A 72089-nucleotide genomic window follows, 5' to 3' on the forward strand; every position below is an offset into this window, starting at 1 on the left:
TCACCGCATACCGCAGCACGCGACATAGCTTTCAGACGATAAGTACAACCGTTTCAGAGAGAAGAGCGTTCAATGTGATGATCTGGCCTTAAGTCGATTCGATAACAAATGACGAAAACGGACGGATTTCTCAGGTTTTTACTACATATGAACACTTTTCACATTCTCCCGTGCAACTCGGCTGCTAGTCCTGCTTTCATGCAGAATCTTATGGTCCTAGCTCATGTCCAAGGCACCAAAGCCAGCTAAAAAGTCAATAATCGATACCTAAAACTTGAGTAGTACTACTTCTTACTGGCTATTACATCAACTTAGAAGCTTAATCTGTTTTCTGCTATGGTGCTTTTAGAGTCTCCACATACCGCAGCACTGCGACGTAGCTTTGCAGACGATAAGTACAACCGTTTCAGAGAGAAGAGCGGCCAATGTGACGATCTGGCTTTAAGTCGATTCGATAACAAATGACGAAAACGGATGGATTTCTCAGGTTTTTACTACATATGAACACTTTTCACATTCTCCCGTGCAATTCGGCTGCTAGTCCTCCATTCATGCAGAATCTTAAGGTCCTAGCTCATGTCCAAGGCACGAAAGCCAGCTAAAAAGTCAATAATCGATACCTAAAACTGTTATTGTACTAATTCTTACTGGCTATTACATCATCTTAGAAGCTTCATCTGTGTTCTACTATGGTGCTTTTAGTGTCTCCGCATACCGCAGCACTGCGACATAGCTTTGCAGACGATAAGTACAACCGTTTCAGAGAGAAGAGCGGCCAATGTGATGATCTGGCTTTAAGTCGATTCGATAACAAATGACGAAAACGGACGGATTTCTCAGGTTTTTACTACATATGAACACTTTTCACATTCTCCCGTGCAACTCGGCTGCTAGTCCTCCTTTCATGCAGAATCTTAAGTTCCTAGCTCATGTCCAAGGCCCCCAAGCCAGCTAAAAAGTCAATAATCGATACCTAAAACTTGAGTTGTACTACTTCTTACTGGCTATTACATCAACTTAGAAGCTTCATCTGTGTTCTGCTATGGTGCTTTTAGAGTCTCCACATACCGCAGCACTGCGACATAGCTTTGCAGACGATAAGTACAACCGTTTCAGAGAGAAGAGCGGCCAATGTGACGATCTGGCTTTAAGTCGATTCGATAACAAATGACGAAAACGGACGGATTTCACAGGTTTTTACTTCATATTTACACCTTTCACATTCTCCCGTGCAACTCGGCTGCTAGTCCTCCTATCATGCAGAATCTTAAGGTCCTAGCTCATGTCCAAGGCACCAAAGCCAGCTAAAAAGTCAATAATCGATATCTAAAATTTCAGTTGTACTACTTCTTACTAGCTATTACATCAACTTAGAAGCTTCATCTGTGTTCTAGTATGGTGCTTTTAGTGTCTCCGCATACCGCAGCATGCGACGTAGCTTTCAGACGATAAGTACAACCGTTTCGGAGAGAAGAGCGGCCAATGTGACGATCTGGCTTTAAGTCGATTCGATAACAAATGACGAAAACGGACGGGTTTCTCAGGTTTTTACTACATATGAACACTTTTTACATTCTCCCGTGCAACTCGGCAGCTAGTCCTCCTTTCATGCAGAATCGTAAGGTCCTAGCTCATGTCCAAGGCACCAAAGCCAGCTAAAAGTCAATAATCGATGCCTAAAACTTGAATTGTACTACTTCTTACTGGCTATTACATCAACTTAGAAGCTTCATCCGTGTTCTAATATGGTATTTTTAGTGTCTCCGCATACCGCAGCACACGACATAGCTTTGCAGACGATAAGTACAACCGTTTCAGAGAGAAGGGCGGACAATGTGACTATCTGGCTTTAAGTCGATTCGATAACAAAAGACGAAAACGGACGGATTTCTCAGGTTAATACTACATATTAACACATTTTACATTCTCCCGTGCAACTTTTCTACTAGTCCTCCTCTCATGCAGATTCGTAAGGTCCTAGCTCATGTCCAAGTCACCAAAGCCAGCTAAAAAGTCAATAATCGATACCTAAAACTGGTATTGTACTAATTCTTACTGGCTATTACATCAACTTAGAAGCTTCATCTGTGTTCTACTATGGTGCTGTTAGTGTCTCCGCATACCGCAGCACGCGACATAGCTTTCAGACGATAAGTACAACCGTTTCTGAGAGAAGAGCGGCCAATGTGACGATCTGGCTTTAAGTCGATTCGATAACAAATGACGAAAACGGAAGGATTTCTCAGGTTTTTACTACATATGACCACTTTTCATATTCTCCCAGGCAAGTCAGCTGCTAGTCCTAATTTCATGCAGAATCCTAAGGTCCTAGCTCATGTCCAAGTCACCAAAGCCAGCTATAAAGTCAATAATCGATACCTAAAACTGGTATTGTACTAAATCTTACTGGCTATTACATCAACTTAGAAGCTTCATCTGTGTTCTACTATGGTGCTTTTAGTGTCTCCACTTATCGCAGCACGCGACATAGCTTAGCAGACGATAAGTACAACCGTTTCAGAGAGAAGAGTGGCCAATGTCAAGATCTGGCTTTAAGTCGATTCGATAACAAATGACGATAACGAACGGATTTCTCAGGTTTTTACTACATATGAACACTTTTCACATTCTCCCGTGCAACTCTGCTGCTAGTTCTCTTTTCATGCCGAATCTTAAGGTCCTAGCTCATGTGCAAGGCACCAAAGCCAGCTAAAAAGTCAATAATCGATACCTAAAACTTGAATTTTACTACTTCTTACTGGCTATTACATCAACTTAGAAGCTTCATCTGTGTTCTACTGTGGTACTTTTAGTGTCTCCGCATACCGCAACACGCGACATAGCTTTGCAGACTATAAGTACAACCGTTTCAGAGAGAAGAGCGGCCAATGTCACGATCCGGTTTTAAGTCGATTCGATAACAAATGACGAAAATAGACGGATTTCTCAGGTTTTTACTACATATGAAAACTTTTCACATTCTCCCGTGCAACTCGGCTGCTAGTCCTCCTTTCATGCAGAATCTTAAGGTCGTAGCACATGTCCAAGGCACCACAGCCAGCTAAAAAGTCAATAGTCGATAAGTAAAACTTGAATTGTACTACTTCTTACTGGCTATTACATCAAATAAGAAGCTTCATCTGTGTCCTACTATGGTGATTTTAGTGTCTCCACATACCGCAGCACGCGACATAGCTTTGCAGACGATAAGTACAACCGTTTCAGAGAGAAGAGCGGCCAATGTGACGATCTGGCTTGAAGTCGATTCGATAATATATGACGATAACGAACGGATTTCTCAGGTTTTTACTACATATGAACACTTTTCACATTCTCCCGTGCATCTCGGCTGCTAGTACCGCTTTCATGCAGAATCTTAAGGTCCTAGCTCATGTCCAAGGCACCAAAGCCAGCTAAAATGTCAATAGTCGATACCTAAAACTGGAATTGTACTACTTCTTACTGGCTATTACATCAACTTAGAAGTTTCATCTGTGTTCTACTATGGTGCTTTTAGTGTCTCCACTTATCGCAGCACGCGACATAGCTTAGCAGACGATAAGTACTACCGTTTCAGAGAGAAGAGTGGCCAATGTCAAGATCTGGCTTTAAGTCGATTCGATAACAAATAACGATAACGAACGGATTTCTCAGGTTTTTACTACATATGAACACTTTTCACATTCTCCCGTGCAACTCTGCTGCTAGTCCTCTTTTCATGCCGAATCTTAAGGTCCTAGCTCATGTGCAAGGCACCAAAGCCAGCTAAAAAGTCAATAATCGATACCTAAAACTTGAATTTTACTACTTCTTACTGGCTATTACATCAACTTAGAAGCTTCATCTGTGTTCTACTGTGGTACTTTTAGTGTCTCCGCATACCGCAACACGCGACATAGCTTTGCAGACTATAAGTACAACCGTTTCAGAGAGAAGAGCGGCCAATGTCACGATCCGGTTTTAAGTCGATTCGATAACAAATGACGAAAATAGACGGATTTCTCAGGTTTTTACTACATATGAAAACTTTTCACATTCTCCCGTGCAACTCGGCTGCTAGTCCTCCTTTCATGCAGAATCTTAAGGTCGTAGCACATGTCCAAGGCACCACAGCCAGCTAAAAAGTCAATAGTCGATAAGTAAAACTTGAATTGTACTACTTCTTACTGGCTATTACATCAAATAAGAAGCTTCATCTGTGTCCTACTATGGTGATTTTAGTGTCTCCACATACCGCAGCACGCGACATAGCTTTGCAGACGATAAGTACAACCGTTTCAGAGAGAAGAGCGGCCAATGTGACGATCTGGCTTGAAGTCGATTCGATAATATATGACGATAACGAACGGATTTCTCAGGTTTTTACTACATATGAACACTTTTCACATTCTCCCGTGCATCTCGGCTGCTAGTCCTCCTTTCATGCAGAATCTTAAGGTCCTACCTCATGTCCAAGGCAGCAAAGAAGGGTAAAAAGTCAATAATCGATACCTAAAACTGGAATTGTACTACTTCTTACTGGCTATTACATCAACTTAGAAGCTTCATCTGTGTTTTACTATGGTGCTTTTAGTGTCTCCACATACCGCAGCACGCGACATAGCTTTCAGACGATAGGTACAGCCGATTCAGAGAGAAGGGCGGACAATGTTACGATCTGGCCTTTAGTCGACTCGATAACAAAAGACGAAAACGGACGGATTTCTCAGGTTAATATTACATATGAGCACATTTCACATTCTCCCGTGCAACCTTTCTGCTAGTCTCCCTCTCATGCAGATTCGTAGGGTCCTAGCTCATGTCCAAGGCAACAAAGCCAGCTAAAAAGTCAATAATCGATAGAAAAAACTTGAATTGTACTACTTCTTACTGGCTATTACATCAACTTAGAAGCTTCATCTGTGTCCTATTATGGTGATTTTAGTGTCTCCACATACCGCAGCACTCGACATAGCTTTGCAGACGATAAGTACAACCGTTTCAGAGAGAAGAGCGGCCAATGTGACGATCTGGCTTTAAGTCGATTCGATAACAAATGACGAAAACGGTTGGATTTCTCAGGTTTTTACTACATATGAACACTTTTCACATTCTCACGTGCAACGCGGCTGTTAGTCCTCCTTTCATGCAGAATCTTAAGGTCCTAGCTCATGTCCAAGGCAACAAAGCCAGCTAAAAAGTCAATAATCGATACAAAAAACTTGTGTTGTACTACTTCTTACTGGCTATTACATCAACTTAGAATCTTCATCTGTGTTCTACTATGGTGCTTTAGTGTCTCCACATACCGCAGCACGCGAGATAGCTTTGCAGACGATAAGTACAACCGTTTCAGAGAGGAGAGCGGCCAATGTGACGATCAGGCTTTAAGTCGATTCGTTAACAAATGACGATGGCGAACGGATCTCTCAGGTTTTTACTACATATGAACACTTTTCACATTCTCCCGTGCAACTCGGCTTCTAGTCCTCCTTTAATGCAGAATCTTAAGGTCCTAGCTCGTGTCAAAGGCACCAAAGCCAGCTAAAAAGTCAATAATCGATATCTAAAATTCCAATTGTACTACTTCTTACTAGCTATTACATCAACTTAGAAGCTTCATCTGTGTTCTACTATGGTGCATTTAGTGTCTCTGCATACCGCAGCACGCGACATAGCTTTGCAGACGATAAGTACAACAGTTTCAAAGAGGAGAGCGGCCAATGTGATGATCTGGCTTTAAGTCGATTCGTTAACAAATGACGATGGCGAACGGATCTCTCAGGTTTTTACTACATATGAACACTTTTCACAATCTCCCGTGCAACCCGGCCGCTAGTCCTCCTTTCATGCAGAATCTTAAGGTCCTAGCTCATGTCCAAGGCACCAAAGCCAGCTGAAAGTCAATAATCGATAAGTAAAACTTGAATTGTACTGCTTCTTACTGGCTATTACATCAACTTAGAAGCTTCATTCGTGTTTTACTATGATATTTTTAGTGTCTCCGCATACCGCAGCACACGACATTGCTTTGCAGACGATAAGTACAACCGTTTCAGTGAGAAGGGCGGACAATGTGACGATCTGGCTTTAAGTCGATTCGATAACAAAAGACGTAAACGGACGGATTTCTCAGGTTAATACTACATATTAACACATTTCACATTCTCCCATGCAACTTTTCTGCTAGTCCTCCTCTCATGCACATTCGTAAGGTCATACCTCATGTCCAAGGCACCAAAGCCAGCTAAAAAGTCAATAATCGATACCTATAACTTGAATTGTACTACTTCTTACTCTCTATTACATCATATTAGAAGCTTCATCTGTGTTCTACTATGGTGCTTTTAGTGTCTCCGCATACCGCAGCACGCGACATAGCTTTGCAGACGATAAGTACAACCGTTTCAGAGAGAAGAGCGGCAAATGTGACGATCTGGCTTTAAGTCGATTCGAAAACAAATGACGAAAACGGACGGATTTCTCAGGTTTTTACTACATATGAACACTTTGCACATTCTCCCGTGCAATTCGGCTGCTAGTCCTCCTTTCATGCAGAATCTTAAGGTCCTAGCTCATGTCCAAGGCACCAAAGCCAGCTAAAAAGTCAGTAATCGATACCTAAAACTGTTATTGTACTAATTCTTACTGGCTATTACATCATCTTAGAAGGTTCATCTGTGCTCTACTATGGTGCTTTTAGTGTCACCGCATACCGCAGCACGCGACATAGCTTTCAGACGATAAGTACAACCGTTTCAGAGAGAAGAGCGTTCAATGTGACGATCTGGCCTTAAGTCGATTCGATAACAAATGACGAAAACGGACGGATTTCTCAGGTTTTTACTACATATGAACACTTTTCACATTCTCCCGTGCAACTCGGCTGCTAGTCCTGCTTTCATGCAGAATCTTATGGTCCTAGCTCATGTCCAAGGCACCAAAGCCAGCTAAAAAGTCAATAATCGATACCTAAAACTTGAGTAGTACTACTTCTTACTGGCTATTACATCAACTTAGAAGCTTCATCTGTTTTCTGCTATGGTGCTTTTAGAGTCTCCACATACCGCAGCACTGCGACGTAGCTTTGCAGACGATAAGTACAACCGTTTCAGAGAGAAGAGCGGCCAATGTGACGATCTGGCTTTAAGTCGATTCGATAACAAATGACGAAAACGGATGGATTTCTCAGGTTTTTACTACATATGAACACTTTTCACATTCTCCCGTGCAATTCGGCTGCTAGTCCTCCATTCATGCAGAATCTTAAGGTCCTAGCTCATGTCCAAGGCACGAAAGCCAGCTAAAAAGTCAATAATCGATACCTAAAACTGTTATTGTACTAATTCTTACTGGCTATTACATCATCTTAGAAGCTTCATCTGTGTTCTACTATGGTGCTTTTAGTGTCTCCGCATACCGCAGCACTGCGACATAGCTTTGCAGACGATAAGTACAACCGTTTCAGAGAGAAGAGCGGCCAATGTGATGATCTGGCTTTAAGTCGATTCGATAACAAATGACGAAAACGGACGGATTTCTCAGGTTTTTACTACATATGAACACTTTTCACATTCTCCCGTGCAACTCGGCTGCTAGTCCTCCTTTCATGCAGAATCTTAAGTTCCTAGCTCATGTCCAAGGCCCCCAAGCCAGCTAAAAAGTCAATAATCGATACCTAAAACTTGAGTTGTACTACTTCTTACTGGCTATTACATCAACTTAGAAGCTTCATCTGTGTTCTGCTATGGTGCTTTTAGAGTCTCCACATACCGCAGCACTGCGACATAGCTTTGCAGACGATAAGTACAACCGTTTCAGAGAGAAGAGCGGCCAATGTGACGATCTGGCTTTAAGTCGATTCGATAACAAATGACGAAAACGGACGGATTTCACAGGTTTTTACTTCATATTTACACTTTTCACATTCTCCCGTGCAACTCGGCTGCTAGTCCTCCTATCATGCAGAATCTTAAGGTCCTAGCTCATGTCCAAGGCACCAAAGCCAGCTAAAAAGTCAATAATCGATATCTAAAATTTCAGTTGTACTACTTCTTACTAGCTATTACATCAACTTAGAAGCTTCATCTGTGTTCTAGTATGGTGCTTTTAGTGTCTCCGCATACCGCAGCATGCGACGTAGCTTTCAGACGATAAGTACAACCGTTTCGGAGAGAAGAGCGGCCAATGTGACGATCTGGCTTTAAGTCGATTCGATAACAAATGACGAAAACGGACGGGTTTCTCAGGTTTTTACTACATATGAACACTTTTTACATTCTCCCGTGCAACTCGGCAGCTAGTCCTCCTTTCATGCAGAATCGTAAGGTCCTAGCTCATGTCCAAGGCACCAAAGCCAGCTAAAAGTCAATAATCGATGCCTAAAACTTGAATTGTACTACTTCTTACTGGCTATTACATCAACTTAGAAGCTTCATCCGTGTTCTAATATGGTATTTTTAGTGTCTCCGCATACCGCAGCACACGACATAGCTTTGCAGACGATAAGTACAACCGTTTCAGAGAGAAGGGCGGACAATGTGACTATCTGGCTTTAAGTCGATTCGATAACAAAAGACGAAAACGGACGGATTTCTCAGGTTAATACTACATATTAACACATTTTACATTCTCCCGTGCAACTTTTCTACTAGTCCTCCTCTCATGCAGATTCGTAAGGTCCTAGCTCATGTCCAAGTCACCAAAGCCAGCTAAAAAGTCAATAATCGATACCTAAAACTGGTATTGTACTAATTCTTACTGGCTATTACATCAACTTAGAAGCTTCATCTGTGTTCTACTATGGTGCTGTTAGTGTCTCCGCATACCGCAGCACGCGACATAGCTTTCAGACGATAAGTACAACCGTTTCTGAGAGAAGAGCGGCCAATGTGACGATCTGGCTTTAAGTCGATTCGATAACAAATGACGAAAACGGAAGGATTTCTCAGGTTTTTACTACATATGACCACTTTTCATATTCTCCCAGGCAAGTCAGCTGCTAGTCCTAATTTCATGCAGAATCCTAAGGTCCTAGCTCATGTCCAAGTCACCAAAGCCAGCTATAAAGTCAATAATCGATACCTAAAACTGGTATTGTACTAAATCTTACTGGCTATTACATCAACTTAGAAGCTTCATCTGTGTTCTACTATGGTGCTTTTAGTGTCTCCACTTATCGCAGCACGCGACATAGCTTAGCAGACGATAAGTACAACCGTTTCAGAGAGAAGAGTGGCCAATGTCAAGATCTGGCTTTAAGTCGATTCGATAACAAATGACGATAACGAACGGATTTCTCAGGTTTTTACTACATATGTACACTTTTCACATTCTCCCGTGCAACTCGGCTGCTAGTCCTCCTTTCATCCACAATCTTAAGGTCCTAGCTCATGTCCAAGGCACCAAAGCCAGCTAAAACGTGAATAATCGATACCTAAAACTTGAATTGTACTACTTCTTACTGGCTATTACATCATCTTAGAAGCTTCATCTGTGTTCTACTATGGTGCTTTTAGTGTCTCCGCATACCGCAGCACGCGACATAGCTTTGCAGACGATAAGTACAACCGTTTCAGAGAGAAGAGCGGCAAATGTGACGATCTGGCTTTAAGTCGATTCGAAAACAAATGACGAAAACGGACGGATTTCTCAGGTTTTTACTACATATGAACACTTTGCACATTCTCCCGTGCAATTCGGCTGCTAGTCCTCCTTTCATGCAGAATATTAAGGTCCTAGCTCATGTCCAAGGCACCAAAGCCAGCTAAAAAGTCAGTAATCGATACCTAAAACTGTTATTGTACTAATTCTTACTGGCTATTACATCATCTTAGAAGGTTCATCTGTGCTCTACTATGGTGCTTTTAGTGTCACCGCATACCGCAGCACGCGACATAGCTTTCAGACGATAAGTACAACCGTTTCAGAGAGAAGAGCGTTCAATGTGACGATCTGGCCTTAAGTCGATTCGATAACAAATGACGAAAACGGACGGATTTCTCAGGTTTTTACTACATATGAACACTTTTCACATTCTCCCGTGCAACTCGGCTGCTAGTCCTGCTTTCATGCAGAATCTTATGGTCCTAGCTCATGTCCAAGGCACCAAAGCCAGCTAAAAAGTCAATAATCGATACCTAAAACTTGAGTAGTACTACTTCTTACTGGCTATTACATCAACTTAGAAGCTTCATCTGTTTTCTGCTATGGTGCTTTTAGAGTCTCCACATACCGCAGCACTGCGACGTAGCTTTGCAGACGATAAGTACAACCGTTTCAGAGAGAAGAGCGGCCAATGTGACGATCTGGCTTTAAGTCGATTCGATAACAAATGACGAAAACGGATGGATTTCTCAGGTTTTTACTACATATGAACACTTTTCACATTCTCCCGTGCAATTCGGCTGCTAGTCCTCCATTCATGCAGAATCTTAAGGTCCTAGCTCATGTCCAAGGCACGAAAGCCAGCTAAAAAGTCAATAATCGATACCTAAAACTGTTATTGTACTAATTCTTACTGGCTATTACATCATCTTAGAAGCTTCATCTGTGTTCTACTATGGTGCTTTTAGTGTCTCCGCATACCGCAGCACTGCGACATAGCTTTGCAGACGATAAGTACAACCGTTTCAGAGAGAAGAGCGGCCAATGTAATGATCTGGCTTTAAGTCGATTCGATAACAAATGACGAAAACGGACGGATTTCTCAGGTTTTTACTACATATGAACACTTTTCACATTCTCCCGTGCAACTCGGCTGCTAGTCCTCCTTTCATGCAGAATCTTAAGTTCCTAGCTCATGTCCAAGGCCCCCAAGCCAGCTAAAAAGTCAATAATCGATACCTAAAACTTGAGTTGTACTACTTCTTACTGGCTATTACATCAACTTAGAAGCTTCATCTGTGTTCTGCTATGGTGCTTTTAGAGTCTCCACATACCGCAGCACTGCGACATAGCTTTGCAGACGATAAGTACAACCGTTTCAGAGAGAAGAGCGGCCAATGTGACGATCTGGCTTTAAGTCGATTCGATAACAAATGACGAAAACGGACGGATTTCACAGGTTTTTACTTCATATTTACACTTTTCACATTCTCCCGTGCAACTCGGCTGCTAGTCCTCCTATCATGCAGAATCTTAAGGTCCTAGCTCATGTCCAAGGCACCAAAGCCAGCTAAAAAGTCAATAATCGATATCTAAAATTTCAGTTGTACTACTTCTTACTAGCTATTACATCAACTTAGAAGCTTCATCTGTGTTCTAGTATGGTGCTTTTCGTGTCTCCGCATACCGCAGCATGCGACGTAGCTTTCAGACGATAAGTACAACCGTTTCGGAGAGAAGAGCGGCCAATGTGACGATCTGGCTTTAAGTCGATTCGATAACAAATGACGAAAACGGACGGGTTTCTCAGGTTTTTACTACATATGAACACTTTTTACATTCTCCCGTGCAACTCGGCAGCTAGTCCTCCTTTCATGCAGAATCGTAAGGTCCTAGCTCATGTCCAAGGCACCAAAGCCAGCTAAAAGTCAATAATCGATGCCTAAAACTTGAATTGTACTACTTCTTACTGGCTATTACATCAACTTAGAAGCTTCATCCGTGTTCTAATATGGTATTTTTAGTGTCTCCGCATACCGCAGCACACGACATAGCTTTGCAGACGATAAGTACAACCGTTTCAGAGAGAAGGGCGGACAATGTGACTATCTGGCTTTAAGTCGATTCGATAACAAAAGACGAAAACGGACGGATTTCTCAGGTTAATACTACATATTAACACATTTTACATTCTCCCGTGCAACTTTTCTACTAGTCCTCCTCTCATGCAGATTCGTAAGGTCCTAGCTCATGTCCAAGTCACCAAAGCCAGCTAAAAAGTCAATAATCGATACCTAAAACTGGTATTGTACTAATTCTTACTGGCTATTCCATCAACTTAGAAGCTTCATCTGTGTTCTACTATGGTGCTGTTAGTGTCTCCGCATACCGCAGCACGCGACATAGCTTTCAGACGATAAGTACAACCGTTTCTGAGAGAAGAGCGGCCAATGTGACGATCTGGCTTTAAGTCGATTCGATAACAAATGACGAAAACGGAAGGATTTCTCAGGTTTTTACTACATATGACCACTTTTCATATTCTCCCAGGCAAGTCAGCTGCTAGTCCTAATTTCATGCAGAATCCTAAGGTCCTAGCTCATGTCCAAGTCACCAAAGCCAGCTATAAAGTCAATAATCGATACCTAAAACTGGTATTGTACTAAATCTTACTGGCTATTACATCAACTTAGAAGCTTCATCTGTGTTCTACTATGGTGCTTTTAGTGTCTCCACTTATCGCAGCACGCGACATAGCTTAGCAGACGATAAGTACAACCGTTTCAGAGAGAAGAGTGGCCAATGTCAAGATCTGGCTTTAAGTCGATTCGATAACAAATGACGATAACGAACGGATTTCTCAGGTTTTTACTACATATGAACACTTTTCACATTCTCCCGTGTAACTCTGCTGCTAGTTCTTTTTTCATGCCGAATCTTAAGGTCCTAGCTCATGTGCAAGGCACCAAAGCCAGCTAAAAAGTCAATAATCGATACCTAAAACTTGAATTTTACTACTTCTTACTGGCTATTACATCAACTTAGAAGCTTCATCTGTGTTCTACTGTGGTACTTTTAGTGTCTCCGCATACCGCAACACGCGACATAGCTTTGCAGACTATAAGTACAACCGTTTCAGAGAGAAGAGCGGCCAATGTCACGATCCGGTTTTAAGTCGATTCGATAGCAAATGACGAAAATAGACGGATTTCTCAGGTTTTTACTACATATGAAAACTTTTCACATTCTCCCGTGCAACTCGGCTGCTAGTCCTCCTTTCATGCAGAATCTTAAGGTCGTAGCACATGTCCAAGGCACCACAGCCAGCTAAAAAGTCAATAGTCGATAAGTAAAACTTGAATTGTACTACTTCTTACTGGCTATTACATCAAATAAGAAGCTTCATCTGTGTCCTACTATGGTGATTTTAGTGTCTCCACATACCGCAGCACGCGACATAGCTTTGCAGACGATAAGTACAACCGTTTCAGAGAGAAGAGCGGCCAATGTGACGATCTGGCTTGAAGTCGATTCGATAATATATGACGATAACGAACGGATTTCTCAGGTTTTTACTACATATGAACACTTTTCACATTCTCCCGTGCATCTCGGCTGCTAGTACCGCTTTCATGCAGAATCTTAAGGTCCTAGCTCATGTCCAAGGCACCAAAGCCAGCTAAAATGTCAATAGTCGATACCTAAAACTGGAATTGTACTACTTCTTACTGGCTATTACATCAACTTAGAAGTTTCATCTGTGTTCTACTATGGTGCTTTTAGTGTCTCCACTTATCGCAGCACGCGACATAGCTTAGCAGACGATAAGTACAACCGTTTCAGAGAGAAGAGTGGCCAATGTCAAGATCTGGCTTTAAGTCGATTCGATAACAAATAACGATAACGAACGGATTTCTCAGGTTTTTACTACATATGAACACTTTTCACATTCTCCCGTGCAACTCTGCTGCTAGTCCTCTTTTCATGCCGAATCTTAAGGTCCTAGCTCATGTGCAAGGCACCAAAGCCAGCTAAAAAGTCAATAATCGATACCTAAAACTTGAATTTTACTACTTCTTACTGGCTATTACATCAACTTAGAAGCTTCATCTGTGTTCTACTGTGGTACTTTTAGTGTCTCCGCATACCGCAACACGCGACATAGCTTTGCAGACTATAAGTACAACCGTTTCAGAGAGAAGAGCGGCCAATGTCACGATCCGGTTTTAAGTCGATTCGATAACAAATGACGAAAATAGACGGATTTCTCAGGTTTTTACTACATATGAAAACTTTTCACATTCTCCCGTGCAACTCGGCTGCTAGTCCTCCTTTCATGCAGAATCTTAAGGTCGTAGCACATGTCCAAGGCACCACAGCCAGCTAAAAAGTCAATAGTCGATAAGTAAAACTTGAATTGTACTACTTCTTACTGGCTATTACATCAAATAAGAAGCTTCATCTGTGTCCTACTATGGTGATTTTAGTGTCTCCACATACCGCAGCACGCGACATAGCTTTGCAGACGATAAGTACAACCGTTTCAGAGAGAAGAGCGGCCAATGTGACGATCTGGCTTGAAGTCGATTCGATAATATATGACGATAACGAACGGATTTCTCAGGTTTTTACTACATATGAACACTTTTCACATTCTCCCGTGCATCTCGGCTGCTAGTCCTCCTTTCATGCAGAATCTTAAGGTCCTACCTCATGTCCAAGGCAGCAAAGAAGGGTAAAAAGTCAATAATCGATACCTAAAACTTGAATTGTGCTACCTCTTACTGGCTATTACATCAACTTAGAATCTTCATCTGTGTTCTACTATGGTGCTTTTAGTGTCTCCGCATACCGCAGCACGCGACATAGCTTTCAGACGATAAGTACAGCCGTTTCAGAGAGAAGGGCGGACAATGTTACAATCTGGCCTTTAGTCGACTCGATAACAAAAGACGAAAACGGACGGATTCACAGGTTAATACTACATATGAGCACATTTCACATTCTCCCGTGCAACTTTTCTGCTAGTCTCCCTTTCATGCAGATTCTTAGGGTCCTAGCTCATGTCCAAGGCACCAAAGCCAGCTAAAAAGTCAATAATCGATACCTAAAACTTGAATTGTACTACCTCTTACTGGCTAATACATCAACTTAGAAGCTTAATCTGTGTTCTACTATGTTGATTTTAATGTCTCTGCATGCCGCAGCACGCGACATATCTTTGCAGACGATAAGTACAACCGTTTCAGAGAGAAGAGCATCCAATGTGACGATCTGGCTTTAAGACGAATCGATAACCAATGACGAAAACGTATGGATTTCCCAGGTTTTTACTACATATGAACACTTTTCACATTCTCCCGTACAACTCGGCTGCTAGTCCTTCTTTCATGCAGAATCTTAAGGTCCTAGCTCATGTCAAAGACACCAAAGCCAGCTACAAAGTCAATAATCGATACCTAAAACTTGAATTATACTACTTCTTACTGGCTATTACATCAACTTAGAAGCTTCATCTGTGTTCTACTATGGTACATTTAGTGTCTCTGCATACCGCAGCACGCGACATAGCTTTGCAGACGATAAGTACAACCGTTTCAGAGAGGAGAGCGGCCAATGTGACGATCTGGCTTTAAGTCGATTCGTTAACAAATGACGATGGCGAACGGATCTCTCAGGTTTTTACTACATATGAACACTTTTCACAATCTCCCGTGCAACTCTACTGCTAGTCCTCCTTTCATGCAGAATCTTAAGGTCCTAGCACATGTCCAAGGCACCAAAGCCATCTGAAAGTCAATAATCGATAAGTAAAACTTGAATTGTACTACTTCTTACTGGCTATTACATCAACTAAGAAGCTTCATCCGTGTTTTACTATGGTATTTTTAGTGTCTCCTCATACCGCAGCACACGACATAGCTTTGCAGACGATAAGTACAACCGTTTCAGAGAGAAGAGCGGCCAATGTGACGATCTGGCTTTAAGTCGATTCGTTAACAAATGACGAAAACGGACGGATTTCTCAGGTTTTTACTACATATGTACACTTTTCACATTCTCCCGTGCAACTCGGCTGCTAGTCCTCCTTTCATCCACAATCTTAAGGTCCTAGCTCATGTCCAAGGCACCAAATCCAGCTAAAACGTGAATAATCGATACCTAAAACTTGAATTGTACTACTTCTTACTGGCTATTACATCATCTTAGAAGCATCATCTGTGTTCTACTATGGTGCTTTTAGTGTCTCCGCATACCGCAGCACGCGACATAGCTTTGCAGACGATATGTACAACCGTTTCAGAGAGAAGAGCGGCCAATGTGACGATCTGGTTTTAAGTCGATTCGATAACAAATGACGAAAACGGACGGATTTCTCAGGTTTTTACTACATATGAACACTCTTCACATTCTCCCGTGTAATTCGGCTGCTAGTCTTCCTTTCATGCAGAATCTTAATGTCCTAGGACATGTCCAAGGCACCAAAGCCAGCTAAATAGTCAGTAATCGATACCTAATACTGGTATTGTACTGATTCTTACTGGCTATTACATCAACTTAGAAGCTTCATCTGTGTTCTACTATGGTGCTTTTAGTGTCTCCGCATACCGCAGCACGCGACATAGCTTTCAGACGATAAGTACAACCGTTTCAGAGAGAAGAGCGGCCAATGTGACGATCTGGCATTAAGTCGATTCGATAACAAATGACGAAAACGGACGGATTTCTCAGGTTTTTACTACATATGAACATTTTTCACATTCTCCCGTGCAACTCGGCTGCTAGTCCTCTTTTCATGCAGAATCTTATGGTCCTAGCTCATGTCCAAGGCACCAAAGCCAGCTAAAAAGTCAATAATCGATACCTAAAACTGGTATTGTACTAATTCTTACTGGCTATTACATCAACTTAGAAGCTTCATCTGTGTTCTACTATGGTGCTTTTAGTGTCTCCGCATACCGCAGCACGCGACATAGCTTTCAGACGATAAGTGCAACCGTTTCAGAGAGAAGAGCGCCCAATGTGACGATCAGGCTTTAAGTCGATTCGATAACAAACGACGAAAACGGACGGATTTCTCAGGTTTTTACTACATATGAACACTTTTCACATTCTCCCATGCAACTCGGCTGCTAGTCCTGCTTTCATGCAGAATCTTAAGGTCCTAGCGCATGTCCAATTCACCAAGGCCAGCTAAGAAGTCAATAATCGATACCTAAAACTGGAATTGTACTACTTCTTACTGGCTATTACATCAACTTAGAAGCTTCATCTGTGATCTACTATGGTGCTTTTAGTGTCTCCACATACCGCAGCACGCGACATAGCTTTCAGACGATAGGTACAGCCGATTCAGAGGGAAGGGCGGACAATGTTACGATCTGGCCTTTAGTCGACTCGATAACAAAAGACGAAAACGGACGGATTTCTCAGGTTAATACTACATATGAGCACATTTCACATTCTCCCGTGCAACCTTTCTGCTAGTCTCCCTCTCATGCAGATTCGTAGGGTCCTAGCTCATGTCCAAGGCAACAAAGCCAGCTAAAAAGTCAATAATCGATACAAAAAACTTGAATTGTACTACTTCTTACTGGCTATTACATCAACTTAGAAGCTTCATCTGTGTCCTATTATGGTGATTTTAGTGTCTCCACATACCGCAGCACTCGACATAGCTTTGCAGACGATAAGTACAACCGTTTCAGAGAGAAGAGCGGCCAATGTGACGATCTGGCTTGAAGTCGATTCGATAATATATGACGATAACGAACGGATTTCTCAGGTTTTTACTACATATGAACACGTTTCACATTCTCCCGTGCATCTCGGCTGCTAGTCCTCCTTTCATGCAGAATCTTAAGGTCCTACCTCATGTCCAAGGCAGCAAAGAAGGGTAAAAAGTCAATAATCGATACCTAAAACTTGAATTGTGCTACCTCTTACTGGCTATTACATCAACTTAGAATCTTCATCTGTGTTCTACTATGGTGCTTTTAGTGTCTCCGCATACCGCAGCACGCGACATAGCTTTCAGACGATAAGTACAGCCGTTTCAGAGAGAAGGGCGGACAATGTTACAATCTGGCCTTTAGTCGACTCGATAACAAAAGACGAAAACGGACGGATTCACAGGTTAATACTACATATGAGCACATTTCACATTCTCCCGTGCAACTTTTCTGCTAGTCTCCCTTTCATGCAGATTCTTAGGGTCCTAGCTCATGTCCAAGGCACCAAAGCCAGCTAAAAAGTCAATAATCGATACCTAAAACTTGAATTGTACTACCTCTTACTGGCTATTACATCAACTTAGAAGCTTAATCTGTGTTCTACTATGTTGATTTTAATGTCTCTGCATGCCGCAGCACGCGACATAGCTTTGCAGACGATAAGTACAACCGTTTCAGAGAGAAGAGCATCCAATGTGACGATCTGGCTTTAAGACGAATCGATAACCAATGACGAAAACGTATGGATTTCCCAGGTTTTTACTACATATGAACACTTTCCACATTCTCCCGTACAACTCGGCTGCTAGTCCTTCTTTCATGCAGAATCTTAAGGTCCTAGCTCATGTCAAAGACACCAAAGCCAGCTACAAAGTCAATAATCGATACCTAAAACTTGAATTATACTACTTCTTACTGGCTATTACATCAACTTAGAAGCTTCATCTGTGTTCTACTATGGTACATTTAGTGTCTCTGCATACCGCAGCACGCGACATAGCTTTGCAGACGATAAGTACAACCGTTTCAGAGAGGAGAGCGGCCAATGTGACGATCTGGCTTTAAGTCGATTCATTAACAAATGACGATGGCGAACGGATCTCTCAGGTTTTTACTACATATGAACACTTTTCACAATCTCCCGTGCAACTCTACTGCTAGTCCTCCTTTCATGCAGAATCTTAAGGTCCTAGCACATGTCCAAGGCACCAAAGCCATCTGAAAGTCAATAATCGATAAGTAAAACTTGAATTGTACTACTTCTTACTGGCTATTACATCAACTAAGAAGCTTCATCCGTGTTTTACTATGGTATTTTTAGTGTCTCCGCATACCGCAGCACACGACATAGCTTTGCAGACGATAAGTACAACCGTTTCAGAGAGAAGGGCGGACAATGTGACGATCTGGCTTTAAGTCGATTCGTTAACAAATGACGAAAACGGACGGATTTCTCAGGTTTTTACTACATATGTACACTTTTCACATTCTCCCGTGCAACTCGGCTGCTAGTCCTCCTTTCTTGCAGAATCTTAAGGTACTAGCTCATGTCCAAGGCACCAAAGCCAGCTAAAACGTGAATAATCGATACCTAAAACTTGAATTGTACTACTTCTTACTGGCTATTACATCATCTTAGAAGCATCATCTGTGTTCTACTATGGTGCTTTTAGTGTCTCCGCATACCGCAGCACGCGACATAGCTTTGCAGACGATATGTACAACCGTTTCAGAGAGAAGAGCGGCCAATGTGACGATCTGGTTTTAAGTCGATTCGATAACAAATGACGAAAACGGACGGATTTCTCAGGTTTTTACTACATATGAACACTTTTCACATTCTCCCGTGTAATTCGGCTGCTAGTCTTCCTTTCATGCAGAATCTTAATGTCCTAGGACATGTCCAAGGCACCAAAGCCAGCTAAAAAATCAGTAATCGATACCTAATACTGGTATTGTACTGATTCTTACTGGCTATTACATCAACTTAGAAGTTTCATCTGTGTTCTACTATGGTGCTTTTAGTGTCTCCGCATACCGCAGCACGCGACATAGCTTTCAGACGATAAGTACAACCGTTTCAGAGAGAAGAGCGGCCAATGTGACGATCTGGCATTAAGTCGATTCGATAACAAATGACGAAAACGGACGGATTTCTCAGGTTTTTACTACATATGAACACTTTTCACATTCTCCCGTGCAACTCGGCTGCTAGTCCTCTTTTCATGCAGAATCTTATGGTCCTAGCTCATGTCCAAGGCACCAAAGCCAGCTAAAAAGTCAATAATCGATACCTAAAACTGGTATTGTACTAATTCTTACTGGCTATTACATCAACTTAGAAGCTTCATCTGTGTTCTACTATGGTGCTTTTAGTGTCTCCGCATACCGCAGCACGCGACATAGCTTTCAGACGATAAGTGCAACCGTTTCAGAGAGAAGAGCGCCCAATGTGACGATCAGGCTTTAAGTCGATTCGATAACAAACGACGAAAACGGACGGATTTCTCAGGTTTTTACTACATATGAACACTTTTCACATTCTCCCATGCAACTCGGCTGCTAGTCCTGCTTTCATGCAGAATCTTAAGGTCCTAGCTCATGTCCAATTCACCAAGGCCAGCTAAGAAGTCAATAATCGATACCTAAAACTGGAATTGTACTACTTCTTACTGGCTATTACATCAACTTAGAAGCTTCATCTGTGATCTACTATGGTGCTTTTAGTGTCTCCACATACCGCAGCACGCGACATAGCTTTCAGACGATAGGTACAGCTGATTCAGAGGGAAGGGCGGACAATGTTACGATCTGGCCTTTAGTCGACTCGATAACAAAAGACGAAAACGGACGGATTTCTCAGGTTAATACTACATATGAGCACATTTCACATTCTCCCGTGCAACCTTTCTGCTAGTCTCCCTCTCATGCAGATTCGTAGGGTCCTAGCTCATGTCCAAGGCAACAAAGCCAGCTAAAAAGTCAATAATCGATACAAAAAACTTGAATTGTACTACTTCTTACTGGCTATTACATCAACTTAGAAGCTTCATCTGTGTCCTATTATGGTGATTTTAGTGTCTCCACATACCGCAGCACTCGACATAGCTTTGCAGACGATAAGTACAACCGTTTCAGAGAGAAGAGCGGCCAATGTGACGATCTGGCTTTAAGTCGAGTCGATAACAAATGACGAAAACGGTCGGATTTCTCAGGTTTTTACTACATATGAACACTTTTCACATTCTCACGTGCAATGCGGCTGTTAGTCCTCCTTTCATGCAGAATCTTAAGGTCCTAGCTCATGTCCAAGGCACCAAAGCCAGCTGAAAGTCAATAATCGATAAGTAAAACTTGAATTGTACTACTTCTTACTGGCTATTACATCAACTTAGAAGCTTCATTCGTGTTTTACTATGATATTTTTAGTGTCTCCGCATACCGCAGCACACGACATTGCTTTGCAGACGATAAGTACAACCGTTTCAGTGAGAAGGGCGGACAATGTGACGATCTGGCTTTAAGTCGATTCGATAACAAAAGACGTAAACGGACGGATTTCTCAGGTTAATACTACATATTAACACATTTCACATTCTCCCATGCAACTTTTCTGCTAGTCCTCCTCTCATGCACATTCGTAAGGTCATACCTCATGTCCAAGGCACCAAAGCCAGCTAAAAAGTCAATAATCGATACCTATAACTTGAATTGTACTACTTCTTACTCTCTATTACATCATATTAGAAGCTTCATCTGTGTTCTACTATGGTGCTTTTAGTGTCTCCGCATACCGCAGCACGCGACATAGCTTTCAGACGATAAGTACAACCGTTTCAGAGAGAAGAGCGGCCAATGTGACGATCTGGCTTTAAGTCGATTCGTTAACAAATGACGAAAACGGACGGATTTCTCAGGTTTTTACTACATATGTACACTTTTCACATTCTCCCGTGCAACTCGGCTGCTAGTCCTCCTTTCATCCAGAATCTTAAGGTCCTAGCTCATGTCCAAGGCACCAAAGCCAGCTAAAACGTGAATAATCGATACCTAAAACTTGAATTGTACTACTTCTTACTGGCTATTACATCATCTTAGAAGCTTCATCTGTGTTCTACTATGGTGCTTTTAGTGTCTCCGCATACCGCAGCACGCGACATAGCTTTGCAGACGATAAGTACAACCGTTTCAGAGAGAAGAGCGGCAAATGTGACGATCTGGCTTTAAGTCGATTCGAAAACAAATGACGAAAACGGACGGATTTCTCAGGTTTTTACTACATATGAACACTTTGCACATTCTCCCGTGCAATTCGGCTGCTAGTCCTCCTTTCATGCAGAATCTTAAGGTCCTAGCTCATGTCCAAGGCACCAAAGCCAGCTAAAAAGTCAGTAATCGATACCTAAAACTGTTATTGTACTAATTCTTACTGGCTATTACATCATCTTAGAAGGTTCATCTGTGCTCTACTATGGTGCTTTTAGTGTCACCGCATACCGCAGCACGCGACATAGCTTTCAGACGATAAGTACAACCGTTTCAGAGAGAAGAGCGTTCAATGTGACGATCTAGCCTTAAGTCGATTCGATAACAAATGACGAAAACGGACGGATTTCTCAGGTTTTTACTACATATGAACACTTTTCACATTCTCCCGTGCAACTCGGCTGCTAGTCCTGCTTTCATGCAGAATCTTATGGTCCTAGCTCATGTCCAAGGCACCAAAGCCAGCTAAAAAGTCAATAATCGATACCTAAAACTTGAGTAGTACTACTTCTTACTGGCTATTACATCAACTTAGAAGCTTCATCTGTTTTCTGCTATGGTGCTTTTAGAGTCTCCACATACCGCAGCACTGCGACGTAGCTTTGCAGACGATAAGTACAACCGTTTCAGAGAGAAGAGCGGCCAATGTGACGATCTGGCTTTAAGTCGATTCGATAACAAATGACGAAAACGGATGGATTTCTCAGGTTTTTACTACATATGAACACTTTTCACATTCTCCCGTGCAATTCGGCTGCTAGTCCTCCATTCATGCAGAATCTTAAGGTCCTAGCTCATGTCCAAGGCACGAAAGCCAGCTAAAAAGTCAATAATCGATACCTAAAACTGTTATTGTACTAATTCTTACTGGCTATTACATCATCTTAGAAGCTTCATCTGTGTTCTACTATGGTGCTTTTAGTGTCTCCGCATACCGCAGCACTGCGACATAGCTTTGCAGACGATAAGTACAACCGTTTCAGAGAGAAGAGCGGCCAATGTGATGATCTGGCTTTAAGTCGATTCGATAACAAAAGACGAAAACGGACGGATTTCTCAGGTTTTTACTACATATGAACACTTTTCACATTCTCCCGTGCAACTCGGCTGCTAGTCCTCCTTTCATGCAGAATCTTAAGTTCCTAGCTCAAGTCCAAGGCACCAAAGCCAGCTAAAAAGTCAATAATCGATACCTAAAACTTGAGTTGTACTACTTCTTACTGGCTATTACATCAACTTAGAAGCTTCATCTGTGTTCTGCTATGGTGCTTTTAGAGTCTCCACATACCGCAGCACTGCGACATAGCTTTGCAGACGATAAGTACAACCGTTTCAGAGAGAAGAGCGGCCAATGTGACGATCTGGCTTTAAGTCGATTCGATAACAAATGACGAAAACGGACGGATTTCACAGGTTTTTACTACATATGAACACTTTTCACATTCTCCCGTGCAACTCGGCTGCTAGTCCTCCTTTCATGCAGAATCTTAAGGTCCTAGCTCATGTCCAAGGCACCAAAGCCAGCTAAAAAGTCAATAATCGATATCTAAAATTTCAGTTGTACTACTTCTTACTAGCTATTACATCAACTTAGAAGCTTCATCTGTGTTCTACTATGGTGCTTTTAGTGTCTCCGCATACCGCAGCATGCGACGTAGCTTTCAGACGATAAGTACAACCGTTTCCGAGAGAAGAGCGGCCAATGTGACGATCTGGCTTTAAGTCGATTCGATAACAAATGACGAAAACGGACGGGTTTCTCAGGTTTTTACTACATATGAACACTTTTTACATTGTCCCGTGCAACTCGGCAGCTAGTCCTCCTTTCATGCAGAATCGTAAGGTCCTAGCTCATGTCCAAGGCACCAAAGCCAGCTAAAAGTCAATAATCGATGCCTAAAACTTGAATTGTACTACTTCTTACTGGCTATTACATCAACTTAGAAGCTTCATCCGTGTTCTAATATGGTATTTTTAGTGTCTCCGCATACCGCAGCACACGACATAGCTTTGCAGACGATAAGTACAACCGTTTCTGAGAGAAGAGCGGCCAATGTGACGATCTGGCTTTAAGTCGATTCGATAACAAATGACGAAAACGGACGGGTTTCTCAGGTTTTTACTACATATGAACACTTTTTACATTGTCCCGTGCAACTCGGCAGCTAGTCCTCCTTTCATGCAGAATCGTAAGGTCCTAGCTCATGTCCAAGGCACCAAAGCCAGCTAAAAGTCAATAATCGATGCCTAAAACTTGAATTGTACTACTTCTTACTGGCTATTACATCATCTTAGAAGCATCATCCGTGTTCTAATATGGTATTTTTAGTGTCTCCGCATACCGCAGCACACGACATAGCTTTGCAGACGATAAGTACAACCGTTTCTGAGAGAAGAGCGGCCAATGTGACGATCTGGCTTTAAGTCGATTCGATAACAAATGACGAAAACGGAAGGATTTCTCAGGTTTTTACTACATATGACCACTTTTCATATTCTCCCAGGCAAGTCAGCTGCTAGTCCTAATTTCATGCAGAATCCTAAGGTCCTAGCTCATGTCCAAGTCACCAAAGCCAGCTATAAAGTCAATAATCGATACCTAAAACTGGTATTGTACTAATTCTTACTGGCTATTACATCAACTTAGAAGCTTCATCTGTGTTCTACTATTGTGCTTTTAGTGTCTCCACATACCGCAGCACTCGACATAGCTTTGCAGACGATAAGTACAACCGTTTCAGAGAGACGTGCGGCCAATGTGACGATCTGGCTTTAAGACGATTCGATAACCAATGACGAAAACGTACGGATATCTCGGGTTTTTACTACATATGAACACTTTTCACATTCTCCCGTGCAACTCGACTGCTAGTCCTCCTTTCATGCAGAATCTTAAGGTCCTAGCTCATGTCCAAGGCACCAAAGCCAGCTTAAAAGTCAATAATCGATATCAAAAATTTCAATTGTACTACTTCTTACTAGCTATTACATCAACTTAGAAGCTTCATCTGTGTTCTACTATGCTGCTTTTAGTGTCTCCGCATACTGCAGCACGCGACATAGCTTTGCAGACTATAAGTGCAACCGTTTCAGAGAGAAGAGCGCCCAATGTGACGATCAGGCATTAAGTCGATTCGATAACAAACGACGACATCGGACGGATTTCTCGGGTTTTTACTACATATGAACACTTTTCACATTCTCCCGTGCAACTCGGCTGCTAGTCCTGCTTTCATGCAGAATCTTAAGGTCCTAGCTAATGTCCAATTCACCAAGGCCAGCTAAAAAGTCAATAATCGATACCTAAAACTGGAATTGTACTACTTCTTACTGGCTATTACATTAACTTAGAAGCTTCATCTGTGTTCTACTATGGTGCTTTTAGTGTCTCCACATACCGCAGCACGCGACATAGCTTTCAGACGATAGGTACAGCCGATTCAGAGAGAAGGGCGGACAATGTTACGATCTGGCCTTTAGTCGACTCGATAACAAAAGACGAAAACGGACGGATTTCTCAGGTTAATACTACATATGAGCACATTTCACATTCTCCCGTGCAACCTTTCTGCTAGTCTCCCTCTCATGCAGATTCGTAGGGTCCTAGCTCATGTCCAAGGCAACAAAGCCAGCTAAAAAGTCAATAATCGATACAAAAAACTTGAATTGTACTACTTCTTACTGGCTATTACATCAACTTAGAAGCTTCATCTGTGTCCTATTATGGTGATTTTAGTGTCTCCGCATACCGCAGCACTCGACATACCTTTGCAGACGATAAGTACAACCGTTTCAGAGAGAAGAGCGGCCAATGTGACGATCTGGCTTTAAGTCGATTCGATAACAAATGACGAAAACGGTCGGATTTCTCAGGTTTTTACTGCAGATGAACACTTTTCACATTCTCCCGTGCAACTCGGCTGCTAGTCCTGCTTTCATGCAGAATCTTAAGGTCCTAGCTAATGTCCAATTCACCAAGGCCAGCTAAAAAGTCAATAATCGATACCTAAAACTTGACTTGTACTACTTCTTACTGGCAATTACATCAACTTAGAATCTTCATCTGTGTTCTGCTATGGTGCTTTAGTGTCTCCACATACCGCAGCACGCGACATAGCTTTCAGACGATAAGTACAACAGTTTCAGAGAGAAGAGCGTTCAATGTGACGATCTGGCCTTAAGTCGATTCGATAACAAATGACGAAAACGGACGGATTTCTCAGGTTAATACTACATATTAACACATTTCACATTCTCCCGTGCAACTTTTCTGCTAGTCCTCCTCTCATGCACATTCGTAAGGTCATACCTCATGTCCAAGGCACCAAACCCAGCTAAAAAGTCAATAATCGATACCTAAAACTTGAATTGTACTACTTCTTACTCTCTATTACATCATATTAGAAGCTTCATCTGTGTTCTACTATGTTGCTTTTAGTGTCTCCGCATACCGCAGCACGCGACATAGCTTTCAGACGATAAGTACAACCGTTTCAGAGAGAAGAGCGGCCAATGTGACGATCTGGCTTTAAGTCGATTCGTTAACAAATGACGAAAACGGACGGATTTCTCAGGTTTTTACTACATATGTACACTTTTCACATTCTCCCGTGCAACTCGGCTGCTAGTCCTCCTTTCATCCAGAATCTTAAGGTCCTAGCTCATGTCCAAGGCACCAAAGCCAGCTAAAACGTGAATAATCGATACCTAAAACTTGAATTGTACTACTTCTTACTGGCTATTACATCATCTTAGAAGCTTCATCTGTGTTCTACTATGGTGCTTTTAGTGTCTCCGCATACCGCAGCACGCGACATAGCTTTGCAGACGATAAGTACAACCGTTTCAGAGAGAAGAGCGGCCAATGTGACGATCTGGCTTTAAGTCGATTCGATAACAAATGACGAAAACGGACGGATTTCTCAGGTTTTTACTACATATGAACACTTTGCACATTCTCCCGTGCAATTCGGCTGCTAGTCCTCCTTTCATGCAGAATCTTAAGGTCCTAGCTCATGTCCAAGGCACCAAAGCCAGCTAAAAAGTCAGTAATCGATACCTAAAACTGGTATTGTACTAATTCTTACTGGCTATTACATCATCTTAGAAGGTTCATCTGTGTTCTACTATGTTGCTTTTAGTGTCTCCGCATACCGCAGCACGCGACATAGCTTTCAGACGATAAGTACAACCGTTTCAGAGAGAAGAGCGGCCAATGTGACGATCTGGCTTTAAGTCGATTCGATAACAAATGACGAAAACAAATGGATTTCTCAGGATTTTACTACATATGAACACTTTTCACATTCTCCCGTGCAATTCGGCTGCTAGTCCTCCTTTCATGCAGAATCTTAAGGTCCTAGCTCATGTCCAAGGCATCAAAGCCAGCTAAAAAGTCAATAATCGATACCTAAAACTGTTATTGTACTAATTCTTACTGGCTATTACATCATCTTCGAAGGTTCATCTGTGTTCTACTATGGTGCTTTTAGTGTCTCCGCATACCGCAGCACTGCGACATAGCTTTGCAGACGATAAGTACAACCGTTTCAGAGAGAAGAGCGGTCAATGTGATGATCTGGCTTTAAGTCGATTCGATAACAAATGACGAAAACGGACGGATTTCTCAGGTTTTTACTACATATGAACACTTTTCACATTCTCCCGTGCAACTCGGCTGCTAGTCCTCCTTTCATGCAGAATCTTATGGTCCTAGCTCATGTCCAAGGCACCAAAGCCAGCTAAAAAGTCAATAATCGATACCTAAAACTTGAGTTGTACTACTTCTTACTGGCTATTACATCAACTTAGAAGCTTCATCTGTTTTCTGCTATGGTGCTTTTAGAGTCTCCACATACCGCAGCACTGCGACATAGCTTTGCAGACGATAAGTACAACCGTTTCAGAGAGAAGAGCGGCCAATGTGACGATCTGGCTTTAAGTCGATTCGATAACAAATGACGAAAACGGATGGATTTCTCAGGTTTTTACTACATATGAACACTTTTCACATTCTCCCGTGCAATTCGGCTGCTAGTCCTCCTTTCATGCAGAATCTTAAGGTCCTAGCTCATGTCCAAGGCACCAAAGCCAGCTAAAAAGTCAGTAATCGATACCTAAAACTGTTATTGTACTAATACTTACTGGCTATTACATCATCTTCGAAGCTTCATCTGTGTTCTACTATGGTGCTTTTAGTGTCTCCGCATACCGCAGCACTGCGACATAGCTTTGCAGACGATTTGTACAACCGTTTCAGAGAGAAGAGAGGCCAATTTGACGACCTGGCTGTAAGTCGATTCCATAAAAAATGACGAAAACGGACGGATTTCTCAGGTTTTTACTACATATGAACACTTTTCACAATCTCACGTGCAATTCGGCTGCTAGTCCTCCTTTCATGCAGAATCTTAAGGTCCTAGCTCATGTCCAAGGCACCAAAGCCAGCTAAAAAGTCAATAATCGATACCTAAAACTTAAGTTGTACTACTTCTTACTGGCTATTACATCAACTTAGAAGCTTCATCTGTGTTCTGCTATGGTGCTTTTAGAATCTCCACATATCGCAGCACTGCGACATAGCTTTGCAGACGATAAGTACAACCGTTTCAGAGAGAAGATCGGCCAATGTGACGATCTGGCTTTAAGTCGATTCGATAACAAATGACGAAAACGGACGGGTTTCTCAGGTTTTTACTACATATGAACACTTTTCACATTCTCCCGTGCAACTCGGCTGCTAGTCCTCCTTTCATGCAGATTCTTAAGGTCCTAGCTCATGTCCAAGGCACCAAAGCCAGCTAAAAAGTCAATAATCGATATCTAAAATTTAAATTGTACTACTTCTTACTAGCTATTACATCAACTTAGAAGCTTCATCTGTGTTCTACTATGGTGCTTTTAGTGTCTCCACATACCGCAGCACGCGACATAGCTTTGCAGACGATAAGTACAACCGTTTCAGAGAGAAGAGCGGCCAATGTGACGATCTGGCTTTAAGTAGATTCGATAACAAATGACGAAAACGGACGGATTTCTCATGTTTTTACTACATATGAACACTTTTCACATTCTCCCGTGCAACTCGGCTGCTAGTCCTCTTTTCATACAGAATCTTAAGGTCCTAGCTCATGTCCAAGGCACCAAAGCCAGCTAAAAGGCAATAATCGATGCCTAAAACTTGAATTGTACTACTTCTTACTGGCTATTACATCAACTTAGAAGCTTCATCCGTGTTCTACTATGGTATTTTTAGTGTCTCCGCATACCGCAGCACACGACATAGCTTTGCAGACGATAAGTACAACCGTTTCAGAGAGAAGGGCGGACAATGTGACGATCTGGCTTTAAGTCGATTCGATAACAAATGACGAAAACGGACGGATTTCTCAGGTTAATACTACATATTAACACATTTCACATTCTCCCGTGCAACGTTTCTGCTAGTCCTCCTCTCATGCAGATTCGTAAGGTCATAGCTCATGTCCAAGGCACCAAAGCCAGCTAAAAAGTCAATAATCGATACCTAAAACTTGAATTGTACCACTTCTTACTGGCTGTTACATCAACTTAGAAGCTTCATATGTGTCCTACTATGGTGATTTTAGTGTCTCCGCATACCACAGCATGCGACATAGCTTTGCAGACGATAAGTACAACCGTTTCAGAGAGAAGAGCGCCCAATGTGACGATCAGGCTTTAAGTCGATTCGATAACAAACGACGAAAACGGACGGATTTCTCACGTTTTTACTACATATGAACACTTTTCACATTCTCCCGTGCAACTCGGCTGCTAGTCCTCCTTTCATGCAGAATCTTATGGTCCTAGCTCATGTCCAAGGCACCAAAGCCAGCTAAAATGTCAATAATCGAAACCTAAAACTTGAGTTGTACTACTTCTTACTGGCTATTACATCAACTTAGAAGCTTCATCTGTTTTCTGCTATGGTGCTTTTAGAGTCTCCACATACCGCAGCACTGCGACATAGCTTTGCAGACGATAAGTACAACCGTTTCAGAGAGGAGAGCGGCCAATGTGACGATCTGGCTTTAAGTCGATTCGATAACAAATGACGAAAACGGATGGATTTCTCAGGTTTTTACTACTTATGAACACTTTTCACATTCTCCCGTGCAATTCGGCTGCTAGTCCTCCTTTCATGCAGAATCTTAAGGTCCTAGCTCATGTCCAAGGCACCAAAGCCAGCTAAAAAGTCAGTAATCGATACCTAAAACTGTTATTGTACTAATTCTTACTGGCTATTACATCATCTTCGAAGCTTCATCTGTGTTCTACTATGGTGCTTTTAGTGTCTCCGCATACCGCAGCACGCGACATAGCTTTCAGACGATAAGTACAGCCGTTTCACAGAGAAGGGCGGACAATGTTACGATCTGGCCTTTAGTCGACTCGATAACAAAAGACGAAAACGGACGGATATCTCAGGTTAATACTACATATGAGAACATTTCACATTCTCCCGTGCAACTTTTCTGCTAGTCTCCCTCTCATGCAGATTCTTAGGGTACTAGCTCATGTCCAAGGCACCAATGCCAGCTAAAAAGTCAATAATCGATACCTAAAACTTGATTTGTACTACTTCTTACTGGCTATTACATCAACTTAGAAGCATCATCTGTGTCCAACTATGGTGATTTTAGTGTCTCCACATACCGCAGCACGCGACATAGCTTTGCAGACGATAAGTACAACCGTTTCAGAGAGAAGAGCGGCCAATGTGACGATCTGGCTTGAAGCCGATTCGATAATATATGACGATAACGAACGGATTTCTCAGGTTTTGACTACATATGAACACTTTTCACATTCTCCCGTGCATCTCGGCTGCTAGTCCTCCTTTCATGCAGAATCTTAAGGTCCTAGCTCATGTCCAAGGCACGAAAGCCAGCTAAAAAGTCAATAATCGATACCAAAAACTTGAATTGTACTACCTCTTACTGGCTATTACATCAACTTAGAAGCTTCATCTGTGTTCTACTATGGTGCTTTTAGTGTCTCCACATACCGCAGCACTCGACATAGCTTTGCAGACGATAAGTACTACCGTTTCAGCGAGAAGAGCGGCCAATGTGACGATCTGGCTGTAAGACGATTCTATAACCAATGACGAAAACGTACGGATTTCTCGGGTTTTTACTACATATGAACACTTTTCACATTCTCCCGTGCAACTCGGCTGCTAGTCCTCCTTTCATGCAGAATCTTAAGGTCCTAGCTCATGTCCAAGGCACCAAAGCCAGCTAAAAAGTCAATAATCGATATCTAAAATTACAATTGTACTACTTCTTACTAGCTATTACATCAACTTAGAAGCTTCATCTGTGTTCTACTATGGTGCTTTTAGTGTCTCCGCATACCACATCATGCGACATAGCTTTGCAGACGATAAGTACAACCGTTTCAGAGAGAAGAGCGGCCAATGTGACGATCTGGCTTTAAGTCGATTCGATAACAAATGACGAAAACGGACGGATTTCTCAGGTTAATACTACATATTAACACATTTCACATTCTCCCGTGCAACTTTTCTGCTAGTCCTCCTCTCATGCAGATTCGTAAGGTCATAGCTCATGTCCAAGGCACCAAAGCCAGCTAAAAAGTCAATAATCGATACCTAAAACTTGAATTGTACTACTTCTTACTCTCTATTACATCATTTTAGAAGCTTCATCTGTGTTCTACTATGGTGCTTTTAGTGTCTCCACATACCGCAGCACGCGACATAGCTTTCAGACGATAAGTACAACCGTTTCAGAGAGAAGAGCGGCCAATGTGACGATCTGGCTTTAAGTCGATTCGATAACAAATGACGAAAACGGACGGATTTCTCAGGTTTTTACTACATATGAACACTTTTCACATTCTCCCGTGCAACTCGGCTGCTAGTCCTCCTTTCATGCAGAATCTTAAGGTCCTAGCTCACGCCCAATTCACCAAAGCCAGCTAAAAAGTCAATAATCGATACCGAAAACCTGAATTGTACTACTTCTTACTGGCTATTACATCATCTTAGAAGCTTCATCTGTGTCCTACTATGGTGATTTTAGTGTCTCCGCATATCGCAGCACGCGACATAGCTTTGCAGACGATAAGTACAACCGTTTCAGAGAGAAGAGCGGCCAATGTGACGATCTGGCTTTAAGTCGATTCGATAACAAATGACGAAAACGGACGGATTTCTCAGGTTTTTACTACATATGAACACTTTTCACATTCTCCGGTGCAATTCGGCTGCTAGTCCTTCTTTCATGCAGAATCTTAAGGTCCTAGCTCATGTCCAAGGCACCAAAGCCAGCTAAAAAGTCAATAATCGATACCTAAAACTTGAGTTGTACTACATCTTACTGGCTATTACATCAACTTAGAAGCTTCATCTGTGTTCTGCTATGGTGCTTTTAGAGTCTCCACGTACCGCAGCACTGCGACATAGCATTGCAGAAGATAAGTACAACCGTTTCAGAGAGAAGAGCGGCCAATGTGACGATCTGGCTTTAAGTCGATTCGAAAACAAATGACGAAAACGGCCGGATTTCCCAGGTTTTTACTACATATGAACACTTTTCACATTCTCCCATGCAACTCGGCTGCTAGTCCTCCTTTCATGCAGAATCTTAAGGTCCTAGCTCATGTCCAAGGCACCAAAGCCAGCTAAAAAGTCAATAATCGATATCTAAAATTTCAATTGTACTACTTCTTACTAGCTATTACATCAACTTAGAAGCTTCATCTGTGTTCTAGTATGGTGCTTTTAGTGTCTCCACATACCGCAGCACGCGACATAGCTTTGCAGACGATATGTACAACCCTTTCAGAGAGAAGAGAGGCCAATGTGACGATGTGGCTTTAAGTCGATTCCAGAAAAAATGACGAAAACGGACGGATTTCTCAGGTTTTTACTACATATGAACACTTTTCACAATCTCCCGTGCAATTCGGCTGCTAGTCCTCCTTTCATGCAGAATTTTAAGGTCCTAGCTCATGTCCAAGGCACCAAAGCCAGCTAAAAAGTCAATAATCGATACCCAAAACTGGTATTGTACTAATTCTTACTGGCTATTACATCAACTTAGAAGCTTCATCTGTGTTCTACTATGGTGCTTTAAGTGTCGCCGCATACCGCAGCACGCGACATAGCTTTGCAGACGATAAGTACAACCGTTTCAGAGAGAAGAGCGGCCAATGTGACGATCTGGCTTTAAGTAGATTCGATAACAAATGACGAAAACGGACGGATTTCTCATGTTTTTACTACATATGAACACTTTTCACATTCTCCCGTGCAACTCGGCTGCTAGTCCTCTTTTCATACAGAATCTTAAGGTCCTAGCTCATGTCCAAGGCACCAAAGCCAGCTAAAAGGCAATAATCGATGCCTAAAACTTGAATTGTACTACTTCTTACTGGCTATTACATCAACTTAGAAGCTTCATCCGTGTTCTACTATGGTATTTTTAGTGTCTCCGCATACCGCAGCACACGACATAGCTTTGCAGACGATAAGTACAACCGTTTCAGAGAGAAGGGCGGACAATGTGACGATCTGGCTTTAAGTCGATTCGATAACAAATGACGAAAACGGACGGATTTCTCAGGTTAATACTACATATTAACACATTTCACATTCTCCCGTGCAACGTTTCTGCTAGTCCTCCTCTCATGCAGATTCGTAAGGTCATAGCTCATGTCCAAGGCACCAAAGCCAGCTAAAAAGTCAATAATCGATACCTAAAACTTGAATTGTACCACTTCTTACTGGCTGTTACATCAACTTAGAAGCTTCATATGTGTCCTACTATGGTGATTTTAGTGTCTCCGCATACCACAGCATGCGACATAGCTTTGCAGACGATAAGTACAACCGTTTCAGAGAGAAGAGCGCCCAATGTGACGATCAGGCTTTAAGTCGATTCGATAACAAACGACGAAAACGGACGGATTTCTCACGTTTTTACTACATATGAACACTTTTCACATTCTCCCGTGCAACTCGGCTGCTAGTCCTCCTTTCATGCAGAATCTTATGGTCCTAGCTCATGTCCAAGGCACCAAAGCCAGCTAAAATGTCAATAATCGAAACCTAAAACTTGAGTTGTACTACTTCTTACTGGCTATTACATCAACTTAGAAGCTTCATCTGTTTTCTGCTATGGTGCTTTTAGAGTCTCCACATACCGCAGCACTGCGACATAGCTTTGCAGACGATAAGTACAACCGTTTCAGAGAGGAGAGCGGCCAATGTGACGATCTGGCTTTAAGTCGATTCGATAACAAATGACGAAAACGGATGGATTTCTCAGGTTTTTACTACTTATGAACACTTTTCACATTCTCCCGTGCAATTCGGCTGCTAGTCCTCCTTTCATGCAGAATCTTAAGGTCCTAGCTCATGTCCAAGGCACCAAAGCCAGCTAAAAAGTCAGTAATCGATACCTAAAACTGTTATTGTACTAATTCTTACTGGCTATTACATCATCTTCGAAGCTTCATCTGTGTTCTACTATGGTGCTTTTAGTGTCTCCGCATACCGCAGCACGCGACATAGCTTTCAGACGATAAGTACAGCCGTTTCACAGAGAAGGGCGGACAATGTTACGATCTGGCCTTTAGTCGACTCGATAACAAAAGACGAAAACGGACGGATATCTCAGGTTAATACTACATATGAGAACATTTCACATTCTCCCGTGCAACTTTTCTGCTAGTCTCCCTCTCATGCAGATTCTTAGGGTACTAGCTCATGTCCAAGGCACCAAAGCCAGCTAAAAAGTCAATAATCGATACCTAAAACTTGATTTGTACTACTTCTTACTGGCTATTACATCAACTTAGAAGCATCATCTGTGTCCAACTATGGTGATTTTAGTGTCTCCACATACCGCAGCACGCGACATAGCTTTGCAGACGATAAGTACAACCGTTTCAGAGAGAAGAGCGGCCAATGTGACGATCTGGCTTGAAGCCGATTCGATAATATATGACGATAACGAACGGATTTCTCAGGTTTTGACTACATATGAACACTTTTCACATTCTCCCGTGCATCTCGGCTGCTAGTCCTCCTTTCATGCAGAATCTTAAGGTCCTAGCTCATGTCCAAGGCACCAAAGCCAGCTAAAAAGTCAATAATCGATACCAAAAACTTGAATTGTACTACCTCTTACTGGCTATTACATCAACTTAGAAGCTTCATCTGTGTTCTACTATGGTGCTTTTAGTGTCTCCACATACCGCAGCACTGCGACATAGCTTTGCAGACGATAAGTACAACCGTTTCAGAGAGAAGAGCGGCCAATGTGACGATCTGGCTTTAAGTCGATTCGATAACAAATGACGAAAACGGATGGATTTCTCAGGTTTTTACTACATATGAACACTTTTCACATTCTCCCGTGCAATTCGGCTGCTAGTCCTCCTTTCATGCAGAATCTTAAGGTCCTAGCTCATGTCCAAGGCACCAAAGCCAGCTAAAAAGTCAATAATCGATACCTAAAACTGTTATTGTACTAATTCTTACTGGCTATTACATCATCTTCGAAGCTTCATCTGTGTTCTACTATGGTGCTTTTAGTGTCTCCGCATACCGCAGCACTGCGACATAGCTTTGCAGACGGTAAGTACAACCGTTTCAGAGAGAAGAGCGGCCAATGTGATGATCTAGCTTTAAGTCGATTCGATAACAAATGACGAAAACGGACGGATTTCTCAGGTTTTTACTACATATGAACACTTTTCACATTCTCCCGTGCCACTCGGCTGCTAGTCCTCCTTTCATGCAGAATCTTATGGTCCTAGCTCATGTCCAAGGCACCAAAGCCAGATAAAAAGTCAATAATCGATACCTAAAACTTGAGTTGTACTACTTCTTACTGGCTATTACATCAACTTAGAAGCTTCATCTGTGTTCTGCTATGGTGCTTTTAGAGTCTCCACATACCGCAGCACTGCGACATAGCTTCGCAGACGATAAGTACAACCGTTTCAGAGAGAAGAGCGGCCAATGTGACGATCTGGCTTTAAGTCGATTCGATAACAAATGACGAAAACGGACGGATTTCACAGGTTTTTACTACATATGAACACTTTTCACATTCTCCCGTGCAACTCGGCTGCTAGTCCTCCTTTCATGCAGAATCTTAAGGTCCTAGCTCTTGTCCAAGGCACCAAAGCCAGCTAAAAAGTCAATAATCGATACCTAAAACTGGAATTGTACTACTTCTTACTGACTATTACATCAACTTAGAAGCTTCATCTGTGTTCTACTATGGTGCTTTTAGTGTCTCCGCATACCGCAGCACGCGACATAGCTTTCAGACGATAAGTACAACCGTTTCAGAGAGAAGAGCGGCCAATGTGACGATCTGGCTTTAAGTCGATTCGATAACAAATGACGAAAACGGACGGATTTCTCAGGTTTTTACTACATATGAACACTTTTCACATTCTCCCGTGCAACTCGGCTGCTAGTCCTCCTTTCATGCAGAATCTTAAGGTCCTAGCTCACGTCCAATTCACCAAAGCCAGCTAAAAAGTCAATAATCGATAACTAAAACTTCAATTGTACTACTTCTTACTCTCTATTACATCATTTTAGAAGCTTCATCTGTGTTCTACTATGGTGCTTTTAGTGTCTCCGCATACCGCAGCACGCGACATAGCTTTCAGACGATAAGTACAACCGTTTCAGAGAGAAGAGCGGCCAATGTGACGATCTGGCTTTAAGTCGATTCGATAACAAATGACGAAAACGGACGGATTTCACAGGTTTTTACTACATATGAACACTTTTCACATTCTCCCGTGCAACTCGGCTGCTAGTCCTCCTTTCATGCAGAATCTTAAGGTCCTAGCTCATGTCCAAGGCACCAAAGCCAGCTAAAAAGTCAATAATCGATACCTAAAACTGGAATTGTACTACTTCTTACTGACTATTACATCAACTTAGAAGCTTCATCTGTGTTCTACTATGGTGCTTTTAGTGTCTCCGCATACCGCAGCACGCGACATAGCTTTCAGACGATAAGTACAACCGTTTCAGAGAGAAGAGCGGCCAATGTGACGATCTGGCTTTAAGTCGATTCGATAACAAATGACGAAAACGGACGGATTTCTCAGGTTTTTACTACATATGAACACTTTTCACATTCTCCCGTGCAACTCGGCTGCTAGTCCTCCTTTCATGCAGAATCTTAAGGTCCTAGCTCACGTCCAATTCACCAAAGCCAGCTAAAAAGTCAATAATCGATACCTAAAACTTCAATTGTACTACTTCTTACTCTCTATTACATCATTTTAGAAGCTTCATCTGTGTTCTACTATGGTGCTTTTAGTGTCTCCGCATACCGCAGCACGCGACATAGCTTTCAGACGATAAGTACAACCGTTTCAGAGAGAAGAGCGGCCAATGTGACGATCTGGCTTTAAGTCGATTCGATAACAAAAGACGAAAACTGACGGATTTCTCAGGTTAATACTACATATTAACACATTTCACATTCTCCCGTGCAACTTTTCTGCTAGTCCTCCTCTCATGCCGATTCGTAAGGTCATAGCTCATGTCCAAGGCACCAAAGCCAGCTAAAAAGTCAATAATCGATACCTAAAACTTGAATTGTACCACTTCTTACTGGCTGTTACATCAACTTAGAAGCTTCATCTGTGTCCTACTATGGAGATTTTAGTGTCTCCGCATACCACAGCATGCGACATAGCTTTGCAGACGATAATTACAACCGTTTCAGAGAGAAGAGCGGCCAATGTGACGATCTGGCTTTAAGTCGATTCGATAACAAATGAAGAAAACGGACGGATTTCTCAGGTTTATAGTACATATGAACTCTTTTCACATTCTTCCGTGCAACTCGGCTGCTAGTCCTCCTTTCATGCCGAATCTTAAGGTCCTAGCTCATGTCCAAGGCACGAAAGCCAGCTAAAACGTCAATAATCGATACCTAAAACTTGAATTGTACTACCTCTTACTGGCTATTACATCAACTTAGAAGCTTCATCTGTGTTCTACTATGGTGCTTTTAGTGTCTCCACATACCGCAGCACTCGACATAGCTTTGCAGACGATAAGTACTACCGTTTCAGCGAGAAGAGCGGCCAATGTGACGATCTGGCTGTAAGACGATTCTATAACCAATGACGAAAACGTACGGATTTCTCGGGTTTTTACTACATATGAACACTTTTCACATTCTCCCGTGCAACTCGGCTGCTAGTCCTCCTTTCATGCAGAATCTTAAGGTCCTAGCTCATGTCCAAGGCACCAAAGCCAGCTAAAAAGTCAATAATCGATATCTAAAATTACAATTGTACTACTTCTTACTAGCTATTACATCAACTTAGAAGCTTCATCTGTGTTCTACTATGGTGCTTTTAGTGTCTCCGCATACCACATCATGCGACATAGCTTTGCAGACGATAAGTACAACCGTTTCAGAGAGAAGAGCGGCCAATGTGACGATCTGGCTTTAAGTCGATTCGATAACAAATGACGAAAACGGACGGATTTCTCAGGTTAATACTACATATTAACACATTTCACATTCTCCCGTGCAACTTTTCTGCTAGTCCTCCTCTCATGCAGATTCGTAAGGTCATAGCTCATGTCCAAGGCACCAAAGCCAGCTAAAAAGTCAATAATCGATACCTAAAACTTGAATTGTACTACTTCTTACTCTCTATTACATCATTTTAGAAGCTTCATCTGTGTTCTACTATGGTGCTTTTAGTGTCTCCACATACCGCAGCACGCGACATAGCTTTCAGACGATAAGTACAACCGTTTCAGAGAGAAGAGCGGCCAATGTGACGATCTGGCTTTAAGTCGATTCGATAACAAATGACGAAAACGGACGGATTTCTCAGGTTTTTACTACATATGAACACTTTTCACATTCTCCCGTGCAACTCGGCTGCTAGTCCTCCTTTCATGCAGAATCTTAAGGTCCTAGCTCACGCCCAATTCACCAAAGCCAGCTAAAAAGTCAATAATCGATACCGAAAACCTGAATTGTACTACTTCTTACTGGCTATTACATCATCTTAGAAGCTTCATCTGTGTCCTACTATGGTGATTTTAGTGTCTCCGCATATCGCAGCACGCGACATAGCTTTGCAGACGATAAGTACAACCGTTTCAGAGAGAAGAGCGGCCAATGTGACGATCTGGCTTTAAGTCGATTCGATAACAAATGACGAAAACGGACGGATTTCTCAGGTTTTTACTACATATGAACACTTTTCACATTCTCCGGTGCAATTCGGCTGCTAGTCCTTCTTTCATGCAGAATCTTAAGGTCCTAGCTCATGTCCAAGGCACCAAAGCCAGCTAAAAAGTCAATAATCGATACCTAAAACTTGAGTTGTACTACATCTTACTGGCTATTACATCAACTTAGAAGCTTCATCTGTGTTCTGCTATGGTGCTTTTAGAGTCTCCACGTACCGCAGCACTGCGACATAGCATTGCAGAAGATAAGTACAACCGTTTCAGAGAGAAGAGCGGCCAATGTGACGATCTGGCTTTAAGTCGATTCGAAAACAAATGACGAAAACGGCCGGATTTCCCAGGTTTTTACTACATATGAACACTTTTCACATTCTCCCATGCAACTCGGCTGCTAGTCCTCCTTTCATGCAGAATCTTAAGGTCCTAGCTCATGTCCAAGGCACCAAAGCCAGCTAAAAAGTCAATAATCGATATCTAAAATTTCAATTGTACTACTTCTTACTAGCTATTACATCAACTTAGAAGCTTCATCTGTGTTCTAGTATGGTGCTTTTAGTGTCTCCACATACCGCAGCACGCGACATAGCTTTGCAGACGATATGTACAACCCTTTCAGAGAGAAGAGAGGCCAATGTGACGATGTGGCTTTAAGTCGATTCCAGAAAAAATGACGAAAACGGACGGATTTCTCAGGTTTTTACTACATATGAACACTTTTCACAATCTCCCGTGCAATTCGGCTGCTAGTCCTCCTTTCATGCAGAATTTTAAGGTCCTAGCTCATGTCCAAGGCACCAAAGCCAGCTAAAAAGTCAATAATCGATACCCAAAACTGGTATTGTACTAATTCTTACTGGCTATTACATCAACTTAGAAGCTTCATCTGTGTTCTACTATGGTGCTTTAAGTGTCGCCGCATACCGCAGCACGCGACATAGCTTTGCAGACGATAAGTACAACAGTTTCAGAGAGAAGAGCGGCTAATGTGACGATCTGGCTTTAAGTCGATTCCATAACAAATGACGAAAACGGACGGATTTCTCAGTTTTTTAATACATATGAACACTTTTCACAATCTCCCATGCAATTCGGCAGCTAGTCCTCCTTTCATGCAGAATGTTAATGTCCTAGCTCATGACCATGTCACAAAGCCAGCTAAAAAGTCAATAATCGATACCTAAAACTGGTATTGTACTAATCCTTACTGGCTATTACATCAACTTAGAAGCTTCATCTGTGTTCTACTATGGTGATTTTAGTGTCTCCGCATACCGCAGCACGCGACATAGCTTTGCAGAAGATATGTACAAGCGTTTCAGAGAGAAGAGCGGCCAATGTGACGACCTGGCTTTAAGTCGATTCCATAACAAATGACGGAAACGGACGGATTTCTCAGGTTTTTACTACATATGAACACTTTTCACATTCTCCCATGTAACTCGGCTGCTAGTCCTCCTTTCATGCAGAATCTTAAGGTCCTAGCTCACGTCCAAGTCACCAAAACCAGATAAAAAGTCAATAATCGATACCTAAAACTTGAATTGTACTACTTCTTACTGGTTATTACATCAACTTAGAAGCTTCAACTGTGTTCTACTATGGTTCTTTTAGTGTCTCCACATACCGCAGCACGCGACATAGCTTTGTAGACGATAAGTACAACCGTTTCAGAGAGAAGAGCGGCCAATGTGTCGATCTAGCTTTAAGTCGATTCGATAACAAATGATGAAAACGTACGGATTTCTCAGGTTTTTACTACATGTGAACACTTTTCACATCCTCCCGTGCAACTCGGCTGCTAGTCCTCCTTTCATGCAGAATCTTAATGTCCTAGCTCATGTCCAAGGCACCAAAGCCAGCTAAAAAGTCAATAATCGATACCTAAAACTTGAGTTGTACTACATCTTACTGGCTATTACATCAACTTAGAAGCTTCATCTGTGTTCTAGTATGGTGCTTTTAGTGTCTCCACATACCGCAGCACGCGACATAGCTTTGCAGACGATATGTACAACCCTTTCAGAGAGAAGAAAGGCCAATGTGACGATGTAGCTTTAAGTCGATTCCATAAAAAATGACGAAAACGGACGGATTTCTCAGGTTTTTACTACATATGAACACTTTTCACAATCTCCCGTGCAATTCGGCTGCTAGTCCTCCTTTCATGCAGAATTTTAAGGTCCTAGCTCATGTCCAAGGCATCAAAGCCAGCTAAAAAGTCAATAATCGATACCTAAAACTGGTATTGTACTAATTCTTACTGGCTATTACATCAACTTAGAAGCTTCATCTGTGTTCTACTATGGTGCTTTTAGTGTCTCCGCATACCGCAGCACGCGACATAGCTTTCAGACGATAAGTACAACCGTTTCAGAGAGAAGAGCGGCCAATGTGACCATCTGGCTTTAAGTCGATTCGATGACAAAAGACGAAAACGGACGGATTTCTCAGGTTTTTACTACATATGAACACTTTTCACATTCTCCCGTGCAACTCGGCTGCTAGTCCTCCTTTCATGCAGAATCTTATGGTCATAGCTCATGTCCAAGGCACCAAAGCCAGCTAAAAAGTCAATAATCGATACCTAAAACTTGAGTTGTACTACTTCTTACTGGCTATTACATCAACTTAGAAGCTTCATCTGTGTTCTACTATGGTGATTTTAGTGTCTCCGCATACCGCAGCACGCGACATAGCTTAGCAGAAGATATGTACAACCGTTTCAGAGAGAAGAGCGGCCAATGTGACGACCTGGCTTTAAGTCGATTCCATAACAAATGACGGAAACGGACGGATTTCTCAGGTTTTTACTACATATGAACACTTTTCACATTCTCCCATGTAACTCGGCTGCTAGTTCTCTTTTCATGCAGAATCTTAAGGTCCTAGCTCATGTCCAAGTCACCAAACCAGCTAAAAAGTCAATAATCGATACCTAAAACTTGAGTTGTACTACATCTTACTGGCTATTACATCAACTTAGAAGCTTCATCTGTGTTCTGCTATGGTGCTTTTAGAGTCTCCACGTACCGCAGCACTGCGACATAGCTTTGCAGACGATAAGTACAACCGTTTCAAAGAGAAGAGCGGCCAATGTGACGATCTGGCTTTAAGTCGATTCGATAACAAATGACGAAAACGGACGGATATCTCAGGTTTTTACTACATATGAATACTTTTCACATTCTCCCATGCAACTCGGCTGCTAGTCCTCCTTTCATGCAGAATCTTATGGTCCTAGCTCATTTCCAAGGCACCAAAGCCAGCTAAAAAGTCAATAATCGATACCTAAAACTTGAGTTGTACTACTTCTTACTGGCTATTACATCAACTTAGAAGCTTCATCTGTGTTCGACAATGGTGCTTTTAGTGTCTCCGCATACCGCAGCACGCGACATAGCTTTGCAGAAGATATGTACAACCGTTTCAGAGAGAAGAGCGGCCAATGTGACGACCTGGCTTTAAGTCGATTCCATAACAAATGACGGAAACGGATGGATTTCTCGGGTTTTTACTACATATGAACACTTTTCACATTCTCCCATGTAACTCGGCTGCTAGTCCTCCTTTCATGCAGAATCTTAAGGTCCTAGCTCATGTCCAAGTCACCAAAACCAGCTAAAAAGTCAATAATCGATACCTAAAACTTGAATTGTACTACTTCTTACTGGTTATTACATCAACTTAGAAGCTTCATCTGTGTTCTACTATGGTTCGTTTAGTGTCTCCACATACCGCAGCACGCGACATAGCTTTGCAGACGATAAGTACAACCGTTTCAGAGAGAAGAGCGGCCAATGTGTCGATCTGGCTTTAAGTCGATTCGATAACAAATGACGAAAACGGACGGATTTCTCAGGTTTTTACTACATGTGAACACTTTTCACATCCTCCCGTGCAACTCGGCTGCTAGTCCTCTTTTCATGCAGAATCTTAAGGTCCTAGCTCATGACCAAGGCACCAAAGCCAGCTAAAAAGTCAATAATCGATACCTAAAACTTGAATTGTACTACTTCTTACTGGCTATTACATCATCTTAGAAGCTTCAACTGTGTTGTACTATGGTGCTTTTAGTGTGTCCACAAACCACAGCCCGCGACATAGCTTTGCAGACGATAAGTACAACCGTTTCAGAGAGAAGAGCGGCCGATGTGTCGATCTGGCTTTAAGTCGATTCGATAACAAATGACGAAAACGGACGGATTTCTCAGGTTTTTACTACATATGAACACTTTTCAGATACTCCCGAGCAACTCGGCTGCTAGTCCTCCTTTCATGCAGAATCTTAAGGTCCTAGCTCATGTCCAAGGCACCAAAGCCAAATAAAAAGTCAATAATCGATACATAAAACTTGAATTATACTACTTCTTACTGGCTATTACATCATCTTAGAAGCTTCATCTGTGTTGTACTATGGTGCTTTTAGTGTGTCCACAAACCGCAGCACGCGACATACCTTTGCAGACGACAAATGTAACCGTTTCAGACAGAAGAGCGGCCAATGTGACGATCTGGCTTTAAGTCGATTCGATAACAAATGACGAAAACGGACGGATTTCTTAGTTTTTTAATACATATGAACACTTTTAACAATCTCCCATGCAATTCGGCTGCTAGTCCTACTTTCATGCAGAATCTTAAGGTCCTAGCTCATGTCCAAGGCACCAAAGCCAGCTAAAAAGTCAATAATCGATATCTAAAATTTCAATTGTACTACTTCTTACTAGCTATTACATCAACTTAGAAGCTTAATCTGTGTTCTAGTATGGTGCTCTTAGTGTCTCCGCATACCGCAGCACGCGACATACCTTTGCAGACGATATGTACAACCGTTTCAGAGAGAAGAGCGGCCAATGTGACCATCTGGATTTAAGTCGATTCCATAACAAATGACGGAAACGGACGGATTTCTCAGGTTTTTACTACATATGAACACTTTTCACATTCCCCATGTAACTCGGCTGCTAGTCCTCCTTTCATGCAGAATCTTAAGGTCCTAGTTCATGTCCAATTCACCAAAACCAGCTAAAACGTCAATAAACTATACCAAAAACTTGAATTGTACGACTTCTTACTGGTTATTACATCAACTTAGAAGCTTCATCTGTGTTCTACTATGGTTCTTTTAGTGTCTCCACATACCGCAGCACGCGACATAGCTTTGCAGACAATAAGTACAACCGTTTCAGAGAGAAGAGCGGCCAATGTGTCGATCTGGCTTTTAGTCGATTCGATAACAAATGACGAAAACGGACGGATTTCTCAGGTTTTACTACATGTGAACACTTTTCACATCCTCCCGTGCAACTCGGCTGCTAGTAATCCTTTCATGCAGAATCTTAAGGTCCTATCTCATGTCCAAGTTACCAAAGCCAGCTAAAAAGTCAATAATCGATACCTAAAACTTGAATTGTACTACTTCTTACTGGCTATTACATCATCTTAGAAGCTTCATCTGTGTTGTACTATGGTGCTTTTAGTGTGTCCACAAACCGCAGCACGCGACATACCTTTGCAGACGATAAGTACAACCGTTTCAGAGAGATGAGCGGCCAATGTGACGATCAGGCTTTAAGTCGATTCGATAACAAATGACGAAAACGGACGGATTTCTCAGGTTTTTACTACATATGAACACTTTTCACAATCTCCCGTGCAATTCGGCTGCTAGTCCTCCTTTCATGCAGAATCTTATGGTCCTAGCTCATGTCCAAGGCACCAAAGCCAGCTAAAAAGTCAATAATCGATACCTAAAACTGGTACTAATTCTTACTGGCTATTACATCATCTTAGAAGCTTCATCTGGGTTCTACTATGGTGCTTTTAGTGTCTCCGTATACCGCAGCACGCGACGTAGCTTTCAGACGATAAGTACAACTGTTTCGGAGAGAAGAGCGGCCAAGGTGACGATCTGGCTTTAAGTCGATTCAATAACAAATGACGAAAACGGACGGATTTCTCAGGTTTTTACTACATATGAACACTTTTCACATTCTCCCATGCAACGCCGCTGCTAGTCCTCCTTTAATGCAGAATCTTAAGGTCCTAGCTCACGTCCAAGGCACCAAAGCCAGCTAAAAAGTCAATAATCGATACCTAAAACTTGAATTGTACTACTTCTTACTGGCTATTACATCAACTTAGAACCTTCGTCAGTGTTCTGCTATGGTGATTTTAGTGTCTCCGCATACCGCAGCACGCGACATAGCTTTCGGACGATATGTACAACCGGTTCAGAGAGAAGAGCGGCCAATGTGTCGATCTGGCTTTAAGTCGATTCGATAACAAATGACGAAAACGAACGGATTTCTCAGGTTTTTACTACATATGAACACTTTTCACATCCTCCTGTGCAACTCAGCTGCTAGTCCTCTTTTCATGCAGAATCTTAAGGTCCTAGCTCATGTCCAAGGCACCAAAGCCAGCTAAAAAGTTAATAATCGATACCTAAAACTTGAATTGTACTATTCTTCAGGCTATTACATCAACTTAGAAGCTTCATCTGTGTTCCGCTATGTTGATTTTAGTGCCTCCGCATACCGCAGCACGCGACATAGCTTTGCAGACGATAAGTACAACCGTTTCAGAGAGAAGAGCGGCCAATGTGAAGATCTGGCTTTAAGTCGATTCCATAACAAATGACGAAAACGGACGGATTTCTCAGTTTTTTACTACATATGAACACTTTTCACAATCTCCCGTGCAATTCGGCTGCTAGTCCTCCTTTCATGCAGAATCTTAAAGTCCTAGCTCATGTCCAAGGCACCAAAGCCAGCTAAAAAGTCAATAATCGATACATAAAACTGGTATTGTACTAATTATTACTGGCTATTTCATCATCTTAGAAGCTTCATTTGTGTTCTACTATGGTGCTTTTAGTGTCTCCGCATACCGCAGCACGCGACATAGCTTTCAGACGATAAGTACAACCGTTTCAGAGAGAAGGGCGGCCAATGTGACGATCTGGCTTTAAGTCGATTCGATAACACATGACGAAAACGGACGGATTTCTCAGGTTTTTACTACATATGAACACTTTTCACATTCTCCCATGCAACTCGGCTGCTAGTCCTCCTTTCATGCAGAATCTTAAGGTCCTAGCTCATGTCCAAGGCACCAAAGCCAGCTAAAAAGTCAATAATCGATACCTAAAACTTGAATTGTACTACTTCTTACTGGCTATTACATCAACTTAGAAGCCTCATCTGTGTTCTACTATGGTGATTATAGTGTCTCCGCATACCGCAGCACGCGACATAGCTTTCAGACGATAAGTACAACCGTTTCAGAGAGCAGAGCGGCCAATGTGACGATCTGGCTTGAAGTCGATTCGATAACAAATGACGATAACGAACGGATTTCTCAGGTTTTTACTACGTATGAACACTTTTCACATACTCCCGTGCAACTCGGCTGCTAGTCCTCCTTTCATGCAGAATCTTAAGGTCCTAGCTCATGTCCAAGGCGCCAAAGCCAGCTAAATAGTCAATAATCGATACCTGAAACTGTTATTGTACTAATTTTTAATGGCTATTACATCATCTTAGAAGCTTCATCTGTGTTCTACTATGGTGCTTTTAGTGTCTCCGCATACCGCAGCACGCGACATAGCTTTCAGACGATAAGTACAACCGTTTCAGAGAGAAGAGCGGCCAATGTGACGATCTGGCTTTAAGTGGATTCGATAACAAATGACGAAAACGGACGGATTTCTCAGGTTTTTACTACATATGAACACTTTTCACATTCTCCCATGCAACTCGGCTGCTAGTCCTCCTTTCATGCGGAATCTGATGGTCCTAGCTCATGTCCAAGGCACCAAAGCCAGCTAAAAGTCAATAATCGATGCCAAAAACTTGAATTGTACTACTTCTTACTAGCTATTACATCAACTTAGAAGTTTCATCTGTGTTCTACAATGGTGCTTTTAGTGTCTCCACATACCGCAGCACGCGACGTAGCTTTGCAGACGATAAGTACAACCGTTTCAGAGAGAAGAGCGGCTAATGTGACGATCTGGCTTTCAGTCGATTCGATAACAAATGACGAAAACGGACGGATTTCTCAGGTTTTTACTACATATGAACACTTTTCACATTCTCTCTTGCTACTCGGCTGCTAGTCCTCCTTTCATGCAGAATCTTAAGGTCCTAGCTCACGTCCAAGGCACCAAAGCCAGCTAAAAAGTCAATAATCGATATCTAAAATTTCACTCGTACTACTTCTTACTGGCTATTACATCAACTTAGAAGCTTCATCTGTGTTCTACTATGGTGCTTTTAGTGCCTCCACATACCGCAGCACGCGACATAGCTTTGCAGACGATAAGTACAACCGTTTCAGAGAGAAGAGCGGCCAATGTGACGATCTGGCTTTAAGTCGATTCGATAACAAATGACGAAAACGGACGGATTTCTTAGGTTTTTACTACATATGAACACTTTTCACCTTCTCCCGTGCAACTCGGCTGCTAGTCCTCCTTTCATGCAGAATCTTATGGTCCTAGCTCATGTCCAAGGCACCAAAGCCAGTTAAAAAGTCAATAATCGATACCTAGAACTTGAGTTGTACTACTTCTTACTGTCTATTACATCATCTTAGAAGCTTCATCTGTGTTCTAGTATGGTGCTTTTAGTGTCTCCGCATACCGCAGCACGCGACATAGCTTTGCAGACGATAAGTACAACCGTTTCAGAGAGAAGAGCGGGCAATGTGAAGATCTGGCTTTAAGTCGATTCGAGAACAAATGACGAAAACGGACGGATTTCTCAGGTTTTTACTACATATGAACACTTTTCACATTCTCTCGTGCAACTCGGCTGCTAATCCTCGTCTCATGCAGAATCTTATGGTCCTAGCTCATGTCCAAGGCACCAAAGCCAGCTAAAAAGTCAGTAATCGATACCAAGAACTTGAGATGTACTACTTCTTACTGGCTATTACATCAACTTAGAAGCTTCATCTGTGTTCTACTATGGTGCTTTTAGAGTCTCCATATACCACAACACGCGACATAGCTTTGCAGACGATATGTACAACCGTTTCAGACAGAAGAGCGGCCAATGTGACGACCTGGCTTTAAGTCGATTCGATAACAAATGACGAAAACGGACGGATTTCTCAGGTTTTTACTACATATGAACACTTTTCACATTCTCCCGTGCAACTCGCCTGCTAGTCCTCCTTTCATGCAGAATCTCAAGGTCCTAGCTCATGTCCAAGGCACCAAAGCCAGCTAAAAAGTCAATAATCGATACTTAAAACTTGAATTGTACTACTTCTTACTGGTTATTACATCAACTTAGAAGCTTCATCTGTGTTCTACAATGGTGCTTTTAGTGTCTCCGCATACCGCAGCACGCGACATAGCTTTGCAGACGATAAGTACAACCGTTTCAGAGCGAAGAGAGGCCAATGTGACGATCTGGCTTTAAGTCGATTCGATAACAAATGACGAAAACGGACGGATTTCGCAGGTTTTTACTACATATGAACACTTTTCACATCCTCCCGTGCAACTCGGCTGCTAGTCCTCCTTTCATGCAGAGTCTTAAGGTCCTAGCTCATGTCCAAGACACCAAAGCCAGCTAAAAAGTCAATAATCGATACTTAAAACTTGAATTGTACTACTTCTTACTGGCTATTACATCATCTTAGAAGCTTCATCTGTGTTCTACTATGGTGCTTTTAGTGTCTCCACAAACCGCAGCACGCGACATAGCTTTGCAGACGATAAGTACAACCGTTTCAGAGAGAAGAGCGGCCAATGTGACGATCTGGCTTTAAGTCGATTCGATAACAAATGACGAAAACGGACGGATTTCTCAGGTTTTTACTACATATGAACACTTTTCACAATCTCGCGAGCAATTCGGCTGCTAGTCCTCCTTTCATGCAGAATCTTAAGGTCCTAGCTCATGTCCAAGGAACCAAATCCAGCTAAAAAGTCAATAATCGATACCGAACACTTGAATTGTACTACTTTTTACTGGCTATTACATCATCTTAGAAGCTTCATCTGTGTTCTACTAAGGTGCTTTTAGTGTCTCCGCATACTGCAGCACTCGACATAGCTTTCAGAAGATAAGTACAAGCGTTTCAGAGAGAGGAGCAGCCAATGTGACGATCTGGCTTTAAGTCGATTCGATAACAAATGACGAAAACGGACGGATTTCTCAGGTTTTTACTACATATGGACACTTTTCACATTCTCTCGTGCAACTCGGCTGCTAGTACTCGTTTCATGCAAAATCTTATGGTCCTAGTTCATGTCCAAGGCACCAAAGCCAGCTAAAAAGTCAATAATCGATACCTAGAACTTGAGATGTACTACTTCTTACTGGCTATTACATCTACTTAGAAGCTTCATCTGTGTTCTACTATGGTGCTTTTAGAGTCTCCACATACCGCAACACGCGTCATAGCTTTGCAGACGATATGTATAACCGTTTCAGACAGAAGAGCGGCCAATGTGACGACCTGGCTTTATGTCGATTCGATAACAAATGACGAAAACGGACGTATTTCTCAGGTTTTTACTACATATGAACACTTTTCACATTCTCCCGTGCAACTCGGCTGCTAGTCCTCCTTTCATGCTGAATCTTATGGTCCTAGCTCACGTCCAAGGCACCAAAGCCAGCTAAAAAGTCAATAATCGATACCTAGAACTTGAGTTGTACTACTTCTTACTGTCTATTACATCATCTTAGAAGAGTCATCTGTGTTCTACTATGGTGCTTTTAGTGTCTCCGCATACCGCAGCACGCGACATAGCTTTGCAGACGATAAGTACAACCGTTTCAGAGAGTAGAGCGGCCAGTGTGAAGATCTGGCTTTAAGTCGATTCGATAACAAATGACGAAAACGGACGGATTTCTCATGTTTTTACTACATATGAACACTTTTCACATTCTCTTTTGCAACTCGGCTGCTAATCCTCGTCTCATGAAGAATCTTATGGTCCTAGCTCATGTCCAAGGCACCAAAGCCAGCTAAAAAGTCAGTAATCGATACCTAGAACTTGAGATGTAATACTTCTTACTGGCTATTACATCAACTTAGAAGCTTCATCTGTGTTCTACTATGGTGCTTTTAGAGTCTCCATATACCGCAACACGCGACATAGCTTTGCAGACGATATGTACAACCGTTTCAGACAGAAGAGCGGCCAATGTGACGACCTGGCTTTAAGTCGATTCCATAACAAATGACGAAAACGGACGGATTTCTCAGGTTTTACTACATATGAACACTTTTCACATTCTCCCGTGCAATTCGGCTGCTAGTCCTCCTTTCATGCAGAATCTTAAGGTCCTAGCTCATGTCCAAGGCACCAAATCCAGCTAAAAAGTCAATAATCGATACCTAAATCTGGTATTGTACTAATTCTTACTGGCTATTTCATCATCTTAGAAGTTTCATAAGTGTTCTACTATGGTGCTTTTAGTGTCTCCGCATACTGCAGGACGCGACATAGCTTTCAGACGATAAGTACAACCGTTTCAGAGCGAAGAGAGGCCAATGTGACGATCTGGCTTTAAGTCGATTCGATAACAAATGACGAAAACGGACGGATTTCTCAGGTTTTTACTACATATGAACACTTTTCACATCCTCCCGTGCAACTCGGCTGCTAGTCCTCCTTTCATGCAGAGCTTTAAGGTCCTAGCTCATGTCCAAGACACCAAAGCCAGCTAGAAAGTCAATAATCGATACTTAAAACTTGAATTGTACTACTTCTTACTGGCTATTACATCATCTTAGAAGCTTCATCTGTGTTCTACTATGGTGCTATTAGTGTCTCCACAAACCGCAGCACGCGACATAGCTTTGCAGACGATAAGTACAACCGTTTCAGAGAGAAGAGCGGCCAATGTGACGATCTGGCTTTAAGTCGATTCGATAACAAATGACGAAAACGGACGGATTTCTCAGGTTTTTACTACATATGAACACTTTTCACAATCTCGCATGCAATTCGGCTGCTAGTCCTCCTTTCATGCAGAATCTTAAGGTCCTAGCTCATGTCCAAGTCACCAAATCCAGCTAAAAAGTCAATAATCGATACCTAAATCTGGTATTGTACTAATTCTTACTGGCTATTTCATCATCTTAGAAGTTTCATAAGTGTTCTACTATGGTGCTTTTAGTGTCTCCGCATACTGCAGCACGCGACATAGCTTTCAGACGATAAGTACAACCGTTTCAGAGAGAAGAGCGGCCAATGTGACGATCTGGCTTTAAGTCGATTCGATAACAAATGACGAAAACGGACGGATTTCTCAAGTTTTAACTACATATGAACACTTTTCCCATCCTCCCGTGCAACTCGGCTGCTAGTCCTCCTTTCATGCAGAATCTTAAGGTCCTAGCTCATGTCCAAGGCACCAAAGCCAGCTAAAAGTTCCATATTCAATACCTAAAACTTGAATTGTACTACTTCTTACTGGGTATTACATCAACTTAGAAGCTTCATCTGTGTTCTATTATGGTGCTTTTAGTGTCTCAGCATACCGCAGCAAGCGACATAGCTTTGCAGACGATAAGTACAACCGTTTCAGAGAGAATAGCGGCCAATGTGTCGATCTGGCTTTAAGTCGATTCGATGACAAATGACGAAAACGGACGGATTTCTCAGGTTCTTACTACATATGAATACTTTTCACATTCTCCCATGCAACTCGGCTGCTAGTCCTCCTTTCATGCAGAATCTTATGGTCCTAGCTCATTTCCAAGGCACCAAATCCAGCTAAAAAGTCAATAATCGATACCTAAAACTTGAGTTGTACTACTTCTTACTGGCTATTACATCAACTTAGAAGCTTCATCTGTGTTCTACTATGGTGCTATTAGTGTCTCCGCATACCGCAGCACGCGACATAGCTTTGCAAACGATAAGTACAACCGTTTCAGAGCGAAGAGCGGCCAATGTGACGATCTGGCTTTAAGTCGATTCGATAACAAATGACGAAAACGGACGGATTTCTCAGGTTTTTACTACATATGAACACTTTTCACATTCTCCCGTGCAACTCGGCAGCTAGTCCTCCTTTCATGCAGAATCTTAAGGTCCTAGCTCATGTCCAAGGCACCAAAGCCAGCTAAAAAGTCAATAATCGATACCTAACACTTGAATTGTACTACTTTTTACTGGCTATTACATCATCTTAGAAGCTTCATCTGTGTTCTACTATGGTGCTTTTAGTGTCTCCGCATACTGCAGCACTCGACATAGCTTTCAGAAGATAAGTACAACCGTTTCAGAGAGAAGAGCAGCCAATGTGACGATCTGGCTTTAAGTCGATTCGATAACAAATGACGAAAACGGACGGATTTCTCAGGTTTTTACTACATATGAACACTTTTCACATTCTCTCGTGCAACTCGGCTGCTAGTACTCGTTTCATGCAGAATCTTATGGTCCTAGTTCATGTCCAAGGCACCAAAGCCAATTAAAAAGTCAATAATCGATACCTAGAACTTGAGATGTACTACATCTTACTGGCTATTACATCAACTTAGAAGCTTCATCTGTGTTCTACTATGGTGCTTTTAGAGTCTCCACATACCGCAACACGCGTCATAGCTTTGCAGACGATATGTACAACCGTTTCAGACAGAAGAGCGGCCAATGTGACAACCTGGCTTTAAGTCGATTCGATAACAAATGACGAAAACGGACGTATTTCTCAGGTTTTTACTACATATGAACACTTTTCACATTCTCCCGTGCATCTCGCCTGATAGTCCTCCTTTCATGCAGAATCTTAAGGTCCTAGCTCATGTCCAAGGCACCAAAGCCAGCTAAAAAGTCAATAATCGATACTTAAAACTTGAATTGTACTACTTCTTACTGGTTATTACATCAACTTAGAAGCTTCATCTATGTTCTACAATGGTGCTTTTAGTGTCTCCGCATACCGCAGCACGCGACATAGCTTTGCAGACGATAAGTACAAACGTTTCAGAGAGAAGAGCGGCCAATGTGACGATCTGGCTTTAAGTCGATTCGATAACAAATGACGAAAACGGACGGATTTCTCAGGTTTTTACTACATATGAACACTTTTCACATTCTCCCTTGCTACTCGGCTGCTAGTCCTCCTTTCATGCAGAATCTTAAGGTCCTAGCTCACGTCCAATGCACCAAGGCCAGCTAAAAAGTCAATAATCGATACCTAAAACTTGAATTGTACTACTTCTTACGGGCTATTACATCAACTTAGAAGCTTCTTCTGTGTTCTACTATGGTGCTATTAGTGTCTCCGCATACCGCAGCACGCGACATAGCTTTGCAGACGATAAGTACAACCGTTTCAGAGCGAAGAGCGGCCAATGTGACGATCTGGCTTTAAGTCGATTCGATAACAAATGACGAAAACGGACGGATTTCTCAGGTTTTTACTACATATGAACACTTTTCACATTCTCCCGTGCAACTCGCCTGCTAGTCCTCCTTTCATGCAGAATCTTATGGTCCTAGCTCATGTCCAAGGCACCAAAGCCAGCTAAAAAGTCAATAATCGATACTTAAAACTTGAATTGTACTACTTCTTACTGGTTATTACATCAACTTAGAAGCTTCATCTGTGTTCTACAATGGTGCTTTTAGTGTCTCCGCATACCGCATCACGCGACATAGCTTTGCAGACGATAAGTACAACCGTTTCAGAGCGAAGAGAGGCCAATGTGACGATCTGGCTTTAAGTCGATTCGATAACAAATGACGAAAACGGACGGATTTCTCATGTTTTTACTACATATGAACACTTTTCACATCCTCCCGTGCAACTCGGCTGCTAGTCCTCCTTTCATGCAGAGTCTTAAAGTCCTAGCTCATGTCCAAGACACCAAAGCCAGCTAAAAAGTCAATAATCGATACTTAAAACTTGAATAGTACTACTTCTTACTGGCTATTACATCATCTTAGAAGCTTCATCTTTGTTCTACTATGGTGCTTTTAGTGTCTCCACATACCGCAGCACGCGACATAGCTTTGCAGACGATAAGTACAACCGTTTCAGAGAGAAGAGCGGCCAATGTGACGATCTGGCTTTAAGTCGATTCGATAACAAATGACGAAAACGGACGGATATCTCAGGTTTTTACTACACATGAACACTTTTCACATTCTCCCGTGCAACTCGGCCGCCAGTCCTCCTTTCATGCAGAATCTTAAGGTCCTAGCTCATGTCCAAGGCACCAAAGCCAGCTAAAACGTCAATAACCGATACGTAAAACTGGTATTGTACTAATTCTTACTGGCTATTACATCATCTTAGAAGCTTCATCTGTGTTCTACTATGGTGCTTTTAGTGTCTCTGCATACCGCAGCACGCGACATAGCTTTCAGACGATAAGTACAACCATTTCAGAGAGAAGAGCGGCCAATGTGACGATCCGGCTTTAAGTCGATTCGATAACAAATGACGAAAACGGACGGATTTCTCAGGTTTTTACTACATATGAACACTTTTCACCTTCTCCCGTGCAATTCGGCTGCTAGTCCTCCTTTCATGCAGAATCTTAAGGTCCTAGCTCATGTCCAAGGCACCAAATCCAGCTAAAAAGTCAATAATCGATACCTAAATCTGGTATTGTACTAATTCTTACTGGCTATTTCATCATCTTAGAAGTTTCATAAGTGTTCTACTATGGTGCTTTTAGTGTCTCCGCATACTGCAGGACGCGACATAGCTTTCAGACGATAAGTACAACCGTTTCAGAGAGAAGAGCGGCCAATGTGACGATCTGGCTTTAAGTCGATTCGATAACAAATGACGAAAACGGACGGATATCTCAGGTTTTTACTACACATGAACACTTTTCACATTCTCCCGTGCAACTCGGCTGCCAGTCCTCCTTTCATGCAGAATCTTAAGGTCCTAGCTCATGTACAAGGCACCAAAGCCAGCTAAAACGTCAATAACCGATACGTAAAACTGGTATTGTACTAATTCTTACTGGCTATTACATCATCTTAGAAGCTTCATCTGTGTTCTACTATGGTGCTTTTAGTGTCTCCGCATACCGCAGCACGCGAGATAGCTTTCAGACGATAAGTACAACCATTTCAGAGAGAAGAGCGGCCAATGTGACGATCCGGCTTTAAGTCGATTCGATAACAAATGACGAAAACGGACGGATTTATCAGGTTTTTACTACATATGAACACTTTTCACCTTCTCCCGTGCAATTCGGCTGCTAGTCCTCCTTTCATGCAGAATCTTAAGGTCCTAGCTCATGTCCAAGGCACCAAATCCAGCTAAAAAGTCAATATTCGAAACCTAAATCTGGTATTGTACTAATTCTTACTGGCTATTACATCATCTTGGGAGTTTCATCTATGTTCTACTATGGTGCTCTTAGTGTCTCCGCATACTGCAGCACGCGACATAGCTTTCAGACGATAAGTACAACCGTTTCAGAGAGAAGAGCGGCCAATGTGACGATCTGGCTTTAAGTCGATTCGATAACAAATGACGAAAACGGACGGATTTCTCAGGTTTTTACTATATATGAACACTTTTCACATTCTCCCATGCAACTCGGCTGCTAGTCCTCCTTTCATGCAGAATCTTATGGTCCTAGCTCATGTCCAAGGCACCAAAGCCAGCTAAAAAGTCAATAATCGATACCTTGAACTTGAGTTGTACTACTTCTTACTGGCTATTACATCAACTTACAAGCATCATCTGTGTTCTACTATGGTGCTTTTAGAGTCTCCACATACCGCAACACGCGACATAGCTTTGCAGACGGTATGTACAACCGTTTCAGAGAGAAGAGCGGCCAATGTGACGACCTGGCTTTAAGTCGATTCGATAACAAATGACGAAAACGGACGGATTCCTCAGTTTTTTACTACATATGAACACTTTTCACATTCTCCCATGCAACTCGGCTGCTAGTCCTCCTTTCATGCAGAATCTTAAGGTCCTAGCTCATGTCCAAGGCATCAAAGCCAGCTAAAAAGTCAATAATCGATACGTAAAACTTAAATTGTACTACTTCTTACTGGCTATTACATCATCTTAGAATCTTCTTCTGTGATCTACTATGGTGCCTTTAGTGTCTCCGCATACCGCAGCACGCGACATAGCTTTGCAGACGATAAGTACAACCGTTTCAGAGAGAAGAGCGGCCAATGTGACGACCTGGCTTTAAGTCGATTCCGTAACAAATGACGAAAACGGACGGATTTCTCAGGTTTTTACTACATATGAACACTTTTCACATTCTCCCATGCAACTCGGCTGCTAGTCCTCCTTTCATGCAGAATCTTAAGGTCCTAGCTCATGTCAAATGCACCAAAGCCTGCTAAAAAGTCAATATTCGATACATAAAACTGGTATTGTACTAATTATTACTGGCTATTTCATCATCTTAGAAGCTTCATCTGTGCCCTACTATGGTGCTTTTAGTGTCTCCGCATACCGCAGCACGCGACATAGCTTTCAGACGATAAGTATAACCGTTTCAGAGAGAAGAGCGGCCAATGTGACGATCTGGCTTTAAGTCGATTCGATAACAAATGACGAAAACGGACGGATTTCTCAGGTTTTTACTACATATGAACACTTTTCACATTCTCCCGTGCAACTCGGCTGCTAGTCCTCCTTTGATGCAGAATCTTATGGTCCTAGCTATGTCCAAGGCACCAAAGCCAGCTAAAAAGTCAATAATCGATACCTAAAACTTGAATTGTACTACTTCTTACTGGCTATTACATCAACTTAGAAGCTTCATCTGTGTTCTACTATGGTGCTTTTAGTGCCTCCACATACCGCAGCACGCGACATAGCTTTGCAGACGATACGTACAACCGTTTCAGAGAGAAGAGCGGCCTATGTGACGATCCGGCTTTAAGTCGATTCGATAACAAATGACGAAAACGGACGGATTTCTCAGGTTTTTACTACATATGAACACTTTTCACCTTCTCCCGTGCAACTCGGCTGCTAGTCCTCCTTTCATGCAGAATCTTAAGGTCGTAGCTCACGTCCAATGCACCAAAACCAGCTAAAAAGTCAATAACCGATACTTAAAACTTGAATTGTACTACTTCTTACTGGCTATTACATCAACTTAAAAGCTTCATCTCTGTTCTACTATGTTGCTATTAGTGTCTCCGCATACCGCAGCACGCGACATAGCTTTGTAGACGATAAGTACAACCGTTTCAGAGAGAAGAGCGGCCAATGTGACGATCTGGCTTTAAGTCGATTCGATAACAAATGACGAAAACGGACGGATTTCACAGGTTTTTACTACATATGGACACTTTTCACATTCTCCCGTGCAACTCGGCTGCTAGTCCTCCTTCGATGCAGAATCTTAAGGTCCTAGCTCATGTCCAAGGCATCAAAGCCAGCTAAAAAGTCAATAATCGATATCTAAAATTTCAATTGTACTACTTCTTACTAGCTATTACATCAACTTAGAAGCTTCATCTGTGTTCTACTATGGTGCTTTTAGTGTCTCTACATACCGCAGTACGCGACATAGCTTTGCAGACGAATTGTACAACCGTTTTAGAGAGAAGAACGGCCAATGTGACGACCTGGCTTTAAGTCGATTCGATAACAAATGACGAAAACGGACAGATTTCTCAGGTTTTTACTACATATGAACACTTTTCACATTCTCCCTTGCTACTCGGCTGCTAGTCCTCCTTTCATGCAAAATCGTAAGGTCCTAGCTCATGTCTAAGGCACCTAAGCCAGCTAAAAAGTCAATAATCGATACCTAAACTTGAATAGTACTACTTCTTACTGATTATTACATCAACTTAGAAGCTTCATCTGCGTTCTACTATGGTGCTTTTAGTGTCTCCACATACCGCAGCACACAACATAGCTTTGCAGACGATAAGTACAACCGTTTCAGCGAGAAGAGCGGCCAATGTGTCGATCTGGCTTTAAGTCGATTCGATAACAAATGACGAAAACGGACGGATTTCTCAGGTTTTTACTACATATGAACACTTTTCACATTCTCCCGTGCAACTCGGCCGCTAGTCCTCCTTTCATGCAGAATCTAAAGGTCCTAGCTCATGTCCAAGGCACCAAAGCCAGCTAAAACGTCAATAATCGATACCTAAAACTTGAATTGTACTACTTCTTACTGGCTATTACATCATCTTAGAAGCTTCATCTGTGTTCTACAATGGTGCTTTTAGTGTCTCCGCATACCGTAGCACGCGACATAGCTTTGAAGACGATAAGTACAACCGTTTCAGAGGGAAGAGCGGCCAATGTGACGATCTGGCTTTAAGTCGATTCGATAACAAAAGACGAAAACGGACGGATTTCTCAGGTTTTTACTACATATGAACACTTTTCACATTCTCCCGTGCAACTCGGCTGCTAGTCCTCCTTTCATGCAGAATCTTAAGGTCCTAGCTCATGTCAAATGCACCAAAGCCTGCTAAAAAGTCAATAATCGATACCTAAAACTGGTATTGTACTAATTCTTACTGGCTATTTCATCATCTTAGAAGCTTCATCTGTGTCCTACTATGGTGCTTTTAGTGTCTCCGCATACCGCAGCACGCGACATAGCTTTGCAGACGATAAGTATAACCGTTTCAGAGAGAAGAGCGGCCAATGTGACGATCTGGCTTTAAGTCGATTCGATAACAAATGACGAAAACGGACGGATTTCTCAGGTTTTTACTACATATGAACACTTTTCACATTCTCCCGTGCAACTCGGCTGCTAGTCGTCCTTTGATGCAGAATCTTATGGTCCTAGCTATGTCCAAGGCACCAAAGCCTGCTAAAAAGTCAATAATCGATACCTAAAACTTGAATTGTACTACTTCTTACTGGCTATTACATCAACTTAGAAGCTTCATCTGTGTTCTACTATGGTGCTTTTAGTGTCTCCACATACCGCAGCACGCGACATAGCTTTGCAGACGATAAGTACAACCGTTTCAGAGAGAAGAGCGGCCAACGTGACGATCCGGCTTTAAGTCGATTCGATAACAAATGACGAAAACGGACGGATTTCTCAGGTTTTTACTACATATGAACACTTTTCACCTTCTCCCGTGCAACTCGGCTGCTAGTCCTCCTTTCATGCAGAATCTTAAGGTCGTAGCTTACGTCCAATGCACCAAAACCGGCTAAAAAGTCAACAACCGATACTTAAAACTTGAATTGTACTACTTCTTACTGGCAATTACATCAACTTAAAAGCTTCATCTCTGTTCTACTATGGTGCTATTAATGTCTCCGCATACCGCAGCACGCGACATAGCTTTGCAGACGATAAGTACAACCGTTTCAGAGCGAAGAGCGGCCAATGTGACGATCAGGTTTTAAGTCGATTCGATAACAAATGAGGAAAACGGACGGATTTCTCAGGTTTTTACTACATATGAACACTTTTCACATTCTCCCGTGCAACCCGGCTGCTAGTCCTCCTTTCATGCTGAATCTTAAGGTCGTAGCTCATGTCCAAGGCACCAAAGCCAGCTAAAAAGTCAATAATCGATACTTAAAACTTGAATTGTACTACTTCTTACTGGCTATTACATCATCTTAGAATCTTCGTCTGTGATCTACTATGGTGCTTTTAGTGTCTCCGCATACCGCAGCACGCGACATAGCTTTGCAGACGATAAGTACAACCGTTTCAGAGAGAAGAGCGGCCAATGTGACGATTTGGCTTTAAGTCGATTCGATAACAAATGACGAAAACGGACGGATTTCTCAGGTTTTACTACATATGAACAGTTTTCACATTCTCCCTTGCTACTCGGCTGCTAGTCCTCCTTTCATGCAGAATCTTACGGTCCTAGCTCATGTAAAATGCAACAAAGCCAGCTAAAAATTCAATAATCGATACGTCAAACTTGAATTGTACTACTTCTTACTGGCTATTACATCAACTTAGAAGCATCAACTGTGTTCTACTATGGTGCTTTTAGAGGCTTAACATACCGCAGCACGCGACATAGCTTTGTAGACGATAAGTTCAACCGTTTCAGAGAGATGAGCGGCCAATGTGACGATCTGGCTTTAAGTCGATTCGATAACAAATGACGAAAACGGACGGATTTCACAGGTTTTTACTACATATGAACACTTTTCACATTCTCCCGTGCAACTCGGCTGCTAGTCCTCCTTCGACGCAGAATCTTAAGGTCCTAGCTCATGTCCAAGGCATCAAAGCCAGCTAAAAAGTCAATAATCGATATCTAAAATTTCAATTGTACTACTTCTTACTAGCTATTACATCAACTTAGAAGCTTCATCTGTGTTCTACTATGGTGCTTTTAGTGTCTCTACATACCGCAGCACGCGACATAGCTTTGCAGACGAATTGTACAACCGTTTTAGAGAGAAGAACGGCCAATGTGACGACCTGGCTTTAAGTCGATTCGATAACAAATGACGAAAACGGACGGATTTCTCAGGTTTTACTACATATGAACAGTTTTCACATTCTCCCTTGCTACTCGGCTGCTAGTCCTCCTTTCATGCAGAATCTTAAGGTCCTAGCTCATGTCTATGGCACCTAAGCCGGCTAAAAAGTCAATAATCGATACCTAAAACTTGAATAGTACTACTTCTTACTGGTTATTACATCAACTTAGAAGCTTCATCTGTGTTCTACTATGGTGCTTTTAGTGTCTCCACATACCGCAGCACACAACATAGCTTTGCAGACGATAAGTACAACCGTTTCAGAGAGAAGAGCGGCCAATGTGTCGATCTGGCTTTAAGTCGATTCGATAACAAATGACGAAAACGGACGGATTTCTCAGGTTTTTACTACATATGAACACTTTTCACATTCTCCCGTGCAACTCGGCCGCTAGTCCTCCTTTCATGCAGAATCTTAAGGTCCTTGCTCATGTCCAAGGCACCAAAGCCAGCTTAAAAGTCAATAATCGATACCTAAAACTTGAATTGTACTACTTCTTACTGGCTATTACATCATCTTAGAAGCTTCATCTGTGTTCTACAATGGTGCTTTTAGTGTCTCCGCATACCGCAGCACGCGACATAGCTTTGAAGACGATAAGTACAACCGTTTCAGAGGGAAGGGCGGCCAATGTGACGATCTGGCTTTAAGTCGATTTGATAACAAATGACGAAAACGGACGGATTTCTCAGGTTTTTACTACATATGAACACTTTTCACATTCTAACATGCAACTCGGCTGCTAGTCCTCCTTCCATGCAGAATCTTAAGGTCCTAGCTCATGTCCAAGGCACCAAAGCCAGCTAAAAAGTCAATAAACGGTACCTAAAACTGGTATTGTATTAATTCTTACTGGCTATTACATCATCTTAGAAGCTTCATCTGTGTTCTACTATGGTGCTTTTAGAGGCTTAACATACCGCAGCACGCGACATAGCTTTGCAGACGATAAGTACAACCGTTTCAGAGAGAAGAGCGGCCAATGTGACGATCTGGCTTTGAGCCGATTCGATAAAAAATGACGAAATCGGACGGATTTCTCAGGTTTTTACTACATATGAACACTTTTCACATTCTCCCGTGCAACTCGGCTGCTAGTCCTCCTTTCATGCAGAATCTTAAGGTCCTAGCTCATATCCAAGGCACCAAATCCAGCTAAAAAGTCAATAATCTATACCTAAAACTTGAAGTGTACTACTTCTTACTGGCTATTACATCAACTTAGAAGCTTCATCTGTGTTCTACTATGGTGCTTTTAGTGTCTCCACATACCGCAGCAGGCGACATAGCTTTGCAGACGATAAGTGCAACCGTTTCAGAGAGAAGAGCGGCCAATGTGACGATCTGGCTTTAAGTCGATTCGATAACAAATGACGAAAACGGACGGATTTCTCAGGTTTCTACTACATATGAACACTTTTCACATTCTCCCATGCAACTCGGCTGCTAGTCCTCCTTTCATGCAGAATCTTAAGGTCCTAGCTCATGTCCAAGGCACCAAATCCAGCTAAAAGTCAATAATCGATACCTAAAACTTGAATTGTACTACTTCTTACTGGCTATTACATCAACTTAGAAGCTTCATCTGTGTCCTACTATGGTGATTTTAGTGTCTCCGCATACCGCAGCACGCGACATAGCTTTGCAGACGATAAGTACAACCGTTTCAGAGAGAAGAGCGGCCAATGTGTCGATCTGGCTTTAAGTCGATTCGATAACAAATGACGAAAACGGACGGATTTCTCAGGTTTTTACTTTATATGAACACTTTTCACATTCTCCCGTCCAACTCAGCCGCTAGTCCTCCTTTCATGCAGAATCTTAAGGTCCTAGCTCATGTCCAAGGCACCAAAGCCAGCTAAAAAGTCAATAATCGATACCTAAAACTTGAATTGTACTACTTCTTACTGGCTATTACATCAACTTAGAAGCTTCATCTGTGTCCTACTATGGTGATTTTAGTGTCTCCGCATATCGCAGCACGCGACATAGCTTTGCAGACGATAAGTACAACCGTTTCAGAGAGAAGAGCGGCGAATGTGACGATCTGGCTTTAAGTCGATTCGATAAAGAATGACGAAATCGGACAGATTTCTCAGGTTTTTACTACATATGAACACTTTTCACATTCTCCCGTGCAACTCGGCTGCTAGTCCTCCTTTCATGCAGAATCTTACGGTCCTAGCTCATGTAAAAGGCAAGAAAGCCAGCTAAAAATTCAATAATCGATACCTAAAACTTGTGTTGTACTACTTCTTACTGGCTATTACATCAACTTAGAAGCTTCATCTGTGTTCTACTATGGTGCTTTTAGAGGCTTAACATACCGCAGCACGCGACATAGCTTTGCAGACGATAAGTACAACCGTTTCAGAGAGAAGAGCGGCGAATGTGACGATCTGGCTTTGAGCCGATTCGATAAAAAATGACGAAATCGGACGGATTTCTCAGGTTTTTACTACATATGAACACTTTTCACATTCTCCCGTGCAACTCGGCTGCTAGTCCTCCTTTCATGCAGAATCTTTCGGTCCTAGCTCATGTAAAAAGCAACATAGCCAGCTAAAAATTCAATAATCGTTACTTAAAACTTGTGTTGTACTACTTCTTACTGGCTATTACATCATCTTAGAAGCTTCATCTGTGTTCTACTATGGTGCTTTTAGTGTCTCCACAAACCGCAGCACGCGACATAGCTTTGTAGACGATAAGTACAACCGTTTCAGAGAGAAGAGCGGCGAATGTGACGATCTGGCTTTAAGTCGATTCGATAAAAAATGACGAAATCCGACGGATTTCTCAGGTTTTTACTACATATGAACACTTTTCACATTCTCCCGTGCAACTCGGCTGCTAGTCCTCCTTTCATGCAGAATCTTACGGTCCTAGCTCATGTAAAAGGCAACATAGCCAGCTAAAAATTCAATAATCGATACCTAAAACTTGTGTTGTACTACTTCTTACTGGCTATTACATCAACTTAGAAGCTTCATCTGTGTTCTACTATGGTGCTTTTAGATGCTTAACATACCGCAGCACGCGAAATAGCTTTGCAGACGATAAGTACAACCGTTTCAGAGAGAAGAGCGGCGAATGTGACGATCTGGCTTTAAGTCGATTCGATAACAAATGAAGAAAACGGACGGATTTCACAGGTTTTTACTACATATGAACACTTTTCACATTCTCCCGTGCAACTCGGCTGCTAGTCCTCCTTTGATGCAGAATCTTAAGGTCCTAGCTCATGTCCAAGGCATCAAAGCCAGCTAAAAAGTCAATAATCGATATCTAAAATTTCAATTGTACTACTTCTTACTAGCTATTACATCAACTTAGAAGCTTCATCTGTGTTCTAGTATGGTGCTTTTAGTGTCTCCACATACCGCAACACGCGACATAGCTTTGCAGACGAATTGTACAACCGTTTTAGAGAGAAGAACGGCCAATGTGACGACCTGGCTTTAAGTCGATTCGATAACAAATGACGAAAACGGACGGATTTCTCAGGTTTTTACTACATATGAACACTTTTCACATTCTCCCGTGCAACTCGGCTGCTAGTCCATTTTTCATGCATAATCTTAAGGTCCTATCTCATGTCCAAGGCACCAAATCCAGCTAAAAGTCAATAATCGATACCTAAAACTTGAATTGTACTACTTTTTACTGGCTGTTACATCAACTTAGAAGCTTCATCTGTGTTCTATTAGCCGGCCGCGGTGGTCTCGCGGTTCTAGGCGCGCAGTCCGGAACCGTGCGACTGCTACGGTCGCAGGTTCGAATCCTGCCTCGGGCATGGATGTGTGTGATGTCCTTGGGTTACTTAGGTTTAAGTAGGTCTAAGTTCTAGGGGACTAATGACCACAGCAGTTGAGTCCCATAGTGCTCAGAGCCATTTGAACCATTTTTTTGTGTTCTATTATGGTATTTTTAGTGTCTCCACATACCGCAGCTCGCGACATAGCTTTGCAGACGATAAGTACAACCGTTTCACAGAGAAGAGCGGCCAATGTGACGATCTGGCTTTAAGTCGATTCGATAACAAAAGACGAAAACGGACGGATTTCACAGGTTTTTACTACATATGAACACTTTTCACATTCTCCCGTGCAACTCGGCTGCTAGTCCTCCTTTCATGCAGAATCTTACGGTCCTAGCTCATGTAAAAGGCAAGAAAGCCAGCTAAAAATTCAATAATCGATACCTAAAACTTGAATTTTACTACTTCTTACTGGCTATTACATCAACTTAGAAGCTTCATCTGTGTTCTACTATGGTGCTTTTAGAGGCTTAACATACCGCAGCACGCGACATAGCTTTGCAGACGATAAGTACAACCGTTTCAGAGAGAAGAGCGGCGAATGTGACGATCTGGCTTTGAGCCGATTCGATAAAAAATGACGAAATCGGACGGATTTCTCAGGTTTTTACTACATATGAACACTTTTCACATTCTCCCGTGCAACTCGGCTGCTAGTCCTCCTTTCATGCAGAATCTTACGGTCCTAGCTCATGTAAAAGGCAACATAGCCAGCTAAAAATTCAATAATCGTTACTTAAAACTTGTGTTGTACTACTTCTTACTGGCTATTACATCATCTTAGAAGCTTCATCTGTGTTCTACTATGGTGCTTTTAGTGTCTCCACAAACCGCAGCACGCGACATAGCTTTGTAGACGATAAGTACAACCGTTTCAGAGAGAAGAGCTGCGAATGTGACGATCTGGCTTTAAGTCGATTCGATAAAAAATGACGAAATCCGACGGATTTCTCAGGTTTTTACTACATATGAACACTTTTCACATTCTCCCGTGCAACTCGGCTGCTATTCCTCCTTTCATGCAGAATCTTACGGTCCTAGCTCATGTAAAAGGCAACAAAGCCAGCTAAAAATTCAATAATCGATACCTAAAACTTGTGTTGTACTACTTCTTACTGGCTATTACATCAACTTAGAAGCTTCATCTGTGTTCTACTATGGTGCTTTTAGAGGCTTAACATACCGCAGCACGCGAAATAGCTTTGCAGACGATAAGTACAACCGTTTCAGAGAGAAGAGCGGCCAATGTGACGATCTGGCTTTAAGTCGATTCGATAACAAAAGACGAAAACGGACGGATTTCTCAGGTTTTTACTACAAATGAACACTTTTCACATTCTCCCGTGCAACGCGGCTGCTAGTCCTCCTTTCATGCAGAATCTTAAGGTCCTAGCTCACATCCAAGGCACCAAAGCCAGCTAAAAAGTCAATAATCGATACCTAAAACTTGAAGTGTACTACTTCTTACTGGCTATTACATCAACTTAGAAGCTTCATCTGTGTCCTACTATGGCGGTTTTAGTGTCTCCGCATATCGCAGCACGCGACATAGCTTTGCAGACGATAAGTACAACCGTTTCAGAGAGAAGAGCGGCCAATGTGACGATCTGGCTTGAAGTCGAATCAAAGACAAATGACGATAACGAACGGATTTCTCAGGTTTTTACTACATATGAACACTTTTCACATTCTCCCGTGCAACTCAGCTGCTAGTCCTCCTTTCATGCAGAATCTTAAGGTCCTAGCTCATGTCCAAGGCACCAAAGCCAGCTAAAAAGTCAATAATCGATACGTCAAACTTGAATTGTACTACTTCTTACTGGCTATTACATCAATTTAGAAGCTTCATCTGTGTTCTACTATGGTGCTTTTAGTGTCTCCGCATACCGCAGCACGCAACATAGCTTTTTCAGACGATAAGTACAACCGTTTCAGAGAGAAGAGCGGCCAATGTGTCGATCTGGCTTTAAGTCGATTCGATAACAAATGACGAAAACGGACGGATTTCTCAGGTTTTTACTTTATATGAACACTTTTCACATTCTCCCGTCCAACTCAGCCGCTAGTCCTCCTTTCATGCAGAATCTTAAGGTCCTAGCTCATGTCCAAGGCACCAAAGCCAGCTAAAAAGTCAATAATCGATACCTAAAAATTGAATTGTACTACTTCTTACTGGCAATTACATCAACTTAGAAGCTTCATCTGTGTTCTACTATGGTGCTTTTAGTGTCTCCACAAACCGCAGCACGCGACATAGCTTTGTAGACGATAAGTACAACCGATTCAGAGAGAACAGCGGCGAATGTGACGATCTGGCTTTAAGTCGATTCGATAAAAAATGACGAAATCCGACGGATTTCTCAGGTTTTTACTACATATGAACACTTTTCACATTCTCCCGTGCAACTCGGCTGCTAGTCCTCCTTTCATGCAGAATCTTACGGTCCTAGCTTATGTAAAAGGCAACAAAGCCAGCTAAAAATTCAATAATCGATACCTAAAGCTTGTGTTGTACTACTTCTTACTGGCTATTACATCAACTTTGAAGCTTCATCTGTGTTCTACTATGGTGCTTTTAGAGGCTTAACATACCGCAGCACGCGAAATAGCTTTGCAGACGATAAGTACAACCGTTTCAGAGAGAAGAGCGGCCAATGTGACGATCTGGCTTTAAGTCGATTCGATAACAAATGACGAAAACGGACGGATTTCACAGGTTTTTACTACATATGAACACTTTTCACATTCTCCCACGCAACTCGGCTGCTAGTCCTCCTTTGATGCAGAATCTTAAGGTCCTAGCTCATGTCCAAGGCATCAAAGCCAGCTAAAAAGTCAATAATCGATATCTAAAATTTCAATTGTACTACTTCTTACTAGCTATTACATCAACTTAGAAGATTCATCTGTGTTCTACTATGGTGCTTTTAGTGTCTCCACATACCGCAACACGCGACATAGCTTTGCAGACGAATTGTACAACCGTTTTAGAGAGAAGAACGGCCAATGTGACGACCTGGCTTTAAGTCGATTCTATAACAAATGACGAAAACGGACGGATTTCTCAGGTTTTTACTACATATGAACACTTTTCACATTCTCCCATGCAACTCGGCTGCTAGTCCTCCTTTCATGCAAAATCTTAAGGTCCTAGCTCATGTCCAAGGCACCAAATCCAGCTAAAAGTCAATAATCGATACCTAAAACTTGAATTGTACTACTTCTTACTGGCTATTACATCAACTTAGAAGCTTCATCTGTGTCCTACTATGGTGATTTTAGTGTCTCCGCATATCGCAGCACGCGACATAGCTTTGCAGACGATAAGTACAACCGTTTCAGAGAGAAGAGCGGCCAATGTGACGATCTGGCTTGAAGTCGATTCCAAGACAAATGACGATAACGAACGGATTTCTCAGGTTTTTACTACATATGAACACTTTTCACATTCTCCCGTGCAACTCAGCTGCTAGTCCTCCTTTCATGCAGAATCTTAAGGTCCTAGCTCATGTCCAAGGCACCAAAGCCAGCTAAAAAGTCAATAATCGATACGTCAAACTTGAATTGTACTACTTCTTACTGGCTATTACATCAATTTAGAAGTTTCATCTGTGTTCTACTATGGTTCTTTTAGTGTCTCCGCATACCGCAGCACGCGACATAGCTTTGCAGACGATAAGTACAACAGTTTCAGAGAGAAGAGCGGCCAATGTGTCGATCTGGCTTTAAGTCGTTTCGATAACAAATGACGAAATCGGACGGATTTGTCAGGTTTTTACTACATATGAACACTTTGCACATTCTCCCGTGCAACTCGGCTGCTAGTCCTCCTTTCATGCAGAATCTTACGGTCCTAGCTCATGTAAAAAGCAACAAAGCCAGCTAAAAATTCAATAATCGATACCTAAAACTTGTGTTGTACTACTTCTTACTGGCTATTACATCAACTTAGAAGCTTCATCTGTGTTCTACTATGGTGCTTTTAGAGGTTTAACATACCGCAGCACGCGACATAGCTTTGCAGACGATAAGTACAAACCGTTTCAGAGAGAAGAGCGGCGAATATGACGATCTGGCTTTTAGCCGATTCGATAAAAAATGACGAAATCGGACGGATTTCTCAGGTTTTTACTACATATGAACACTTTTCACATTCTCTCGTGCAACTCGGCTGCTAGTCCTCCTTTCATGCAAAATCTAACGGTCCTAGCTCATGTAAAAGGCAACATAGCCAGCTAAAAATTCAATAATCGTTACTTAAAACTTGTGTTGTACTACTTCTTACTGGCTATTACATCATCTTAGAAGCTTCATCTGTGTTCTACTATGGTGCTTTTAGTGTCTCCACAAACCGCAGCACGCGACATAGCTTTGTAGACGATAAGTACAACCGTTTCAGAGAGAAGAGCGGCGAATGTGACGATCTGGCTTTAAGTCGATTCGATAAAAAATGACGAAATCCGACTGATTTCTCAGGTTTTTACTACATATGAACACTTTTCACATTCTCCCGTGCAACTCGGCTGCTAGTCCTCCTTTCATGCAGAATCTTAAGGTCCTAGCTCATGTAAAAGGCAACAAAGCCAGCTAAAAATTCAATAATCGATACCTAAAACTTGAAGTGTACTACTTCTTACTGGTTATTACATCAACTTAGAAGCATCAACTGTGTTCTACTATGGTGCTTTTAGAGGCTTAACATACCGCAGCACGCGAAATAGCTTTGCAGACGATAAGTACAACCGTTTCAGAGAGAAGAGCGGCCAATGTGACGATCTGGCTTTAAGTCGATTCGATAACAAATGACGAAAACGGACGGATTTCACAGGTTTTTACTACATATGAACACTTTTCACATTCTCCGATGCAACTCGGCTGCTAGTCCTCCTTTGATGCAGAATCTTAAGGTCCTAGCTCATGTCCAAGGCATCAAAGCCAGCTAAAATGTCAATAATCGATATCTAAAATTTCAATTGTACTACTTCTTACTAGCTATTACATCAACTTAGAAGCCTCATCTGTGTTCTACTATGGTGCTTTTAGTGTCTCCACATACCGCAACACGCGACATAGCTTTGCAGACGAATTGTACAACCGTTTTAGAGAGAAGAACGGCCAATGTGACGACCTGTCTTTAAGACGATTCGATAACAAATGACGAAAACGGACGGATTTCTCAGGTTTTTACTACATATGAACACTTTTCACATTCTCCCATGCAACTCGGCTGCTAGTCCTCCTTTCATGCAGAATCTTAAGGTCCTAGCTCATGTCTAAGGCACCTAAGCCAGCTAAAAAGTCAATAATCGATACCTAAAACTTGAATTGTACTACTTCTTACTGGTTATTACATCAACTTAGAAGCTTCATCTGTGTTCTACTATGGTGCTTTTAGTGTCTCCACATACCGCAGCACAAAACATAGCTTTGCAGACGATAAGTACAACCGTTTCAGAGAGAAGAGCGGCCAATGTGTCGATCTGGCTTTAAGTCGATTCGATAACAAATGACGAAAACGGACGGATTTCTCAGGTTTTTACTACATATGAACACATTTCACATTCTCCCGTCCAACTCGGCCGCTAGTCCTCCTTTCATGCAGAATCTTAAGGTCCTAGCTCATGTCCAAGGCACCAAAGCCAGCTAAAAAGTCAATAATCGATACCTAAAACTTGAATTGTACTACTTCTTACTGGCTATTACATCATCTTAGAAGCTTCATCTGTGTTCTACTATGGTGCTTTTAGTGTCTCCGCATACCGCAGCACGCGACATAGCTTTGAAGACGATAAGTACAACCGTTTCAGAGGGAAGAGCGGCCAATGTGGCGATCTGGCTTTAAGTCGATTTGATAACAAATGACGAAAACGGACGGATTTCTCAGGTTTTTACTACATATGAACACTTTTCACATTCTAACATGCAACTCGGCTGCTAGTCCTCCTTCCATGCAGAATCTTAAGGTCCTAGCTCATGTCCAAGGCACCAAAGCCAGCTAAAAAGTCAATAAACGATACCTAAAACTGGTATTGTATTAATTCTTACTGGCTATTACATCATCTTAGAAGCTTCATCTGTGTTCTACTATGGTGCTTTTAGTGTCTCCGCATACCGCAGCACGCGACATAGCTTTCAGACGATAAGAATAACCGTTTCTGAGAGAAGAGCGGCCAATGTGACGACCTGGCTTTAAGTCGATTCGATAACAAATGACGAAAACGGACGGATTTCTCAGGTTTTTACTACATATGAACACTTTTCACATTCTCCCGTGCGACTCGGCTGCTAGTCCTCCTTTCATGCATAATCTTAAGGTCCTAGCTCATGTCCAAGGCACCAAATCCAGCTAAAAGTCAATAATCGATACCTAAAACTTGAATTGTACTACTTTTTCCTGGCTGTTACATCAACTTAGAAGCTTCATCTGTGTTCTATTAGCCGGCCGCGGTGGTCTCGCGGTTCTAGGCGCGCAGTCCGGAACCATGCGACTGCTACGGTCGCAGGTTCGAATCCTGCCTCGGGCATGGATGTGTGTGATGTCCTTGGGTTAGTTAGGTTAAAGTAGGTCTAAGTTCAGGGGACTAATGACCACAGCAGTTGAGTCCCATAGTGCTCAGAGCCATTTGAACCATTTTTTTGTGTTCTATTATGGTATTTTTAGTGTCTCCACATACCGCAGCTCGCGACATAGCTTTGCAGACGATAAGTACAACCGTTTCAGAGAGAAGAGCGGCCAATGTGACGATCTGGCTTTAAGTCGATTCGATAACAAAAGACGAAAACGGACGGATTTCTCAGGTTTTTACTACAAATGAACACTTTTCACATTCTCCCATGCAACTCGGCTGCTAGTCCTCCTTTCATGCAGAATCTTAAGGTCCTAGCTCACATCCAAGGCACCAAAGCCAGCTAAAAAGTCAATAATCGATACCTAAAACTGGAAGTGTACTACTTCTTACTGGTTATTACATCAACTTAGAAGCTTCATCTGTGTTCTACTATGGTGCTTTTAGTGTCTCCACATACCGCAGCACGCGACATAGCTTTGCAGACGATAAGTGCAACCGTTTCAGAAAGAAGAGCGGCCAATGTGACGATCTGGCTTTAAGTCGATTCGATAACAAATGACGAAAACGGACGGATTTCTCAGGTTTTTACTACATATGAACACTTTTCACATTCTCCCATGCAACTCGGCTGCTAGTCCTCCTTTCATGCAGAATCTTAAGGTCCTAGCTCATGTCCAAGGCATCAAATCCAGCTAAAAGTCAATAATCGATACCTAAAACTTGAATTGTACTACTTCTTACTGGCTATTACATCAACTTAGAAGCTTCATCTGTGTCCTACTATGGTGATTTTAGTGTCTCCGCATATCGCAGCACGCGACATAGCTTTGCAGACGATAAGTACAACCGTTTCAGAGAGAAGAGCGGATAATGTGACGATCTGGCTTGAAGTCGATTCGAAGACAAATGACGATAACGAACGGATTTCTCAGGTTTTTACTACATATGAACACTTTTCACATTCTCCCGTGCAACTCAGCTGCTAGTCCTCCTTTCATGCAGAATCTTAAGGTCCTAGCTCATGTCCAAGGCACCAAAGCCAGCTAAAAAGTCAATAATCGATACGTCAAACTTGAATTGTACTACTTCTTACTGGCAATTACATCAATTTAGAAGTTTCATCTTTGTTCTACTATGGTGCTTTTAGTGTCTCCACATACCGCAGCACGCGACATAGGTTTCAGACGATAAGTACAACCGTTTCAGAGAGAAGAGCGGCCGATGTGACGTTCTGGCTTTAAGTCGATTCCATAACAAATGACGAAAACGGACGGATTTCTCAGGTTTTTACTACATATGAACACTTTTCACAATCTCCCGTGCAATTCGGCTGCTAGTCCTCCTTTCATGCAGAATCTTAAGGTCCTAGCTCATGTCCAAGGCACCAAAGCCAGCTAAAAAGTCAATAATCGATACCT

This window comes from Schistocerca gregaria, unplaced genomic scaffold (genome assembly GCF_023897955.1).
Source record: "Schistocerca gregaria isolate iqSchGreg1 unplaced genomic scaffold, iqSchGreg1.2 ptg000317l, whole genome shotgun sequence".
NCBI classification, from domain to species: domain Eukaryota; kingdom Metazoa; phylum Arthropoda; class Insecta; order Orthoptera; family Acrididae; genus Schistocerca; species Schistocerca gregaria.